At 44.2% G+C, this 72,089-nt stretch overlaps 2 protein-coding genes across 2 annotated transcripts; both read right to left on the reverse strand.

Moving 5' to 3' along the window:
• Positions 1 to 27,006: 27,006 nt before the first annotated feature.
• LOC120511605 (homeobox protein HMX1-like) lies at positions 27,007 to 28,377 on the reverse strand. The gene is made up of 2 exons (XM_039728904.1): positions 28,167 to 28,377; positions 27,007 to 27,584 (listed from the first exon to the last, which is right to left on the reverse strand). The coding sequence occupies exons 1-2, from the start codon at positions 28,375 to 28,377 to the stop codon at positions 27,007 to 27,009; spliced, it is 789 nt and encodes a 262-aa protein (XP_039584838.1).
• Positions 28,378 to 36,504: 8,127 nt separating this feature from the next.
• LOC120511606 (homeobox protein HMX1-like) lies at positions 36,505 to 38,966 on the reverse strand. Its single transcript, XM_039728905.1, is given in 3 exon segments — positions 36,505 to 37,079; positions 38,727 to 38,864; positions 38,867 to 38,966. Coding segments are annotated over 3 exon segments (798 nt in total). The 5' UTR covers positions 38,952 to 38,966.
• Between the last annotated feature and the right edge of the window lie 33,123 nt (positions 38,967 to 72,089).

Raw genomic sequence — 72,089 nt, forward strand, 5'->3', positions numbered from 1 at the left:
AGACAGAAACTACCCTCCCTCATTGTTTTTTCTGTTCCAAGAGGTGATAAACTTCTAAAAGTTCTGGGTCTGGGCTGCATTGTCCCTCACACTGCTCACAAATGTTTTACACAAACATACAGGAACCCTGGGAAACAGAGACTCACTATTTTTATGGCACTTTTAACATCTGCTCACAGAAACCTCACACTGCAGAAAAATAGAAGTACCACATCTTACCATAACAATATAACTACCATGATAAATGAGACACTAGTGGCACAATTCTATCCCTGCTAAAACAAATATAAAATCCAGTGTAAACAGGGCCATGAGGTTTTGCTGCCAAGGGCCAGGAGACTTGGCCCTGACTCCAAGGACAAGACCCTGAGCTGGTAGTGTCAGAATTATGGAAATTATAGAATAGCTCTAGATTTTAACAGAGCTACATAATTTACAGCACTTTTTTTTTTTTCTTCTAATTCTAATTCTTTCAGGTACCATTTTTAGACTGCACTTATTACAGTCACAAAAGAGACAATACATCTACTTCAGCCATTATTTTTTTGACATTTTATTACACTGTCAAAAGCATTCCCAAGGCCAGTTCCCTGTGCTTGAAGTCTTGCAAACGCCAATCCCATGTCTGGAGATATATTGAACTTGGCTCCACATTTCAAACATCTCTTCTGGACATTTCACCTACTGTGACACCACTAGAAGGCCTCTGGAAAGTTTCTTGTTGGGAAATCCTTGATCTCAATCATCTCTTTTGATATGAGGTTTGAGGAATGCAAAAGTACTGAGCAAATCTGCTGCTTAAAGCTGTGGACCAAGGCATGCATTTGTCCTCCAATATTCCCTGGTCTGGTGCCAAATTTCATCACTCCTGACCCAAAACTGCACTTTGTTCTGTCACAGCAGTGCATACAAAACCATTCCACAGGAAGCTTTCCCATGTAATGCCTCTATGTTTAAAATTTTTCACGTTGTTCACAAGCTACTTCCTAATTTGCACCTAAATAGTTCCATCTTTAAAAAAGAAAAAATATTTGGTAATGTTATCTTTCATGTTTTCCAGCAGTCACAAAGTTCTTTAACAGAGTCTGGTGCTGTGAAGGTTGGCAGGTGAGCACAGACACTTTGTTTTCCTGTCTCACTTGCAGCACTGAGGTTCCATTTCTTTCTCTTACCACATGACAGCATGTAGATCTTGCTTCTCATGGATGAGTCAACCAGTGAACCCTTCTTAGGATAAAACTGAGCAATTCTGCTGCAATGTCACAGAATCATTAGTGGTTGGAAAGGACCTCCAAGACCATCAAGTCCATCCTTTCACTGATCACCCCCTTGTCAACTAGACCATAGCAGCAAGTGCCACGTCCAATCATTTCTGGAACACTTCCAGAGATGGCGATTCTAAGCCAAAGATGTTCAGCAAAGCTGCAATATTTGAGGCATGGTTTACAGCCTTTTTTCTTTAAGATAACTTTCTTAAGATGTTCAATGCCTATCTTTCACTGAAAGAACCTTCCCTAGAAGTGGGGCAGCCATTTGTTTTTAATGCTTTTCAGAGTAGTATATTGCTGGTGTTCAGCAGAGGGGAAGCGTGAGCCATCCAAGTGATGAGCAATCATATCACTATTTAAGTACTGCCCTACATATGGGAAATGTAGTTGTGAAGGATTTTATTGGGGAAATGTGGACTCGTTTATTCAGGAAGAGATGGGGGGAAAGGGAAGACACTTGTGTTTCTGCAATGATTTACATTTTACTGAAATCAATTATATCAAAATAGTTGCTTGATTTTCTTTAGACATTCCTTGATAAATTTTGTCTGTTTGCAGGGAATAGTCTCTTGCAAATCTTTCCTATGCATTTTTATTCTTTACAGAGTACACCTATGGAAATAATCAATCTTTTCATTGGCATTTGAAGATCTGTTTCCTGAGTTTGTCATTATTATATTAAAGATTATTAAAACACACACTAGTAGCAATGACTTATTGCTGCAAAGTTGCTCTTCTACCATCTAAAACCCTTTAAAGAACAGCAATGAAAACAGCTCTGCTGTTATCCAGATACAACTTTTACCCAAACAGCTCATCCAGCTGTGTGCTGCCTGCACTAAATTTCTTTTTACAGACCAGGTGTCTGATAATTAATAAATCAAATCTTCACTAAATCTTTCAGTTGATTTTTCATCTTTTTCTGAAAATTAAGCTGTTTAACTCTGAAACTCATTCAAGCCATTAAAAATAGAGATCTAGGCATTTCTGCTTCGTACTCCAGCAGGTTTTTAATCACCCATGCATGGCAGCGAGGAGCCAGGGATAGGAGAAGACTCTGCACAATATCCACGTTCATTTTTGGATGGGGTCTTCTACAGATGCTCCAGAAGAGACTCCCCAGATTCACATTAGAGGCAGCAGATTTACAGACATGGTTACCCTCTCACATCTGCCAAACACGTGGAGAGAAAAGGCACCTTCCATTTCTGCTCTCTCCCTGGGACAGAGCACTGCAGCTTGCAAGGTGCAAGCAGGCACTACAAGAGGATATGGTTTGAAATTAAAAGCAGGGGAGGGGGGATTAGATTAGATGTCAGAAAGAAATTCTTTATTCAGAGCTTGGTGTGGCACTCAAATATGTTGCCCAGAAAAGTTGTGGGTGCTCCATCCCTGAAAGTGTTCAAGGCCAGAATGGGACCTTGACCAAACTGCTCTAGAGGATGGCATCCTGTCCATGGCAGGAGGGTTGGGACTGGACAATCCTTAATGTCCCTTCTAACACAAGCCTTTCTATGGTTCTATGATATGATTCTATGAATAAAAAGCTACTACACCAAAGTGTATTCTTTTCACTGGCTTGGAAGGACAGGGCTGTTAACATTCTGAAGCATTTTGAGGACATCCACTTGTTCCTGTTCCTCTGGGGAATTGTTTCTGTTTTCCCTGTTCTGTTTCTGCTGGTTTTGTACGGCAGCTCTCACAGCAAAACCTTCCAAGTCTTTGCTGGCTCAGAAACTCACCCCCAGTGTCAGTGATAGAAATCCTGTCTATGATTACATGGATGCTGCCATTCCAAGCTTTCATGACAGATTTATCTAGATATTTTGTAACTTTAAACACATATTAATGGATCAAACATGTTTTTTTCTTGTTGTGGGTGATGGTCTGCTTTTCAGAAGATAAATGCATCTATCCGCAGGTCTTAACCTGATTTTGTGCTTAAATGCTTTGCTGAGCCACAACCTGATTAACCCTTGCAGAAGTTTCTGCTAAATGGTAGCAGGCAGAAACAATAATATTAATTAATAGCTTTTCAATTATATTACTTTTTTTTTCCCTTTTAAACTAATTCTAACAAAACCAGTTGGTTTCATCTTCTTAGGCTTAACCAGGAAAACACTTTACATTTTCACCTGGTAAATTGAAGTATATATGAAGTGCAAAATCCATGCTTGCTGAAAACACCCCATGCTTCAGTCATTTTTCCTTTACCACTGACATGTATTTCAATGGCCAGAACTCATCTAATTGCTTGTCAGTTAGGCTGGCTTTGAGCATCTATTCATACCAAGATGCAAGTAGACAGGTCTGTGACCGTGCTGCCAGCTCTGAAGCAGGAGCTAGAAAAATACAGAGCAAAACTAATAGGGATCTCCTCCATAACAACACTCTCCAGTGACACAAAATGTACAGTCAGTGCTAAAAATAGCAACCAAACACAAAGAGATATATCTGGAGACATGAATATAATCATAGATTTAAACACATTTATCCACAGCAGACATTGGGAACCTAACCAATACAACAACAGATGAAACCATGAAAAGATAACTGCAATGTATTCTATGCAACAGTATTTCAATCATTTAAAGGGAGATAGTTCAGAGTGTTTGAAAGCTTCTGTGTAAGGAGGAGGGTGGGAAAGAAAGCACCTGGAGATTGCAGCTGGGAAATCTGATGCTCAGCCTTAAAACTGAATAGTGCCTGTAAGAGCTACAAATGAAGGCAATCAATACTATGTACAAAATGCCACTGTAATGCTCTCTAGTCTTAGATATTGCTAAATGAATACAGATGGCATGAAGTACTTTGATCAGATGGAATAGAACATAGATTTTTGTCCCTAACAAAGCTCAGTTCAACATAAGACTCAAAATGGAATGGGCCAGAAGGTCATGTTAACCTTGTGGTTTTATAGCAAAGTGCAGTGGGAGACAAAAATGGCCCAATGTTTAGAAGTTTTGCACATGGGTAGAGCCAGAAAGTCTGGCTGCTATCTGTGATCCTCACATTAGCAGGCAAGGGAAGAAGCATTAATGGGGGTTCAAGGCAAAGATTGGTAACCTAATATTAGTGAACCAATATGTCTGTCACTTTTGTGTTCATTAGTTTGATCAAGCTGTCAAAACTTTAGGAGACTGAATGATGGAAATAGATCTAGCTATTCCCATTTAATAGCAAGCACTATTTCTATCTGTATACAGTGTGCTTCAGCATTCTCCACCAGTGTGGGACCACAGCAGTGTCAGATGCTGCAGCACTTCACATACAGGCCATGACAAGGTGTTGAATGCTTTGGAAACAGCAGAAAAAGACTGATCAGTAAGTTATATATCATGTAGAGAAAATACTGAGAACTCAGATTCATCTTCTGAAAATATCAGTAAGTTTCATAGAAGCACTTGTGTTCAATATAAACTGTAGCTGCTTCAATTCAGTAATATCATTTTACAAACACCACTGGATGCACTTTCCCAGCAGCTTTTGAGATAAATCAGAGACGTAATCTCTGCTCTTTGGCAAACAGAAGCAGAAGGATCTATTTATCCAAAAGACAGCAGCCTGCATTTCAGCTTATGGCACACCCCGTTTCTGTACAGTCAGAGAGTGAAGTGCCTGGCAAAACCATCTGTCAGATTGTAGGAACAAGGCTGAGGCTCTGGAGACTCCTCAGTTCCTAACATTCACTTCCAAATCAGGATAGCTACAAATGGAAATGGTTCTTCAAATGAGAGGCCAGCCTTCACCAGAGGATATCTGTACCACCACCTATGGCCTTGATGCTCAGGACTGCCATGTGTTTGAGACACTATTCCTACCCTTAAATGTCATAGAGTAAGGGATTTCTCTAGAAATACCATCATTACTCTCTTATAAAAATAAATCTCTTGCCCTTCATAATTTCATGACTTTTTAAAATATTTTTCCCTATTTTGTGTGGAAACTCATAGATGACAAAAAGCATTTCTGCTTCCACAGTGTCATTATTGTCACTATAACAGTCTTTATTGCCTCAAGCTAAATGTTATATTTGAGAGTTAAAGAGCCCAAATCAATATTTTCATTATCTGCACTATAAATTATCCATTAATGGAAGCTCATTAGGAAAGGCACCATCTTTGTCTCCCTTCACCTCCGAGCATTGCTCTGGGCTCACAGCTGGCATTACAGACTGTGCAGCTTTGTGGAGATTGTTTCCCCTGGAAATTAAGGGGAAGCCTGCTGGTTCAGGGCTTCAGAAAGCAAGAAGGTAAGAAAATAAGGCACAGCCAGAGCTCTTTTCCTCTTTCCTGTAGGCACAGCAGGAAGGTAAGAAATAGATCATGAATACTCACCTGCTTTGCAAGCTTTGAGCAGGAATGAAGATGATGGGAAGGATTCTCTTTGAAAGGTGAAAGAGCATCAGGAGCACATTCTCCACCCAGGTTCAGACAAGATGTATTTGAATCAGTTGCCTCCAAGAAACAGAATGTGGAGCTTGAAATCCACAGACTGGTCACCACAGCTAGATTAAAATACCAGAGGCTATTTAATTCTGCTGATTTCACTGAATCCCTTCTCAGATCTCTGAGGTGCCCACTAATTCTACCAGAAAAGTAAATAATAGCCAAAGTTGGCAGATTCGAGTATCAGATGACTTTTCAGGCACATTGAGCTAATTAAGGTAAAAGGGGAAGTAGATTGACTTAATCAGCTATTTTCCCAACATGAAGAACCCAAATATTTCGTCTATATGAAAAATGTACCTGAATTTTTAATTTTTAAAAGTTTAGGGATTTGAAGTCTTTATTTAGAAAAGAGAGACAAATCCACTATATAGGGATTTAAGTTCAAACCACAGTATTGAAGGGAGCCATTGATTCCTGAAACTCTCTCTTCTGGTACCCACTGGCAGGGTAGTTTAAAACTTCAAACCCCATAGCTCTGACACATTCAAGAAATCTGGAAACTGGTAATAACATGCAACCATATAAATGGATGTTTTGCATTGCCTTCTCCTGTGCTTGAACCCATCCATCCTGACCATATAGCAGCTAAACAGAAAAAACACGTGTAAAAGAAAAAAACAGCAGATAACACAGAGCTGGGGAAGTGACAGGAAACTTCATTTGAGCAAATTATGTTGCCTGGTTAAGGCACAGTAAGAAAACATGGGAGCAAGTCCACATTTTTTTCCATTCATGTGCTGACCAGACCACTTAAAAATGTGCAAGTTCATGTTCTGTAAAAATGTTCCTATCAGGCAGTTGTATTTCTTCTGGGGCTTTTCCCAAGTTGCTCTCCATGAATGCCTTTTAACATATTCCCGCTGAAGGAGAAACCAGACAAAGTAGCTGCAGTACAGTGAGAAAGTAGCTGCAATACACTATGAAAGACTTCTTTAATCCCAGAACATCCCAAAGGACAGGTTTCTTGGACAGCTGGAAGAAGCAGAGCAGCAATGGACGCTCCTCTGGAGCAGAGGTCCTGCCCTTCCAGTGCTGGTGCAAGCTCCAGGGACAGGGTGGTGTGAGCTTCCAGAAAGACATGAGATCCAAAGGACTCATAGAAGCACATCAAAGATATTTATAATTGTTCAACATTTGGGTGACATCCAGCAGACACCCAGCATGTTTGTTTCAGCTGCTCTTCCTGAAACAAAGGGTGTGAGACGTGTTCCCACCACCATATCCCATTGGAGAGCTGCCCCGAGGACAGGCGGAACTGCAGCTACACAAGTACTCGTATTCTTTTCTCCTTTATGCCAAAAATAATTGCTGAAGGATCAACTTCTTTATTGCTTTCTTATGATATTGACAAAAAGTCTTACTTTCTCAAACTGATGCATCATCCAAGGTGACTCAACCTTTTAAAGAGCCTCTTAATTCTCATCAAACCCCTCAGCTCAGACTTGATGCCAAATGACCCGTGTGTACCTATAAGTAGATTTCCTAACTATGACATGATAAATCCATAATTCATTTCATTTATACTGTCAAAGTGCTTACAGCTATGCCTTTTGTGCCAAGTAAAGGAAGAAACCCAGGTGCAACAGATTTTAATTTGGATGAGGGAAATACAGCTGAGTCACCTTCTGAGTTTCTAAGACAAACATTTCTTGGTTTATGTCAGTGATGCACCAAACTTTTGGTCTCAATTATTTTGATTGAAAAATTTCTCAGGGAAAAAAAAAAAGTGCTCTTTTATTTAAATTTTATTGCAGATGTCCAGACTGAATGGAAAAATACTTTTCTTGTTTTATTCAACCCAAACTTCCTCATTTTACTTGGATCAAAAATAAAAAGGAGTTACAGATCTCTTTCCTCATATTTATAGTGCATAAGATTCACTTTTTTTGAGAGGAAAATATGAGGAATAAGAGTTTCAAACTCTAATATTTTCATGTAGAAAGCACGTGTCATTGAAGAGAATCTATTTGTATCTTCTCCATTCAACACTGTGACCTCACTTTCTAACCTCCAGGTTGCCCATGTGCTCCTGCCTTTTCTTTCCCCCATGCAGCTCCATAACTTCACCCCATACCCTGAATCTGTTTGTGTGGAGACACACATCCATGGAGACACAGCTGAGCACTGGGGTTACCTCATCCTACATTCAGGAACAAACACTCTGCTGCTGGCTGCTGTTGCTACAAGCAACCAAAATATGTGACATTTCCTCTATCCTAGCTCTTCAGAGCTGGCTTTTTGGTTCCTCTCTCTAATCTGTTTGCCTTAATGGACCCCAGCTTAAATTTGGATTGAAGGCAATTTGAGCAAGCATATTTACTTTGTGATACATTTGTGCAATGGCAGTCCAGCCATAATGCATATGAGGCGTATTTCACACCCGGCATTCAAGCTGAAGTTAGGAGGGTAGGATGAGCAGAGGTCCAAGGTCTTTAGAAAGCTTCTGAGGATTGCTATGGGGAGCCTGCTCACCTGTGGACAGGTGAGGACCCAAGCAATTCATCCTCTTTCCCCACAGCAGGCAGGGAGTCATGAACAAAAACTGGTCTTGCCTCCAGCCTCCCATCTCCAGAGCTCTCTGACATCTGCCAAGTCATACCTTTCTCCCTAGAGGGACAGAAAATCTTCTGAATATTCAGTGTTTGTATTTATCATGGATTTTAAAAAAATCAGCTGGAAGGAAAATCCCTTACATCCAAACTTGCTCTTTGTTCTGCTGTCTGTACCTCTGCTACAGACCTGACAATGAGTTGAGTATGGACACTGTGGGAATCTGAGGCAGTGAATCTGTAAATACCCCTAAGACAGTTTGAGCAAGTCAAGTTAATAGCTAAGAGTGCTCAGCACCTTGGCAGGGTCTTAGCATGCTGCAAATTTGAATATTCTCATTTTTAATTTCCAGTTTCAGATATTTCAAATTATTCTTAGCAGCATCCATTCTTCACACCACAGCTTTACAGTTATTTTCAGAATTTTTCATATTCTGGGTAAGAGTGTGTTTATCTGTTAGCTTCCTCTCTAGTTAATTTTATATTTCCTTTCCTTGGTTGTGACAACTGAGCACTTTTTCTACTGTTGTTTCTTTGGATTCTAAGCAAGCCTTAAGTGCAGAGTATGATCACAAGTTTTCATCTAGTTATCATCTCTCCAGCAGCAATGTTTCCCTGCAGATGACCATCCAAGGCAAACCTCCATTGCTGTTCTGTGACTCCAGCCACTGCACTGATTCACTTGTAATGTAGGAAATTCATCCAGAATTTATATCCAGATATAAATATCCAGATATTTCAGAACTGATCTATGCCTTCAGGTTTCATAAGCACAGACACTGTGGAAAAAAACAAATACTGAGACTCACCACGAGTGCTGGCGGGAGCCACATTCCCTGTTTGCATTCATAAATCTTCACTGGCATACACAGCCATGGGCTCAATAATACATTATTTACCTGAGCAATTACCACTGATCAATAACTCCCATGGAGAATTCTTGAGTGGAGAATCCTTGTGTGTGTGGGATGAACACTATGCATGAACTGAAAACCTCCAAACGCTATTTAGATGGGAATAGCTGATTTCTCACAATGAATATTGGGGCAATCACAGTTCCTTTCTAGACATTCTTCTTATAGAAAGGATGGCAAACCCTCATGAGTCATTTGTGAGTTGCTCTCTGCTGCAACTGGAAGTACATAAAGAAGAAATTGTGGTAAATGCAGATTACAATTCCATCCCACAACTCAAACCTGCAGAAACAGTCAGATGAGAAAAAAATTTCAATCATCCTGTGCTAAATAATATAAACTCAGTAATAATCACAATAAAAGAGAATGTTCTAGAAGGAAAGGCAACAATGGCAGCTACAACTTGCATCAATTCACAAACCTTATCTACTTTATCACTTCCTTAAAATAACAGAATAACAAATATGTATTTCAATCACTGCTGCTATTGCCTTTACAGTCAGCATTTGGGAGGTCTGTCATCGAGAGAAGCTGAAGAAGGTTGTAAAACATCCATTTTAGCTGGCAAACATGAGAAAAAACAGCACTAGGAAAAGCTTCTAGGTGTGTAAGGAAACGGTAATATGAGACATAGACTGTAACTTTTGAGTAATGGATATATTTTTTTTGTGTGTTTCCTCATGCTCTTATCTACTCCCTCACATGAAGTGTGACATAGTGAGATGTCACAACAGCATCAGCTTGTCACGGGGTACATGGGCCCTCGCAGCCTCTCAGTTTTCTGGTGAATAATAAATCACAGAAAAAGGGGGGTAAGTCCAGATGGGAATCTAAATTAAGAGTCTCTTCCTGCAGTCATGAAACGCAAAAAGTTACCTACAAGTGACAATCACAAGGATGAGGGTGGGCTGGGGACTAAGACACAACTTGTTATTCACTGGGCTTGTTTCAGCTCTTAGTTTTGGTAGAAATTTGCTTTGTTTCCCATCCCTTTACAGATTAGGGAAAACACACTATTTTTCTCACTTATTTAAATCAACAGTGATGAACAGTAAAATCTGTTTTAGACTGCCACCAAGCTATCACTTCATTGATATCGTCACAGATGACAAATTAGCCAAACATAACACACTTGATTGTGGCAGGTTGAGTTTTGAATCAATTTTCCAGTTGAAACACTTGCATGGAAGGAGCTACTGGCCTGTCTCAGAGCTCACAGTCCAGTTCACACAGAGGGAGAGTGAGCTCAAGACAGGACTAACAGGGCTGCACTGAATAGCCTGAGAGCAAAATCAGGGAATCCTGCAAACTGCACTCTGCTCCCAGCATAGGAATACAACAGAACTGCTTCTAGAAAACTTGGTTGATTGAGATCATCCAGTGGCTTTAAGACTTAAGAACGAGTACAGCAACACAAAACCAAAGACTTAGTGGATAAATCTGTGAAGCAGATCAGATAGGAAGAAAAAGAAGGGGAAATAAACATTTCAGTCATAGAAAAATTTCTAAGGAGTCTACACAACCTCTGGAGCATCATGGGTTTTCCTGACTGCATACAAACTGAGAATTTCAGGATTTGTCTAATTAACTACCACCAAGTTATGACCATTAATATAAGGCCGGAAATGATTCCATGGCTGATTACAGAGGAATACAGCACAATGGCACAAAAGGGTCTCGACTCCAGGCAAAGATAAAAATTATCAGGATAGAAACTTTTTAGGATTTGATCCCAACCTTTATGGTTTCATATGGAAAGGAAATATTTTGCATTATATCTTTTATGAGGCAACAGGGCTTTAAGTCCTGAATGGACAACACTGATGTGGCATCACGTTTCTCATTCAGCTTTAACCTAAGACACATGGAAGTTATTTTTGTTTGTACTGGGCTGGCAGATACATCCTTTTGAAAAAAACGTGCAATGGGAAGCTTGCTAGACAGTGACGCAACACAATGTGCAGTGCCAAAGCAAACTTTGTGTCTGTTTCTTTTCACAATGACATTAAATGAATTGGAAATAAATCCACTGAAGTGACTGGAATTATGCTCATCTAGAAATCAAGCTTGGGTGAGGCTCCCACAATGCTTCTTTGCATAAGCCAGGGAGCCAAGAGGTCCTTGTTCTGCAGATCTCCTTTTCCTCTGCTCCATTAGGGTGTTTGGACAGTGCTGTGCCACTAAGAACAGTCAAAGCTTTACTTCAGATGAAATTTCATCCCCTCTCCTGCCTTTAAATACCCTGAATTTCATAGGAAGGAGATGATAGGATTCATTACTATCTTAGAATGATCTTACTCAAAGCCATGTACAATAAAACAATATAGAACACAGTCTGCAAATTTTCCAAGTTGTTTGCAAAACCCCAAAGAGATAAAGCACATTTAGACTCCTTGATTTCAAATGTTCTCTCACAAACTTTCTCTCTTTACCTATTTCCATGTAGCAACTACCAATATCAACCTCCAGCTGAAAGATGGGAAGACCTCATACTATAAGTCACCCTAAAAAAGTGTGACTTCCCAAAAAGCAGACTTCCCATCATCCAGAACTTGGTGTGCTTACCTTCAAAAACAAGGAGGCTGTGCAGTCCTGTGCTTCCAACCCAGGAAGTTTCCCTACAGAGGTCCCCTTGTTCTATGTTCTTAAACAGCACACAACATCCTTTTCCTCTCTCTAAATCTTGTAACAGGTGTTTTTATTCTGTGCCTGCTCAAAGGAAACTCAGTTCCTGGACAGGTACTTTATGTAGGTGTATAACCAAGCTGAGGAGCTTTGTCTTTTTATCTGGCATTTAGCCACTATGGTTGCTGCTCCTTTTGGGCAGCATGCTTACAGACCCATATGGATCTTTATCTTGGGCAGTTTGAGGTTTTTTTGCTGTTTCCAATCAGAACACTGATCCAGAGCTAAAGAAATATGGCCAGAGCTGAGCTTTTTCATAGTGCCATGCTTGCATCTATTCATTCACTCTGTGAATCTCTTGGATGAATTTCATTTATAAAATATGTAAAAATGTTCTTGTAGACTTTTCCAAGCCAATTTCAGGCTTTGAATCTAAACCCACTTATTCGTATATTTAACTTGTTACACATGACCAGTTCTATTGATTTCTCTTTATATTGAGTTCAGTGAAGCTACTCACATGTGTCAGGGTAAGCAAAAGCGTAAGTGTTTGTGGGACAGTGATTTAATTGCTCTGATCTCTTCTTTTTTTTTTAGCTATTCTTCATGGAGGATTGACTGTTAGAGGGAAACACGAAAGGGGACAGTAAAATTTCAGTCTCTGGTATTTTCAACTTAAGTTTGCAAACATCTCCTGGAAATATGCATCACCAGTCCAAAGCAACTTAAATGAGAGTTAACTGGGTGAAATTTAACAGCCTGAAACAGGCAGAAAACCAGAATAAAGTTTTGTTTTTAATCTTAAATGGTCCTCTGGAAAAAGTCTTCATCACTAAATATTTTACTCTAGCATCCTTTTTAATCTTTCTATTATTTACATGTTTTTATACTTATATGTGTACACATATGCAGTATATAGCAAAACATATTATGTGATCACACACATATTTCTATGTATTTGAATTCTATTCATGTATACAACATATTTCTCTGTTGCATACCTACTACATATATTTTCTTTGGACTCAAGGCAGGAGACAGACTATTATACATACCATAGAATAATCTGGCAAATAGTTATGCTTTTGATTTTATTTCCTGTTTCAAAGCAATCACATATTTGTTGTCCCAAAACACTGATAATCCTGCACAAAGTTGTACCTTGTTCTCATTCCTTTTCAAAATTTAAGACCACTGTTGGCTTTTGCTGCACAGTCAGTGGCTGGAACATTAAGAGAAAAGACTGAACACTGAACCTATTTCTCAGTGTACACCAGCCTACCCTCGTGCTGACCATGTTCAAGAAACTGCACTAGGAATTTTCTTTTTCCTGCTGAGGAGAGGATGAAGGACGAAAGAATGACCAATTATAAACTCTGTTGTCTTTAGATGAAAGAACCTTTTTGTGGTGTTCTTCAATCTCTTGTTTGGGCTGTCAACAGCAATTTGATAAAGAATGTTCCTATGTCTGACCTGTTTTTTCAAGATAGTAACCTATATTGTGTATCATCTAAAGCCAGGGGATAAGCATCCATTATACTCTGTACCACTGTTCCTGCAAGCTGAGCATAGCCTTTAAAACCCAGATAAGTTGATTGATAGTTGTGTTGAGAAAGCTGCTACTAACGATATTTTAGTTAAAGGGGGAAAAATTAAAGTTTCTTTAATCTGATTCTCCCCCACCCCCAACACCACACTTCAGAGGCCAAAGCTCATGATAACTGTTTTGTGGTGAATGGTCAATTGTTACAAAATTCTAATTGGTTCTGGGTCAGTCCCTTTGAAATGGCTGCTGTGCTCTAGTAATTTTTTCAATTAATTCTTAACAACTGACAAAACTTTGGATCTTGTCAAAAATCGTTCAGATTTTTATAGTAGGCAAGAACATGGAACAAGATTAGCCTGGATTAAGAAAGATTCCTACATACATTATCACCAAGGTTATAATTATAGTTTAGCTCCCCCTTTTTCTTTGCTCTCAAAGTAATGATTAACTAGCTCAGCAGGGTTTTCTTCCCTGCAAGTACTTACTGGATACTTTTATAAGGATAGATTGTAGAAACACGTATGTGGATTCCTTGGTTGACTTATGAATAAATTGGGCAGATGTTATGTTCAGCTAGAAATCTTAATAGATATATTTTCACAGAACTAGATTTTTGGACATGTCCAGTACAGAACAGAACATGTGTTAGTCAATCTTATGTCCTCACTAAGTCAAGATGTGACCAAGGACCAGTTATCCAGCACTGTTACTTAGAGAAACCTCGAGATTGTTTTTCTGTTGAGTTCAGACTTCAAAAAGGTAGAGCATGTTGAAGGGCAAAGTCAGACCACATCTTCTTTCACCAGAAACTCTTCAGACAGACCTTTATGGTCTCTCCTCCACAGGAAAAAAAATCTCAGTATAGTGGCTGATTATGTCAATTGTTTGTCTGTAAAACAAGCACAAAAGTATGAACAATGGTATGAATTTTTATTGGTCCCCCCTTCAGCAGAAATCTTAGAAATATTCAGCCAGGCGTGTCAGATAACAAGAGATGTTAAATCAAGAGTTCATTAGTAAATCAGATTAGATTATAGACACTAAATTATCTATAACTAATGTCACAAATGTTCTAATCACTTCAGCTTAATTATTTACATAGGATCTAGTTCATAGCTCTGCCATTCGTTCATGAAGCCTGGATAAATGAAGTTTGAATCCTCTGCAACTCCAGACTGTGGTGTGAATCCTCCTGTCATAACTCAGGAATAGACACATTGCTTAGCTAAAGTTACCACAGCTTTAAATCCTTGCACCTGATCAGAAGTAGCCATCCACTACACTGAGATCAGTTTTAACCCACATCACACTTTTTCAGCCAGTTTGACCTGCTCTACATTTTCTGTACAAACATCTGTTTTGATGGTGGTTTAATGAACTCGTTTTGATCACATTCATTTAAAAGCAGAATATCACCATTGCTAAGATCCAATACATAAGTTATAATGTAAATTAAACGCATTTTAATCTAACAGGAAAGAAATGTCACTGGTAGTTATACAGACTGGTAACTTTCACTGAATCTTTCTCCAAATATTGTAACAATGTGTAGTTCCCTTCCCCTCCTTTTGAGCTCTCCTTCCATTCAAACAAAGCCAATTAAAACTGTGAATTTCTGACTTCCTTTTCAGGACTCATTTATTTGGTTCCTGGCATAACAACTACTTTACTAATGGTAGTTATTTTTCATCCCATTGGTAGTTGTTTTGCTTTGCAGGCAAGTGGGGTCTCAATTCTGGAACATTTTTCTCAGAATTACTCCATAGGGAGTTTTTTCCATCTGGGGAGCTTGCAGAATTGAGCCCTTAACTATTAAAGAAACATGATTTCCAATGACAGCATGTTTTCCTCTCAGGATCTACAATTTGAATTTTGATGACACTAAATCTGATATTTATAGAATTTAAAATATTTTGAAACAGGTTTCAGTCTCCTCCCCAGGAATGTGAAAACTTCTGTTCTGTTCAGTTTCTGCATTCCAAGTTCCGTCGAGTTTACATTATTTCAACTGTTCATAAAAAATGTGAGTGTGTGCTATTTCTTCAGCAGGGTTGGTTAAGTCATGGAGAAGGAGCCTGATTTCTCACTCTCTTCCGGGAATGATAACCAAAGTATGATGAAACATGTGCACTCTTAACAGATTTGCAGTCACACTGAAGACCTTTATTTCATGCTCCAGAGTGGTCAAGAATCTCTTTCAAAGTGCACAGAGCTGGGCAAGCAGAGCCATTTCCTACTGCTTGTGCCAGACTCCATTTCTTACACTTGTACACATAATGTTGAACCCCTCCTCATTTTTTTTCTTGTGAGCTAATCCATGGAGTACTTCCAAAGCATAATTAAAATCAACATTGATTTCACCATACTGCCATTGGAAATACTGCTTGAACAGTTTTCATGCATTTGCCTGTGCAGTAAAATGTGCCAGTGGGGTCTGGATTTTGTGGAGATCCAGATAATTTGAGAGCCCAAAGCATGACTTTGGATTGGGTTGGCCCCTAACATGACAAGAAAACAACCTTAAATACAAGAACCAAACACAGTTTTGAATGGTGAAATTAGAGAGAAATGCTCAGAAGGATCTGAATGTTGTTGTTCTTTAATCTTTATTGATTTTTTTTAATCTGTTAATGAAATCATTTTACATGTCCATATTTTTTAAATATTTGTCTTCCAAGTAAATCTGTCAGAAATCGAAAAATACTCACAAATATTTGAAAATTAGTTTCTCTAATTGGTCAACATTTTGTTTCTACTTCAGACATTTGAAATTTCATTCAGTTGATCTGTAATTCTCTTTCCTCTTTCAGAAAAAAAGCATTGTTTCAAACCCCAAAATTAACACTTGTCATTTTGAAAACTTTGCATCTAAAAACTCTGATGATTTTGCCATGTTTTCAGAATGAAAAAGAGCGAATAATTTTATCCAAATACTTCCTTTCTTATGATGGATTACAGACAAATCAGCATTTACATCTGTTGAAATATTTTGGTGAAAGAATTCTCACCAGATCTATAGCCAGTATTCCTTGTCTGAGGAGAAATAATAAAAAGAAAACTTGAACTTTTATATTCTAGACATTAAGGTTGTGTTCCACCTGTCAATATATCAAATTTCTGTAAGCCTGGGGTCTCATCTTCACCCTGTAACAGATTTCCCACATAACCCTGAGCAGCTTGATAAATTATCGCTCTTAATTCTCCCCTCTTCACTTTTTTCATCCCTGGTTAACTATTGCCTACTAAATGCATGGCAAGGCAATACATTTTATATAAGGCCAAATTAACCCCTGAAGTGCCCTGGCATCCTCACAGAATGAGATCAGCTGGCCAGAAGCTGTGGGAGGGCACCAGCACCAGCCCTGAGTGGTGAACAGGTTATGCACTTCACATTTAACAGCCCTTCTCTCCCACAGCAGTTGTGCAGGGAAACTGGCCCAAATCTGAGCCCACAGTGCCCCTCTCCCAGAGATCAGCCAGCCCTACTGGTGTGTACCCTCCCTCACATCTCTCTTCCACCTTCTGCCCTAAGGAATGATGCTGCTCTTCCAGTCATTCCCATCTGTTCCCAGGTAAGCACAGCAAAATGCTCAGGAGTGAATTACATGGAGATGTAATGGAGACTATTGTATGGACATAACCATGGAAATCTTGGAAATCTTCAGGGATAGAAGAAGGTTTTGGTTTGCATATCTGTGTGTGGTGACATCCAGGACCTCTATGCAGATGTAATGGAGACTATTTTATGGATGTAACCATGGAAATCTTCAGGGATAAAAGAAGGTTCTGGTTTGCATATCTGTGTGTGGTGACATCCAGGACCTCCCTAACTGGGCTTTGCTCTCCAGCACACATCATGAGAAAACTGGAGTGGATTCCAAGTTACTTCTTGCTTTCTCAGAAGAGGATCCCTAACCACACCATCAGCATCCTCGCTGATGTGTGATACATTTGTGTTTGCCAGCATTAAGATCATAGCCAAGATGGGTCCCATTTTGCTATGCTAAACACATAATAAACCATATTTCTTCTTTAGCATTTTCTCTTGGACATAATATTTAGGGCAGTGGCGTCACTGTCAGATGCTCTTGAGAGACGTGCTGCTTACTTGAAATTAAGGGTAGGAGCCATAGATCTGCTTCTGTGAGCAAAATCTGTGGTGATGTCAATATACTGTGGAGAGATTGCACAGCAGGAGTGAGTGACATAGATATATTGACAGCTAGACAAGAGGTGCATAGGCATAGAGGTGGGTGAATAGGAGGCTTGATAAAAAGATTTACTCTACAAATAAATCTAACCAATATATTAAAACACAGACCTTGAACAAAAATAATGGAATTATCATCATGTTGCAGTGTATTGTGCCACTGAGATATGAAGAAAAGGGGATATAGGAAACTTCTTTAAACTTTGTACATCACCAGCTTAGGTACTACCTCCCTGCAGTAAAAGCATTTCTGTATGTGCATTTGGGAAGACAACAAGGCAGAACACATACAGTAAATACTGCAGGAAAGGGTAAAGAAAATCCACATCAGTGGTAGAAGAATTGGACAGAATCCCAGCTTATGCTTGAGCATGGAAGAAACTACACAAGTCCTGATGACACTGTAAACCATTTCAAAGTGGGGGATTCTAAGAATGTGAAAGCAATCAAAGCCAGAAATACAGCCTAAAACTGCACGTGACACAATGTGAGCTGTTCAGTGTGGGGCGGGAGGGAATCATGTCAGACAGAGCGTTAAGCGTTGGGAGAGAGGTAATGGAGGTAATTGAGGCACCAGCACCAGAACTATTCAATAATAGATTAGATAAGTAGTAGAAATAATGTAGGGGAATATCCTGCATGGCACAGGGAGTTCAACTAAATCACCCAGGAGGAGAATAATTGCAATTATAGATTTGTTCCACCGCTACTAGAAAAGAGTGGTATCAGGTGCAAGTACTAATTTTATTAAAAACTAAACTGGAATGTACACACTCTCAAACATAGACAAAAGCATGTATAATCTATTTAGGAATTAAACTCAACGCTGTTTCACAGATCTATATATTATTGTGTTAATTTTAATTTTTGCAAAGCTGATACTGTGTGACACTGGAAAAGGATTTCATCTGTAAAAGATAAGTCACTGCTCCTTCATTTCATTCATGTTGGAAGTGTGTTATATTTGATTTGTGAATCTGACGTTTCATTGTAGGTTTTTTATATTCATAAAAAATGGTTTGGAATAATCTGAATATATAAAACAGTCTGAAAATACAAACTGTATATTCTTCTGATCCTTGTAGTAGAAAGCAGAAACAGCACTGGAAAATTAGCACAGACAACCTTTCAAATGATGCAAGAGCTTCTCCTTTAACCATTTCTAAGAGCCTGGTGTACCACACATCTCAGGTGCTGAACCCAGCAAATTAAACCATGTGTTTCTTCAGGATTTTTACAGAGAGAAGGACTCATCTTATTTTCAGAAAAAAAAAAAAAAAAGAAGAAGAAGAAGAAGAAGAAGAAGATCAATAGAGACTCGTTCCAAGACACTTGACTTACTTTGGTATCAATACCCCAATGAGTTGCTAGATGTGTTACTCAGCCTCCAAGCAGATCTGTGAGGACCAGGATAATCTAGTCTAGCCTGACAATAGCACTTCTTCAAAATGCAGCTGCAGAGTGAAAAGCCACATGTTTACATATGCATTCCTTTCAGAAGCTGCCAGAGTCTCTCCCCAAATTGCTTTCACTTTCAAAGTTTCTGCGTTTGCTTACAGCAATCCCCAGCCAGATTTGCTGTGCAAGGTGCTTTCAGTTCAAGTGCTGTCCCCTGCCACTGCTGTCACCATCCCAAGTAACCCCTTCCACCCTGAACTCAGAGAATTCTACAGAAAACAGGAGGATTCATTGATCCTGGCGTCTGACCCAGGGCAAAAGATTTTTCAATAAAGGCACAAGCAGGCATATGAGAGGACATTTCCCCATTGATTTAGATCAGAGTCCAATGACAGGACAGAGGGGACTGATGTCTTAACTGTATCAGTCATCTGGCATTTCTGATAGCAATGCTTAGAGACCCTGTCTCCCTTGAGACATGCAAGTGACTGAGAGATTGAGTTTCATTAAAGGTGGCATTTGTCTTAATAAGTGAGTTGTTAGTTTTAATACTTATTTTCAAAATATTTTGCATTTCTAAATCAGATTTGAAAAAGAATCATTATTTTGTTATAATATTCTACTAACAAAATAACACAGTGGAGATGCTGAGAAACAGTCTGAAAACAACCTGTTGCTTGCCATGTTTTTAGTTCTGTGAGCTTCTTAATATGAAAATATAACTGAATTTTCCAAATTTTTTACAGGTTTTATGATGCAATCTGTGTGTTTACAATACTAACCATACTTCCTTTTTAATTTAGCTGTTATCTTTTCATCTATTTTGCCTCCATCCCAATTTTACAACTTTGCCACATGGTTATTAAAAGCTTGTTAACACAAGGATATATAAACTAGTGCCATTCTCCTTACCCACTTAAATGTCAGGTTTGGTAGTCTAGGGAAGCAAACACATATGTGAAGTAATTATTTAATAATGGAAATTGAATGCAGATATTTAGTTACAAATCCACAAATTGCAGCGTATTTTAAAAACACATGCACATCCTACCACATAACATTTCCTACAGAGTAATTAGGGCTCTTTGCATCTATAATTTCACATTGATGACTCTCTAAGCAAACACTAAAATTACACAGTAATATACCATAAGAGCTCCAGACTGCTTCCCTTGTGCTGCACAAAAAGGCAGAATTATGTCACTGTATGGGACACAGAAGTCATCAAACAATCCTACGTGTACAACACGTGGAAGACTGTTAAAACTTTTTCAAGCATGTAGAGTTGGTATGCTAAAGCACATACAAACATACCTGAAAATACAGGAGCACCAGGTATTTCCTCAGCTGATAATTGGGAATCAGTGTAAAGATATTATAAATCTGTTTGCATGAAAGAACATGGGGATGTTCAGATCTTTATCAGTGCACACAAAGGACTCACTAAAACTCAGTAAGACAGTGAAAGATTCTGTAGACATTGCTACAATTGCAAGAGTGACAGATATTTATCCATGGCTCTCAGCTATTTATTTCAAAATAGATCTAAGCTTGTCATTTATTTACAAAAAAATGAGAAAAATTGAATATTTATATTGTCAGGAGTAACTTAAGGAAGTGTACATTTCTCACAGTGAGTATAGTCTATACACATGCAGGCTGATCTACATCTCCCAGAGGACTGGTATGCAGACAACATTCTGATTAACTGGCAGACACATCTTTCTGATTTGAACATTGGTATCAATTTAGAAAGATATAATAACTGCATACAGGGATTATTTTTTAGTAAAATATTTTTGTTCATGGCGTTTAGAAAGAACTAAGAGCTCACACCAATCTCACAGTCATGTTGGCCCTGTGTGTAACTTTGCTTTTCTCATTAGTGGTCACAATTTAAACTTTGAGTGTTCCCAGATAAAATCTATAGGCAGAACTGAGGTTCCCATAGCTACCCTATAACTGGTTGTTAAAAGAAATGAGGAGCTGGACTGGCAGATTTGGGGAGAACAGCCAGGATGAAAACAAATTGAGATTCAATCAAATGTTGATCTTCATCAATTATTAAATTATGTCCCCACTTGATAAGAGCCATGCTGGCTCAATAGTTTAATTCAAAGTAGAAGGCAGCCATGAAAAATAACTTTCCTATATGATTTCTTATACGATGCATCCTCTATAAAGGTTATACTTCTGCTCTCTAGATCTAAGTGTGAAAGTAATGAAAAAATCAAAACTGTGGGAGAGGCTGTGTTGTTTGATAGTGTCACTTCTTTCTGTGTAACAATTCACAAACTGATGAAAAACCTTTGAGCAGGCTAGGGTGGCTTCTGCTCCAACCAGAACAGCTCAGAAATCGCTGTCCCAAAGGACACATGTGACTGCAGCAGACTGAGGAACCAAAATTCAAAGGTGGGTCTGTACAGTGAGGCTTCACACAGTGTTCACAATGAGGTTTTACACAGGCATCACTGCCACTACGTTTGTACTCAGAGTCCCCCATCATTTCTGGTCTGGCACAATACCCAATTGTCCTGGTAGACTCGTGGTTTGTAACTGCTTTATTGGGTTGCTGACTCCAGGTACACCTCTTGCTACTCTGACCACACAGCTGCTCATAAAAGCAGCTTCTGCTGCCCACCAGGGCCAAAAAGTCTCACAGCTGAGCACAACAAAATTTTGCTTGAAAGTCTCTTACCTGCTGCTGTGGTTCTGCCCTCCTTAGAGCCACTTTCAGGCATGTCCATGCCTTCCTCTCCTGCTTCTTCTAATTGCCTGCAGATTTTCTGATCTTGCAGAGTTTCTCTGCTTGTATATTCTCAACTGCTTATTGTGCTAAATAACTTGATTTTTATGATACAGCTGGGAATGCTGTGCTGTGTTCACAGGGGACATTCCTTTAAGGTTTTGTTGGTTTGGGTTTTTTTTTTTCCTAGAATGTCTGCTAATGTTTTCTGGTCTCCATTGGATTTTACATAAAGATCATCACCAATGTAACTGATGTGTGGAGAGCAGAGAAGAGGCAGATGTGATTGTTTCCTCTGTGCACTGATTACATTGCAATCACCATTTCCCATTCCAGAACTCACTGTTTTTCTCTAGAGTTAAATTATTCTCTGAAATAAAAGGCTTTCCCCTTTTAAGAACAAAGCACTTCCCAGGTACTGCAACGCAGAATAGGACAAAAGATAAATATTCCTGAATTTATGCTCTTTTGATGGATCCTATTTTTAGTAATAAACACTTCACAGGTTTTTATTTTAAGCTATTTATATGATCTCTAAAGTGACAGATGAACTGGATGACAACCACATCTCAGGATGCAAGAGCATGTTCAACATCAGTGTTGAGACAAATGCAAATGTACATTTAGGTTCAGGCATTTCCAAGCCTCTCCAGTAAATCCATAACTTATTTTTTCAATATGGTTACTAATTTACATTGCAGCTATGAGGATGTTATAACTTCAGATTCTTCAAAAAGGAAAAATCTTAAGGATGCAATCTGACAAATTCTGCTCTGAGTCAGACATATTCTACAGGTCTCATCCTTGCCTTCTCACCATGTGTTTGTAAGGGAAAGTAGAATCAGGCCAAGCCCAAGTTTAACCTGCAAAAGGAGCCCACTGCATATATTCACATGAATAGGAAAGGGAAATAAGCTATTGGCTTTCCAAAACACAGTGCAGTTAGACCTCCACTGCACAGAAGATGCAGAGAGATCATTTTTGCTGTGCGCCTCTCCAAAATGATTTATTCCTGTTCATAATGATTTTGGATCATCCATGTTGTTGTTTTTCTGGGATTCTGCAATGAATTTTTATTTTCCTTAAGTTTTATTAATCTTGCCTAGAGTCAAATTAATCTCTCCAGTGAGATAAAGCTATGAGTCCTGTTTCTTTGTCTAATTCCTCTATTGTCAGTCATTGGTGGCTTCCTTGCAGAACATGAAACATTACTACTTTTTGGGGTAACACTGCTAGCCTTCCTCTAGGCAGATGAAACCTTTCTTTAGCATACAAACACAGAAAATGTGTAGGAAGTTCAATCCTTTCCTTAAAAAATGGAAGAAAAGACAACTTATCATTTCAAGTTAGCAAAACAAAACAAAAACCCCACAAAAACCCCCAAACAAACAAAGAAAAAACCCCAAATCCATGAAAAGGGGAGAAGAAGAAGCAGGAAAGTTTTCATATTCTAGATCAACACCTAGTAAGGCCATAGAGGTGTGCTGAGTGACTCTTCTCTCTCTAGTCTGTAGCACACCTTCCCTCACCTCGTGCAGGTGAGTCCCAGCCTGGTCTGGAGCAGAAATCTCAACAGCACAGGGGTCCACAAGGCTGGCACAGCATCCTTGTGCTGGCCCACCAAGGTGTTTGTGTATGTGGTGATTAGAGAACAACAAAGAAAAACAAAACAAAATGATGACGAGTGTCTGGTCCAGCCTCCTGATCACCAGACGCCAGTGGGAAACCAGCCCTAGGGGAGTTTGCTAAACCTTCCAGCAGAGCAGATAAGTGAGAAGGCTTGATCTCCAGCAGGAAAAAAAAATTGAATTTTCTAATTCTCAGCACACTTTTATAAAAGAAAAGTAATGTAATGTGATTGATCCTCCTAAACTCTGGGAATTCTACAGCATAACAGGTGATATGAAAATCATGTTTTCTGGAGCTGCTGCACTTAGAATGAGCTTTGTGAGGCTTTTATGAATAGGTGAAGGAGAGAGAGATTAAGCAGATTTTTTAAGCCTTTTTAATGCACTCTTTCAATGAGTAATGCGTTTGTGTTTGCATCCAACTGATTTTTAAATATCTTTTCCTGTTGATAAATGTCATATTTAATTACCGTCTCTCTCTCTTTTTTTTTTTTTTTTTTTTTTTTTTTTTTTTTTTTTAAGATTCAGGCACCAGGTCTTAGTCTTATCTCTCTTTCCTATTCAGTTTATAGAGGATTCTGAAGGAGCCTGCTGGTACATATGTGCCATGCCTAACACAAGGGATCTCCCAACACAGGCAGGGCTTCTTGTTATTCTTATAATCTTAAAAGAAAATAAATTATATGAGCTTTTGATAGACGATGTGGAAAAACCCTTCTCAAGCAGTTGCACCACCTCTTTTTCATTGTGCCAAACCTTTACAGCATCTCAGTTCCAGCCACTGATCAGCTCTAGCACTGTTTGGAGTTGGGATTGGTTGTTTGGTTTGGTTTGCTTGTTGTTTGTTTTGGTTTTTTTCTTTTTTTTTTTTTTTCTCAAACTCCTTGCTAGCTCTGTTAGAGGTTTTTTGATATTTGGGGGTTTGGGGGTTTTATTTGGTTTGGTTTTTTGGTTTTGGTTGGTTTTTTTTTTATTGAAGTTTGGAGTTTTTTGGTTGAATGGATGGTTTGGGGGGTTGTTTGGGGTTTGTTTGCTTGTTTTCTTGTTTAGCTCTGCTGTGGTCTGTTTCATTCCTTGAAGTCTCTCATCAACAGGTTAGCCATACAGTGGCTTGTAGCAATCTCCTGTTGTAGTAAGGAGCAATTAACAATTGCAAACACAGTTGTTTCGAGCTGTAAAAGAAATGTCAGTAATGTTCAGTGTGATCAGCATTGACTGTTCGGCTGGGAATCCCGACGCATCCTGAATTTTGTTTTCTTCAGAGAAAACCCCCTTGCCCCTGTCCGTGTCACCCTGAGTAGCACCAGTTTGGATAATACTTCTGGCCGGTACTCTCAGAACCACTTCTACCTTGATGGAAAACGAATATTTTGGGGTAGTTATTTACTTCGCCTGGCTACGCGGCTGTTTCGGGAGCTCGTTGTTCATTAACTCCTAATGATCGGGTCCGTCAGCAACAAGTGAAACCTGACCGCGTGCTAACTCCTCTTGCCTGCAGAAGTACTTTTCCCGTTGTTTCTATTGAAAAAAAAAAAAAAAAAAAGCCTCCCCCGTTTCCGTGGGTTCGCATTTTCCTTCAGTTGCTTCTGTAACTCCAGCAACAATTTGAAAGGAAAAATGGTAAAGCAGGGAGAAGACTGAAAATGGTTCGATAAATGTAGTGAAAAGTAGATTAATTGCAGAATAACAATTTCTTATATGGTTGTTTTTCACCACGGAGATGTAGGAGGCTGCAGTCATTTGGAAGGACAGTCTTTAAATAAAGTTTAGTTCCATGTTAAAGAACTAAAGGAAGGGACTCTAGTGTATAGATTTTGCATCTGATTAAACTTCCATAGGTAGGGATTTAGAAAAAGGTGGATTTGCTTCTATTGGTATTAATTAATCTGGTAACAGTAGTCAAATAAGGGGATATGGACATGGAAAACATTAGAACAAACAACAAAACGAAGGTTCCGAAACAGATTATCCGTTATGAAATATAAGCAAACAGGAACCATGGGCCATCACTCTGGGAAATGTGTTTTTTAGCCACGGAGCAACTCGCAGACTCAGAGGATTTTAATTTCTTTAACTATCACTATAAATTCAGACAAGAAAAGAAGTTTGAGTCCTGCTGTCCAGACCTTCCGTTCGTCCCCTGCACCTTCTCGGGAGCGGCAGTTTGGGGAAACCTGAGCTATGAAGTGGCCCCGGCAGGTCCCCTTAAGCCTGTCCACTTGCTGACACCACCCTCACCACAGCCTCGACCTTTTTTTTTCCTTTTTTTTTTTTTTTCCAGAGCAAGGAGACCTGTGAAACACCTCTTGCTACTTGACACTGATTGAAAACGGATTAAAAAGCGAGAGGAGAGGTCAAACAACACTCCTAGATCACGGCAGCGGCCAGAAAACTTCAGACAGCCGAGACAAGCGTTTTCCCGAGTTCGGCTGGAGCCAGGCTCGGCTCCCGGCTGCGGCACCTCCCGGGCTGGGAGCGGAGCCCGGCAGCCGCCCCGAGCCGCGGGCATTCGGCTGTGCCGGGGTCCCCTCGCTGGGCTGGGGGATCCTTGGGCACCTGCATCAATTGCCCACGGAAAGACAAACGGAAGAGTGAGAAAAGGAAAGAAAACCCCTTCTTATCTAGCCGAAACAACTAGGGTTGTTTTTTCCCCACTGGGAAAATCGATGAGCTGCCGTTCGCGCATGCAAGGGTGAATTTCGTAATGCCACGCTTGTGTTTTTATTTTTAAATTGTGCTCTTTATTTGTAAAATAAAAACCATCGATGCACTCTAGGAAGTATCTTTCCTTTGATACTATGACTATTGAAAAGGCAGGAGTTTCAACTTTCTGAAAAGGTTTATTTCCAACCTTGGGATATAAAGCGTGTTAACTTAGAAACCAAAGGACGACAAAAGCGTTTGCAAATTTATATGTAGATAGATATAAAAAAAATTTAAAACCCCACTTCTTTACCCTAGGATAGCAGGTAAAACCGTCCCACGACATTTCGGGGGCGGGATTAGCACAAGAGACAGCTGGTCATGTTCTGTAAAAACATCACACGGCCCCCAGTCTGAGAACCAGTTAGCACAAAACGTGTAAGAGAGGTCTTGGGGTGTTTCTTCCGAAGGGGAAAAAAGCAGGAAAGTCACAGTTTAAGAACCAGATCTGAGGAAAGGAGTCTATATTTTCGTAATGTAAAAGATGGGGAGAAGCTACTCGGAGGGATGTTAGAGGAGGAGAGTTAGAGAAGCACAGAGCGGCCTTCGCCATTACCAATCTCTCTGAAACGTGACTCGGTTCACGGTAAAGCGACCGCCACGGTGCTTGGGACAGACACGGGGACACGGCCCCCACGGACTGAGGCAGAGCATCGGCCCTCCTGTAAAACCCCAATGGGATAATTTGGAAGGGCGGCAGGCAGAGCACGTCCCCGTTTCTTTGGTGGCTCCGTGTTATCTCCTCAGTCCCAACCACCGAAAAAGAGCTGCAAGAGGGAGAGCGGCTTGGCACCGCCCTTCCGAGCTTTAGCAACGTGTCGGCAGCCCACGGACACGCGTGGGGGGAGCCCGGGCGGCCCCTCCGGGCACCGGGTGGCGGCTGTGGCGAAGACGGACACTCCACCAGCACAGCGGGGTCATAAATAAAATCGGGGCGGCCCCCGGCAAGGCAAGGTCGGAGGCCAGGGCTATACGTCCCCGTCCACCAGGCTGAAGTGTTTGCCCGGCCCGGGGAGGCAGAGGTAGGGGATGGCGCTGCCCGGGCAGAGCAGGGGGAAAGGCAGCGGCAGCAAGCAGCGGCTGAGCAGGGGGCTGTCCTTGTAGAGGGACGGGAAGGAGAGAGCCGAGGCGGCAGCGGGGGGCTGCGGCTCCCCGGGGGGCTCGGCCGGCCCCGGGCCCTGGCCCTCGGGCTCGGATGACATTTGTCTCTTGAGCTTGTTGCGGCGGTTCTGGAACCAGATCTTCACCTGGGTCTCGGTGAGGTGCAGCGAGGCGGCCAGCCCGGCCCGCTCGGAGCTGCTCAGGTAGCGCTTCACGTCGAAGGTGGACTCCAGCTGGAACACCTGGCTCTTGGAGAAGATGGTCCGTGTCTTCTTCCTGCCGCCCGCCGCCGATGATCTGCCGTTCTCCGCGCCGGAGCCCCCGGGCTCTCGCGGCGGCGGCTGCCGGGGGAGCCCCTCCGTGGGGAGCGGGGACCCCGCATCGCCGCCCTCGGGGCGGAGGCCGCGGCTCGTCCCTTCTGCCCGGAGCCGGCGGGGCTCGCTGCCTGCAAGGGCAAAGCACAGCATCAGTCCCGGCCGCAGCCCGCGCCCCCGCCCCGCATGCACGCACGGCCCGGCGGAGCGCAGGGAGAGGGTGGGGGACAGGATGGGGAGGGGGCTGCCGAGGGCTGGCCGCGGTCCCACAGCCTCCAGAGGGGAGAAGAAGGGTGAGGCTCTTCCACAAGGATCCAAGGAAATCCCTCTGCCAGCTGTATGACAGGAAAGTGAGAGGCTCCTGCGCACGGGACAGAAAGCCACAGGAGGCCGGGAGCGGGGCACAGCACCCTGGAATCAGGTTGGTGCGTGTGCGGCATCTCCCGCGTCCGCCCGCGGAGCCTCCCCTCCTCCTGCGTGTGCGTGTGTGTCCGTGTGTGCGCGTGTGTCTCTGTGTGTGTCAGTGCCTGTGTCGGTGTTTATTTGTGTGTCTGTGTCTGTGTCTGTGTTCGCGTGTGTAAATTTGTGTGTGCGTGCCTGTGTCCGTGTGTGCGCTGGCCCGGCCCGGCCCGGCGGCACTGGGGGTGCCCAGGTACCGCCCGGGTGGGGGCCGGGCTGCGACCCGACGTGCGGGGCAGCCTGAGGCTCCGTACCCGAGTCGCTGGAGCCTTTACTGGGGTCTTGCTCCTCAGGCCCCTCTCCCTCCTCTTCCTCCTCGTCCTCGTCCTCCGGCAGCGCGCAGCGGGCTCTGCCCTGCTCCCCGGCCGGGCGGCGGGGCCCGGGCTGCAGGATGCTGTCGATGCTGAAGGCCGGCGGCGCGGCCGGGGCCGGAGGAGCTCGGCGGCCGCCCCCGAGCTGCACCATGGCGCGGCGAGCCGGGCGTGTCCGGGCCGGGCGTGTCCGGGCCGGGCGTGTCCGGGCCGGGAGTGTCCGGGCCGGGAGTGTCCGGGCCGAGCCGAGCCGAGCGGAGCCGAGCGGCGGGACTGGCGGCGGCGGGAGAGCGGCAGCCGGGGCGGAGGGAAGGATGGGTCCGCAGGAGGAGGGGTCGGGGTGACGGAGGGAGGGGATGGAGCTAGAGGGAGCCAAAGGACTGAGGACGGGGGGAGCGGTGCAGGGGAGGGAAGACTGCAGAGAGGAGAGGGAGAAGGAAAAGGAGCAGGGACGAGAGGGAAGAGGGGAGGAAGGGAGCAGGGGCGGGGAGCACGCCGAGGTGTCCCGAAAGGCTGCCCCGGGCAGGGAAGGGCAGGGCCGCCGGCCCTCCTGCCTCAAGCCTTCCCTGTGAATGGGCGGAGGGAAGGCAAAGAGGAGGTGGGATGGCAGAAGGGAGATCTCTGGATTGAAGGAGAAGAATGGAGGGAGAAGATAGGGAAGGAAATGCAAGGAAAAGCAGCCAAGACAATCAGGGAAGGAAGGAAGGAAGGAAGGAAGGAAGGAAGGAAGGAAGGAAGGAAGGAAGGAATATAGCCAGAGTCTCTTCCCTGCAGTCCTTTCACCTGCAGACTCTCAGACTGAATAACCATGGCTCCTCTGGGGAGAAAAGGACCCTTTTCCCCTCCCAAGGAGCCCCGTGGAGTCAGGCCACCCCAAAATCCACACATAACTTCCACACATTCCCCCCACAGCTCACCATCCCCTGCTCTCCCCGCGGGTCAGCAGAGCCCTTCTGTAGATCTCAAATGAGAGAGTGCCACCGGCTGCGTGGGGTGTGTGAGTTCTCCAAGGTGTGCCTTTGGGAGCTGGAGAGGCGTTCACCTGAGCTGTGCAACCTGGGGAAGGATCGATGTGTTTTTGTCCTATCTTGAGAACTTTTGCTTCCCACCCCTCCCAGCACTGCAGCGTTTAAAACCCGTTTGCACCACTCGAGGCAGGACCCCCAGCGATTTTAGAGCCGCCATCCGTTGTGTATCACAGGGAAACCTTTCCCTCTCTGCTTCCCCGTGTAAAGCCAGGAAAATGCTTCCAACGGCTTTTAGTGCGAGTCTCGAAGTTTCCACCACGAACACTGCTGAGGAAAGGCGAGAAGTCCTTGAAAAAGAGCTGAACAATAGAAGTGTTAACAGGCATTTAGAAATTGTGATGCTAGAGATTCCATGAGCTAAAATTAGGGGCATCTTAAGGTCTTGGACTGCGTTAATCTTTAACGCACTGGTACTTGAGAGAGCGGGTTTCAGCTCTTTTTCATGATTTTTTTTTTCACTTTATGAATGCACTAAAATTTTAATGCAGCCTTCTGCTGGAGACCTGCACATTTTCCACCAGCCGAAGAAGAGATGTGTCCATCTTCTATCAATGCGATTATTGGCCAAATACCCGAACTTGTTGCACTTGTCTTGCAGTCTCCTATATGAACTAGGCATTTTATCAGGGCAAAATATTCATTTGAGAGAGCGAGAGGGAAGGACCCAGGAAAGAGTTACAAAATGCGAACAAGCAGCTGAAAACATAATTTAAGAAATTTGGTCTCAGATGGTAAAACTAGGAGCATGGGAGCCTTGGACGCCAGGTCGGGTCGTTCTTTGCGCTCCTGTCTCGGCCTCCCTTCGCGCTGTCTGTGAGCGAGGCACATCCCAGGTGTTCACATCTGCTCTTGCTGCAAACCATTTCCCTTCTAGTTCCAAACAGAAAAAATAAATCCGTCCTAAAAAAGGCGAATGCCTTGATTCAGTGTATTTTCCTAGAGGATATTTTCTTGAAAAAAAAAAAAAAGTGAAAGTTGGAAAAGACAGAAATAAGAAGGAAAGTGATGAAGGAGACATAGCTTTTACTACCCCATCTTTTCTTCACCACAGCCCACTCCCCGAGCAGTCCAAGCCCAGCCCTGGGAGATGAGGTCCAATAACACCCTGCTGGGAAAGGTCTGTCATCCATTCCCAGCCCCATTTGGCCACTTTTCAAACCCGGGTTTATTTGGTTTTTATTCGTATTTTTGATTTGGTTTGGATTCTTTTCGTAATTTGTTTATTTTTCTTTTTGTTTCCTTGTTTATTGATTGGTTTCGTTTTTTGGTTTGGTTTGGTTTTGGATTTGGTTTTGGTTTTGTTTGTTTTTCCCTGACAAACTTTGTGCAGAGGGAGCACGCTACAGAGCTGGATCTCTTCAGAGATCCTGGGACAAGATGGAATCAATTCACTGGCCACAAGAAGATGCGGGGGGGGATCCGGGTTCTCCCTGCAACGAGTTCTACAAGCCAGATCCATATCGGCCTCCTCGTGTCCTCTGCTAGGTCCCTCTTACCTTCAGGGGAAGCTAAAGACCAACAGGTAGAGCACAGGTATCCTGCACAATCCAAACAACCACCTGCGAGAGTCCCGCTACGGAGGGAGCTGGGGTGGGCCGGGGAAGGCAGCAGAAACCCCCGGGCCCCCTGCACACCCCCAGCAGCACAGTCCGAGCCTCCGCCCCGCACTTGACCCAGAGTTTGTGTGGGAAACAGGGTCCGACCGGGCGGATGCGCGAGAGTCTTTCCCAAAATTCAGGAGCTTTTTCCAATGAATGGTTCCCGAGACGCCTGGAGCAACCCCGGGAAGAGATCCCTGTGGGCAGGAGCAACTTTGGCCGCAGCCTTCGCGTTCTGCGGGGATCAGAGCGAGCAAAGAGGGTCTGGGGTCAGAGAGGCCGGAGAGTGGAAATCCCACGGCCGCCCCCACCCAGCACCGCTCCCCACCACCGCGGCTCCCTCCCGGGCTCCAAGGGCTGTCTGTACAAGCGACAGCTTTTCCTGCAATGGGTGGAGGTTTTCCGACGCTGGTACTCTTTTAGCCCACGCTTCATTTGCATTTTATTTGTGAAGAACCTCGTTGCCTGGGACGCGTGAGGAAACGGAGGCCAGCACCGCACAGAGGCAGGGCAGGAAGAGCCAACCTTTTCCTTTCAGTAATGTAATCCTGTAGTAGAAGCTAACACCGTGCAGAGTGGAAACATTTCACCTGGGAAAGCTTTTTACCAGAAATCACTCGTCACACATATCTATATTTCCATTTTAGCTCAGAGCACAAAAAGTCTCTTACTCTGAACCTGATGGAAATGAAATCTGATTAGACGGCACAGAAACGCCAAAGAGTCTGGTTTTGCTTGGTTTACAGAATCGAGTTTGGTTTATCCCCCGAGGTACTCGAGGGTAAAAGTCCCTCCCTGGATTTCACATCCCCTTGCAAGTACGACCCTGGCGCCTGCGGGCACAGCGGCAGCTCGCCGCGCTCCTTGAACCATCTCGGTGCTCTCCCGGGACGCAGCCCTGGCGAGCGCGCCTTGAACAGAGGCGCTGTCCCAAAAGCTCATTCAAATCACCAGGCTGGGTCGGGCACTTTGGCGCTGCTGGTCGCTAAATAAAACTCTCTTTAGTGGCTCAGCAGTGCTGGACATGGATTGCGGGTTGCTGTTGTGGGCCCCGCTGCTCCCCCCTGGAGCAGGCAGAGGTTCGGGGCAGCGGGGACATCCCTTGTCTGCGCCGGGCATCCCGGGGAGGAAGCGGGGGAGAGAGGGCAGAGAAAACGGCATCACCGGAGGGAAAGCAGCTCTCCCAGGAGTTCCTAGGAAGGCAGCTACAGGCGTCACTCAGCCACAGGGTTTTCTGCGGAGCTCGGCACCCTCAGAGGGTGCTCCGGCTCAGGAGGTGCAGTCGGGGCATGGGCAGATGGGGCCATGCTGTGCCCCGGGACAGAGCATCCCTTTTCGAAATTCTGTTTCCCTCTGAGGTCAATTCAGAGTCCTCTGCTAAATCGCCTTTCTCCAAACACCGTGCTTGATACCTGCAGAAAAATCTGGAGAGGGATGCTGAATAAAGTTAGAAATATCCAGCTGTTTAGGAGGCTGGAATTGCTAAGAGGAAAGGGAAAGGGAAAGGGAAAGGGAAAAAAAAGACGGAAAAGAAAAGAAAAGAAAAGAAAAGAAAAGAAAAGAAAAGAAAAGAAAAGAAAAGAAAAGAAAAGAAAAGAAGTTTAAATTTTAGGTGGACATCTAAGTTTTTATTTATATCTGTTTGAATATGCCTTCATGTATCTCACTACATAGAAATTAAATCGTAAGCAGAGTTGAGAAACTCAGGACAGTTAAAGGAAGCATTAAGACATCCACCATAAAGTTACATTTATCTGGAATGGGAAGGGAAATGTAGGAATATTGCCTGGATCTAATTTGAGGCTGACAGCACTGCACACTGCGGGTCCGCTGGAGTCTGGAGCGTCTCTCTCCGATCGATGGTGAGCGCGGGGCACATTGGCAGGGGGCACAGACAGACTATTCCAAGATAATGCAGTGGAAAAGGAAAAAAAAAATCGATCCAAATATATTGTTGAACAGTGGAGCCAGCACGCACCTATGAGATTTATCAAGTATTGATTTGCATGAATATTTTACACTCGCGCCTACGAGAAAAGTTATGGGCCATCTTAAACCGGTGAGCAATGTACCATTTGCAAAGTAGCCATTTAACAAGGTGCTTTCCAGCGTATCGATCATCTTCATTTAAAGTGTAATTAATAATAACGTCTTACTGCAGCTACACTAGGAATTTATTTCAAAAGGGCAGTTCAGACTCTATTTTGATTGTCGTTTGCTTCGCTTAAAAGAAAAAAAAAATCTTTTCACTGATTATTTTTATTAGCGTCCAATAAACACAAGTTGTCTTTGTGAGTAATCTGGCAAGGTTCTCCTTTGCCTCGCCTCTGGAGTGCCATCTAGCTAAGCTGTTGTAGCAACATTCATTAAATAAATGTCAACAGACAAGGATTTATGCTGCATAATAATATTACAGCTGTAGTATAACTGGATTTATTTTAAAGCTATTCTGAGGTTGCTTTGATCTATAAAGCAGCAACGTATGTCTCTATATGTCATAAACAGCCTTTGCAAAAGTACTGTGAGTTTTACAGTCCATCAACATTTTTCTTAGAGCTTTCTGTTTGCAGGAACAGCAAAAAGCGTGTGACTCTTACCCTTTTTATTTGTTTAATAAAAAAATACACACAAGGAAGAAAACTGTGAGGAATTTGCTGTCCTGATTTGAGGGATGGGCTTGGGTGTTCGGGTGTGGGGTTTTTACCTATTTTGAAATAGTCAATGCACATACCTCAGGGACTGCATCTGGTGGGAGGTGTTTCTCTGCATCCAGCAGAAATTTCTTGCCATCAGATACAGGGTATAATTACAAAGTATAATTACAAAAGCTACGAGGTAAAGAAACCTGAGGTGTGTATGTTCCTACTTTCAGCACATACTTTTAATAAGCCACTATAAATCGGTTTCTGCATGTACAGAATAAGGCATAAGTAAGCACTTTTTCTTAGATGACTTCACGTCTTGCACCTTTTAATATTTTACCATGATCATAAGTTACAAATACAGTGTATGAAAAAAATCTGTTTATTGATATAATCAGCACATCTTTAAAAAACAAACATACTAATGTCAAAACACATTTTAAAAATCCGATTGATCATTTAGCCCTGCCAGTTCCTTAACTTCAAGGAAAGAATATTTAGTAAAATCAGAAGCATAATAATCTCATATGTTACTCCAAAGAAAAGGCATGTGGAGAGTGGCAGGCATGTTAAATTTCTCGTTGGATTACAATCTACTCTGATATGACTGTAGTGAGTCAGGATTTTACTCCAGTAGGTAACACTGGGAGATCTGGGGAGCTGGATATGACGGGAAAAACGGGTTAGCCGCTCTCTTCCAGGGGCAGCCAGGCTTTGAACGGCATCAAAATCAAGTGCTTGCGCCCTGAGGAAGAAACATCGCCCCAAGTCACCTCCTCTGGCACGAAAGGCTGAAGTCCAGCCCAGCCGCTTTCCCCGCGGCCGGGCACCGACGTCCCCAACTTCGCCCCTTCCCCGTCCTTCCTACACAGCTCGGGGACCAGGCTTTAGAAGTTTTCATCTCAAAACCGGGTGTTTGACGGATATGCCAAGAAAACGGCCGGCGAATATGTCCGAAGATTTCAGGGTGAGATCAGCATCCGTTTAAAAAAAGAAAAAAAAAAATTAAAAGAAAAAAAAAAAGAGAAGAGAACTAAAAAAAAAAAAAAAAAAAAAGGGAAAAAAAAAAAGAAAAAAAAAAAAAAAAAAAAAAAAGAAAATAAAAAAAAAAAAAAAAAGGAAAAAAAAAAAAGGAAAAAAAAAAAAAAAGGAAAAAACCATCGATTAACCAAACAGCTTCCATAAACGGGGCTTACGTTGAAGCCAGTATCCCAGAAATTTAGTACTTATATATATATATGGATACATATATATGCAATTCTCAAGTGGTTTTGAGGCTTGCAACATCCTGACTTCAACGGTGCAGGCTGGTGCTCAGAGCCATATTTCAGGCCAAAGCAGAGGAAAGGGGGAAAAAAATAAAAAAATTTTAAAAAAAAGAAAAGAATAAACAATAAAGAAAAAAAAAAGGAAAAGAAAAAAAAAGGGGAAGAAAGTCCAAAATTGTTTCGAGGTTATAATCCACCCCTGACCCTTCTTCTAGGGTTTTATATCAAAGCTGAAGCTCCACCACATCTTGTTGATCGATTTCATAACCAGAAAAAGATTGCTTCAGTTATAATGAAAAGCGTAGGAAAGAGTAAGAATGAAATCGCCCTTCCTCCACAGGAGACAGGTCCGCATGCACATTCCCCAGCAGATCCAGGACCTGGCCTTGCCTGCAGGGACACCGAGTGCTCCGAGCTGGTTGGTTCGATTGCAGCTGATTATGCCCTAGAACGTACGATCAAAGCTTGACTTTCCACCAAGGCCGAGTTTTATAAGGTCATTTCCCCCTCAAGATTTGAAAAAAAGAAATTTAAACTTTTAGAAATAATGACAGTCCAGAAATTCATTTTAGGAGTGGGGGAAACAAAACAGTTATTAAAGAAAAACAATAACTTGGCATGCATAATACTTCATATAATATCATGTTACAGGTTCGCTTGCATAATCAGACATACAGCTCCCCAGTCTGTTCCCATCTGATTATTTTTCTTTCCTTCCTTTTTAATTGCCAGTGAATTATTAATCGATTACACAAACCGATCCCGTAAGAGATGGACAAGTGAGGTGCGCTTTCCCCAACCTCTTCAGGAGACTAAAAAAAGTGGCAAATCCACTTGTAAACTACAGTATGTAGAATTACATATATATGTGTACATATAAAACCGTGTATTTTAGCCGATAATTTGCCAGGGACATAAAACGAAAACAAAGAAACCAAATCCTCACAGCTCGGATTTCAGCAGGGCGAATTCTTTCCAACACTTTGCCTTCAAGTTGTTTCAAATCAAAACTTCTGCACCGAGAAGGACCGGGGGCACCAGCACATGCTTGGGTGTCGGTAGTGTGGAAATGAGAGTACGGTGGGAGCGGGATATGTACGGGTTAAGTGGCTAAAACAAAGGGCCCTGGAGAAGCTGCTGGAGGCCGGGATCAGCAGGGTCCCCCGCTCTGCGCGGAAAGCTGCTGGGGCAGCGGGGAGGCTGAAAGGTTTCCCCGGCAGGAGCGCTGCCCGGAGGTCCCGGGGAAGGTCCCTTGGCCGCGGCGGGGCCCCGGGGCTCGGCCGCCCGTGGGGCGGGGGCGGCGCGGCCGGGAAGCGCCGGCTGCTCCGTACATTCGTGTCACGCTCGGCAGCTCCGCGGGTTGCAGGAGGAAGGGTCGGGGGAGTCTGTTCCCCCCCGGAAAACGCCGGTCTGCCTCAGCCCGGGGCCGGGGCGGCGGTGAGGGTTTTGCCGCTGCCACGGGGCTGGATTTTCTTTGGATGCGCGGCGGTGGGAGCCCCGCCGACCTGATCCCTGTGCATGGCTGGGGTCTTTCAAGTCCTTTCGGCTCCCTCCGGGCTGCAGCACGACGCTCCGAGTTTACCCCAAGAGTAAGTTTATTGCACGTTAAAAAAAAAAAAAAAAGTCAAAAAGCAGAAAATCAAGAAACGTGTAAGTTGAAAATAAAAAGTCCGTGTAGGAAGGGGGGTGGAGCTGGAAGCCGAGGGAGGGGGCGAGGGGGCCGCTGTCCCGGCAGAGGTGGGCGCTCAGACGAGTCCTGTCATCTGCGACCGTAGGAAAGGGAGGGAGGCGGCGGGGAAGGTGCCCAGGGGGTAGCTGACGCCGCTGGAGAAGCCCACCAAGGGGGGCGACATGTGCGGCAGGGTGAAGCCCAAGGCGCTCGCCGGCGAGTTCTCGTGGTACAAAATGGGGACCCGCACTATCCTTTGGGCGGCGTGGGAGAGGTTGGCCGCTTCCAGGTCTGCGGCCAGCTGCCGCTTCCACTTGTTGCGGCGGTTCTGGAACCAGATCTTCACCTGGGTCTCGGTGAGGTGCAGCGAGGCGGCCAGCCCGGCCCGCTCGGAGCTGCTCAGGTAGCGCTTCACGTCGAAGGTGGACTCCAGCTGGAACACCTGGCTGCGGCTGAACACCGTGCGCGTCTTCTTCTTGCGGCCGGCGGCGCGTTGCTCCGGCTCTCCCGGCTCCTCGCCGCGCTCCTCCTCCTCCTCGCGGCCGCCCGGCCCCGGCCGCCCGCCCGCCGGGGCTCTCGCCGCCGCCCGCCCGCCGCCGCCCGCCCGCTCCGCCGGCTCCTCGGGCAGCTCCGGAGAGTCCCGGTCGCTGGCTGCAAAGAGAGGCAGAGGGCTGCTGCAGGCGTGGAGGGAGCAGGGGCATCGCGATCCCGCGCCCCGCTCAGCGGGAGGGGAAACCAGCGAGGATGGGGGGAGAGAAAGGCCGGGCAGAGAGGGGCCCGGGGAAAGGCTCCTGCCGCTTCTCTTCTCTGCCCAAATATTTCTGAGTGCATACGCACACGTGCAGGCTTGCTTATATGGAAATACAAGCCCTGTATTTTATATATATAAATATACTGATCTGTGGACATGCTCGTGGGTCTGCGTATGCGTGCACACACATAAACACACTCCTGTGCATGCACGAGCACACACATGGGCTGTTTTCAAATCATAAAACGCACCCGTGTGTGTAAACACACACATGGATATGCACAGAAGTACGTATGTAATTTTTAAATATGTATGTACACACAGGAATACGCGTGACCTCTTTTTTATATACACATGTCTCTATTTACACACGCATGCACATGTACATACTTAAAAGTACATTTGTGAGTAAGTATATTGTGTCAGAAGGGTAAGCATAATAGTGCGTCCGTGTGTATATAGAGAGGGGAAAAAAAGGAATAATTCACAATATTCTGAGCTTCAAAAAGCTGATGGATTGGGACAACTATTCCACTATTCCATGGGGGACATACCTCCATGGAGTCTCCAACACTGTGCATTACAATTACAATTTTAAAGGGGAAAAAAATATTTCCTACTCTTTATAAAATAAAAAAAAAGAAAGAAAAAAAAAAAGAAAAAAGCGCAGTTGCTTCTGGAGTACTTTGCTGTCTCTATATGTACTTCTGAGAGGAATGAAAAATATTAATAAGTCAATTAATGTAAAAAGAAACTATTTGGATTACAAATCACGCTTATTGAGCAATCATGAGATTTCTGCAGGCTCGTATACGGTCACAGAGATGCGCCGAGGCACAATGTTTTTTCTATCAGGAGATAGAAAATAACCACTAATGGCAGCCCATTCACTCTGTCATATGTTAATTCCTGCCCCAAACCCCGGCTTCTGCTCCAACACCCTCTCCACTGGGATCCCTGCAGCGAGAGGCCGCGCTGCGGGCGGAGGGCAGCGGGGCTGGCTCTGCGGGAAGGGGCGGCCGGGACCGAGCCCAGCTGCTTCCCCGGCTTCCCAAAGTCTCCACTGCGCTGCTGGGGGACGGTGCTCCCAGCTTTCCGGCTTGATGGCGAGTAAAAAAAAAAAAAAAAAAAAAAAAAAAAAAAAAAAAAAAAAAAAACAAACTAGCCAGACCTGCCTCTTAAAAAAAATTAAAAATTTTTTAGAGAAAAGCTAGAAAGAAAAAAAGATGGGGGAGGGAAAGAGAAAGGAAAAAAAAAATCCCCAAGCAAGCCAAGAATCCCTGTTTACACTTTGGGCGGCGGGGCGGAGGCTCCAGGTGCCTGACACATAGGGAGCATTTCCGGAGATTTGCCCCGAGCGGCCGAAAACGGGGAGGCAGGGCGGGGGCTGCGGGGGCACTCGGTGCATCCCCCTGTCCCTCTCCGGCCTGCTCCGGGGGGCCGCGGCGGGACCCGGACCCCCCACCCCGGGGGGAGCAGGAACACCCCCAGCCCCAGCCCCGGCCCCGGCCGGGCCCGGCGGTGAAGGGTGGGGAAAGGCGACTTACTGTCGGGGCTGGCGCAGCCCAGGAAGGCGGCGTGTGCCCGGCGGTACCAGCCGACGGCGGCGTCGCGGAGGGGGCAGCCCGGGGCGCCGATGCGCAGCGGGGAGTGCGGCCCGCAGCGCGGACCCCCGCGCCCGCCGTGCCCTCGCTGCCCAGCAGGTCCTCGATGAAGAAGGACGAGACGCGGGCGGAGGTGGAGCCGGCGTTTTCCGTGGCTTCGTCCGGCATCGTCGGAGAGGAGTGCGGGAGGGGGTCCCGGCTCCGCGGGCGGCTGGCTCCTCGGCTCCCCGCTGCCCCGCGGCCGCCTCTCGCCTCTGCCTAGCCCCGTGGATGCTCTCCTGGTATAAAAGCGTTTTTTTCCGGAGTAATCATTTCAGATCGCGGTTTGCCATCATTTCCTGCAAGCTAGGAGGGGAGGGGGGAGGGGGAGGAGGGGAAGGGAACGGGGAAGGAAAAAAAAAAAAAGGCAGCCCGACAACCCATCGGAGGCGCCAGATTCTGCGCGAAAACGCTAATAACGAAATAAAAATGTCATGCGAGTTAAACGGCGGGCAGGAGCGGGGGATCCTGCGGTGGGCGGAGCGCCGCGCCGATTGGGATCTGCGCGGGGAAAGCGGCGGGCGCCGGGCGCTGCCGGGGTGTGCGTGTGTCCGTGTGTGTGTGTGTCTGTGTGTCCGTGTGTCCGCGTGTGTGTCTGTGTGTCCCTGTGCGTGCGCGCCGCCCCGGGGCCGCCGTTCACGAGCTCCTTATTTAGGTCAATTAGGGAGCAAATCCCGGTGCGGGGGGGCGGCGGCGGCGGCTCCGGCACACGGGCCGCAGCCGGGGGGGCTTGGCCGCTCCGCATCCCCAGCCTTCCATTGGCTGCAGCGGGCTCAGCGGGCAGCCCCGGCAGCCAATCGGCTCCGCGGACATCGCGCTTATATTAATATCATTAATATCATTAATAATAATAACCCCCGCCCACCCCCCGCCGAGCGCTTTCATGTGGCGGCGGCGGCGGTGCACGGAGGAGATGCGCCCTCCGCCGCCCGGAGAGCCGGCTCCGGCCCCGCGGGCCCTGCCGCCGCCGCCGCGGCTGTCGGCGGAGCGGTGAGGCTGTCCTCAGCCCGGAGCCCCCTGGCTGAGGCGTTTGAGTCGGTTTTGGGAGAGTGGCGGAGGGGTGACTGCTCCCGTGAGCAGGCAGTGGTGGGGACACGGTGCCTGCTAGGAAAGGGGAGAGGACTCTCCCCTAAGGGGTCTCCCGAGGTCCGTTCTGCTTACCTCATATATGTATATATACTTATACAGATATATTTTATTGATGTCCATACGGTGTCTGTGTAGTTTATTTAGAGAGGCACCCAGCCCGGCTCATCCGAGGCCGCCCGGGACTCCCTGTTCCCCGCGCCCCAGGCCGGGAGGCAGAGGCGATGCGCTGCCCCCTCCAGGAGCCGGCCCGTGTTTCCTGGCGTTACTTCTCTTCAGTCCGACTTTTTAATCATTATCTTACTGTAATACCATTTCCTGGGAGCTCTAAAGTCGTGTCCCCCCCGCCCCCTTTTTGCCAGCTTCTGGAGACAGCCTTGGGACATGGACCCCGGCAAACCCACCAAAGTGCCCCTGGCTGCGGGGCGCCGAAACAGGAGGGTCACCCTCTGCCTTTTCCCTTGGGACCAGGCGAGCCAGATTAGTAGAGGGGCAACTCGGTCCAGAGCGCACGTCGGAGACCCGCGGAGGTTTGGGTGAGTACAGAGACACCCCTGCGATGCGCATCTGCTGGCCAAGCCTCTCCTGCCCTGCTCTTCTCTGCCGGAGGATCCCTCCTTGTTCCCCTTTGCGGTATTCCTGGACGAGTACCCTTTTCCCAGGCCCCGCCTCCCCCTCCCGCCGTGGAACGGGGGCACCGCTTGCTGCCCAGCGGGAGTGTCCGGCGGGCCAGGGGCGCAGCCGGGAACCGAGCCGGCCTCCCCGCCACGGAGCGCTCTCGCTCCTTTCCCGGAGTGACAGTGGGGACCTTTGCGGTCAGGGCCTATTTTTGAAAGAATACTTAAAAAAAAAATGAAGATAAGGGAATAATTCCCCTTTCAATGTCTCCAGAAAAACGCAAACAGTCCGAGCTCTGAAATGGACTCTGGAAAAATGGGAATTCTCTCTTACTTGGGCAGATACCGAGGACAGTCTAGTGAACTGTAAGCCGGGAGATAGAGCATTTGTCACTTGTTGCACAGAAGTGAAGTTAATAAAGATTACTTTTATGCTTGTTTTGCTTGTTCCTGCATAGGAAACACGGCCGATAGTTCTTATGCATCCATAAACCGTCAGCTCTATTTGGCTGCCGGACTCAGAAAATGTGTGCTTTCCGGAATAAAGAAAAAAATGTGGCCCGTGATTGCTTCTGTACATAACACATGCAATCTGCATATCTATAAAAGATATGCTTGTGTCCCATACCCATATTTTATAAAGCGTTTATGCAGTGTGACCATGCAACCTATGTAATATTTTTCTGCTTTCCACTTATAAAGACTTTAACAAAATCACCACGATTAAATTGGCTCTTGCTCCACCCTCCCCAATATTTCTTTAGTATAACGTATAGCTGGTGTGCAATAATCCTGAACTGTGCTTGTGAGACTCGTGTATACTCAGATGTATGCCTGAAATACAAAATCAGGATGAGTACAATTCTATACCTGCAAATGCAACACTTGTACATGCATGTCCGTGCTTATTGGGGTTTTTTTAAAGCTCGTAGCTATGTTCTCACACTTTTTGCATTGCTGTAGTGACATTACTAACATTTCAGGCTTCATATCCTTACTGCTTATTATGATGATGAGAATAAAAAGGGTGTGTGTCTCCTGCAGACATCCTTCAGGGTAGGAAGCAGAAAAAGCACTCAGTGATGGTATTTTCTTAATTTAACTTTAGAAAGGCATCCTTGGCCGCTGTCCTTACACCTTTCGGAGTCCCCTACCCGGAGGTAGCGGGGGCGCAGGGGTCCCCTTGTGCCCAGGGCTTTGCCATCACCCCGCGCCGGGCAGGGGCCGTGCCGCTGCTCCCGGGCCGTCTCCGCCGGGACTCAGCGTGGCCACGGCGAAGTGAAACCTCTCCTTCCCCATCGCCTTCTCTTCCACGGCCATCTCTTTGCGGCACAGTAAATCTTTATTTTTTGCAGGCGGGAGAATGGAGGGACTTTCCCCGGGCAGGTCCTGATGCCTCCGGTTGGTCAGGAGGGAGAAAGAACCACGTGTTTTCTACAGAGCTGGCTTTGAGACCGGGTTTAGACTAGAGGTGTTGGGGTCTCTTATTTTCTCCCATCCTTGGCTCACTTTCTTTCCCAGGTACGTGCTTTTCTCCGAGACATCGGAGACTTCCAGGTCCAGTGCAGGTCCGCGAGGTGCGGGGTGGCCGCAGGCTGTGGCCCCGACTCCAGTGGGGAGAACAGTTCGGCTGAACAGTCCTGGCTTCCAGTTCGTGCCCACCACTGGCCTGGGATGGCCGCATGGCGTGGGGTGTCCGTGGGGCATCCCCCCGTCAGCATCTCCGACGGCTCCTGAGCTCGACAGCGGCGGCCACGCAGAGGGCAGAGAGCAGCGGGGATTTGGGGCCGGGCTCCGTGGGGAATTAGCAGACGGAGGGCTATATTTGGGGCTGCAAACGCGTGTGTGAGTGTGACAAGAGCCTCCAGGGGGTCACGGTGCTGGCGGGCCGGCCGCTGCCGCCTCCCGCACGGAGCGGAGCGGCTCGCTGCAATGTGAATGCAATTACCCTGCTGGGGCTTGATGCCTCCCCTCGCTCTCCCTTCGCTGCCTCGATGTGTCGTAAAATAGAAGCGAAATGAAAGGCAGGCTTTATCGCTCGCACCCCTAACCTCTGCTCCTCTTTGCTTTTAAGGGCAGCGGTTTTTGGAGCCCGGATCTTTGCGGGGCACCGTTGGCCCCCAGTGCAGTGGACAGAGGTGGCTTTGGGCAGGGGCATCATGCTCCCTTCTCCGCACCAAAAAAAGCCGCGCTGAACAGATCGCTCAGTTCTTGACACCTTCCTGAGAGATCAGACGGCATCGCTGGGGGTAAGGGAATTCTTGGCCAATATCTGACTCTGGTTGATGTGTACACATATATAATATATGATACATATTTATGAGTCATAACTATACACTTAAACCCACGTATATATATACATACATATATATGTGTGTGTGTACTTAAAAATAATGCTTCAGCCATGTTCTGTTCAGATATTTACGTATAAAAATAAAACAAATAAAGGCTGTATTAGCATCTTCAGTAACTAGTCGTGAGCCACCAAAACGCAAAACCAGTTCCTAGAAAGCAGTGTTGCTTTTTTGTGTCCAAAACTCCTTCAGAGGAGCAGAAGGGGTGGGATGGTTGGGATAGCTACTTTGAAGCAATAATAAAACAAGAAAAGAACAAAATAACAAACGAACAAACAACCCCCATAAAATAAAGATAAACCAGAAGGAGATTGCACCCCCCGTCCTAGACCTCTGTGTAACACCTTCCTCTCCTGATCCTTTTTAGGAGAGGTGGGGGCCCGCTCACCTTCCTGGGAGCCACCCAAATTCTCCCTCTCGGATATCTTTCGTCCCTCTAGAGTTTGCCAGGTCTCTGCACAGGCTCTGCCACCCTCAAAAAGTGGCGGGTGGGGAGCAGGAGCCAGCGGTGGGTTATGTCCCGCTGAGGCTCACAGGGACAAGTAGAGGGGACTTTTCAGAGGGGTGTCCCTGCCAGCCCCGGTGCCTGGATGGAGGTCCCATGCACATCTCATGGGAATAACCTTTTTTTGGGTGGCCTCTGTGGCGGGGAACATGAAAAGGACAAGGACATGGCAGTGAGAAACTTTTTCTTGCAGGTAGAAAACCCTAAAGCCCCTCAAATGTGAGTTAAATAGCACTTGAGTGCAGCAACACTTCGTGGATTCCTTCCTGAACCTGCAGTAAATTTTAACGGGTCCCTGAAGATGGGGAGAACAGAGGAAATTATTTTTCTTTCCAGTGTATTATCTTTATAAACCCAGTCCAGCTGAATTCTTCACCACCAGTGAGACTGGAAGAGAACTTTTCCCCTCTCAAGGGCGCTGCACAACCCAGGCTGCATCCCATGAATATGTTCATTATTCACAGACAGTCACTAAGTGCTTTGGATGGAAACTTCCAGCCTGTGGCATGTCCTGACTGCCCGTGATGTCTGTTTATTGCTCGTTAGAGATGCCATACAACTCGCAGCATGAATAGCATCGCTTAAGAGCTGGCTTCTTGCTAAGTGAGGGCTATTTTAACCCATGATAAATTATCGAACCGGAGAATGTCCTTAGGTACCTAAATATATTAACTAAGAAAACAGTTCGAGAATCATTTCGGGGAATATCTATTCCCTTGTGTTAAAATCCCAGGACCCTTTCAGAAATATTTAATTGTTTGACTGGAGATGGGGAGAGAGGGAGAAAATAAATCATCATCAAATTATATGAGATCTTAAAATAAAAAAAAAAATTAGTCCCCGCAGAAAATGAGATAACAATTATAATACAATGCTGTTTTAAAGTGACTTTTCCAGAAATGTCTTTGGCATTGATTTCCCTATACAATTTTAACTTTTTTTTTCTTCTTTCTTTTTTAAATGTACAGTGAGAGAATGCATGGTTTTATTGGTACTGGTTAGGGTCAGCCACAGGAGAATTATGGAGGTCATGTGAAATAGGTGCCAATAAAGCTTTTATTATTGTTATACAGACAAAAGAGCATTATGGAAAGAGATCCTTACCAGACCTAACCATGGATATTTTGTTCTGTTAACAATCACGCTGAAAATACAGAGACACTGTAAAAAAGAAAAAGCCCTGACTTTTCAAAGCTTTTCAGAACATTAACCTATTATCAAGTAAGATTGTTGGAGCTATTTCACCCCAGAAAATTAAGGTGTCCTGAAATGAAGCACTGAACATAACTCATTATTTTATATAAATCAAAATAGCTAAGGAGCTAAAACAAAAAAAATTTGCACTGTCACAAGAGAATATGACTCTCTATTTTGAAATAAATTTAACACTTGACTTTTGTGTAATGCAACATAAAAAAAAAATTAATAACAAGGTACTCTTTAGTTTGTTTGTATGTATCCACTGTTTGAATCTGAAGATTTTCTGCCAAAACTTGAAGTTGAGGATTCTGAAGTAAAAATTAAAATGCTGTTCCCCTTCCTTTATCCAGTCTTGAATTATTTTAGCAGAGCACTAAACTTTGTCAAGGACTGTAGTGAACGTCCACATGTGTTGATAGATTGGATTCTCAGATCAAACTTCAAAAACTGTTGGAGCTTAGTGAATTTCGTAAAAACTCATACCTTCTTAAATCTGATTGACTCAGGAGTTTTAGATTAATTCCAGGACAGAGCCAATTTCAATCAAAGAAAGTATTAAGAACTTACAGTACAAAACATCCTTTGTACTTTTACAGTTGTGCAAAAGGAAAATGGATTCACGGATCAAAGTTAGCCCCCAAATATTATTAACACTGGAGTAAAAATCATACAAACTTTTACTTTGATAGTAAAATATTTCAAACAATGTATATACTATGGGGATAGTCTAATGTTCAAGAAAACTTGTGAAAATTACATTAAACTATATGATATTAAAAAAATCACATATAGTAATGATTTATATTAATAAGAAGCAAGTGTGCTCTGTATAGATAGAAAACAGAAAGCATCTCCTTCCCACTGACTTTTGAGTCGTTCATCATAAAGGAGGACAACTATTCAACCTTTAAAACTCTCATTAGATGAAGGGAAGTGTTTTCCCTTGTCATGTGAAAATTATGCTTCTCTAAATCATACTTGAGTAAAGCATACATATTCTGCCTCCAAACAAAAACTCTTCCACCAGTGATACATATGCAAATGTGAAGCCATAAGTTTTTGAGTAAGTCCAGAAATAATCTTTATAGAAATCCATGAATAGTTAGAGTTTGTGTGAGTCATTAAAATCTGGGGATGAATGTAGTTTTCAAATGGTTCTGCAATAGATTATAAATGGTTTTGCAATGCTCCAGCATGTGTGGAGATACATATCTGGAGATATATACAGTTACATACATATGAATATGTTTATTATAGTATACAAAATTACATTTTCATACAGCATGAAAATAGTGTTGAAGTGCTCTTAGAAAGGCTTGAACCCAGTCAAAAATAATATTGTAATGAACTCAAATCCTAATGTAAAACCACGGAAACCCCAAATGCATTCACTTTCTTGTTCTGAATTATTTTGTTATCAATTCTGATTAGTCCTAGAAAACCCTGAAGCAGTAGGAAGGCTGGGTCAAGCACTGAGTGAACTCGGTGGTAAAGCTCTGTTTGCTTTCTCTCCTGGAGCAGCACTGGGAAGTGCTATCTTCCCCAGGATCTCAGTGGGGCTCGGCAGGAAACTCAACCATATCTGCTCCTTCTCATAAGATTCCCCTTTGACTTCCCAAGCTCCTTCAGTTGTGGTAGGATGGCCGAGCCAGTTCCCACAGTAATTCATTATGAAACCTGAGCACCTCAGCTCACATTCTGCCCTTGCCAGGACATGAGAAGTCAACCCAGAAATTTGCACAAGCCTCTGGCTATGAATAATAAAATCTACACTGCAGTTAACTGAAATTGGAGCAATAAGTGGCCTTGCTGCAGGAAAATTTCCATATTAGGCTTTGTAAATGCATGTCTTGCCCAGAGGAAGCTGAAGTTCTATTTAAATGAAGACAGTACTGGAGAAGTGAGTGAGGAGAGCTGAAGGTGCAGCTCAGCTGTCTGCCATACTAAGTGGGAAGAGGTGCCAATGCTCCTTTTATGTCCTTCTCTCATGCAAAACTCTCCCCCCACATCTGCTGGAGGGGACTAATCAAACTAAGTGGAGACTTCTATGTTTGACCTTTCCATCCTGTGCTCCTCTTAAATATAGAGCATATCTAGCCAACATTTTCCACATGTTTAGGGGGCAAACATCATACAGGAAAAGTCAGGTGAGTTACTTTGTGGCCCCTTCCAGCTGTCTGTCTTGGGGAAGATTTCTTGGTGCTCCATGACAACACATACCACGGTGCAGAGGCGTGAAGGGCAGCTCTGCAGAGAAGATGCAGTCAGCTGAATTTTGTGAGGGGAAGAGCTCAGCTGGAGGTGGGACTGCTCTCTTTAGCCAGCACTCTGTGATGGTGTGGTCTCTCCAGCTCACAGATGACTTGGTCTTGCCCTGCTCAAATGCTCCATATGACTTGGCTTTCTTGTCTGAGTGTGCATAGGCAAGTTATAAAGGATCACGGCACAAGTTTGGGCATATGTTTGTTCACAGTCTTTGCTGTGAACTCACTCCCTGGAGGTTTTTGGCCTATTAGTCCCCTGTGTCAGGGCATTTAGAAGAGGAAAAAGTCCATAGACTGCTCCTGGTGGATATCACACCCTCCTGTTTTGGCAGGGAAGAGCCAAGCCATGTCACACCACTTGCATTTAGGACTAAGGATGGAGCCAGCAGGGTCCAGCCTGAAGCCCCCAAACCCCTGTGGTGCATCTGGCAAGGGACCCCAGTGTCCTTAGTGGGAAGAAGAGGTGCCCTTCCATCATGGTGTGCAGTTGTGGCAGTTTGTGTGGGTGATAAGTGCTTTGCAAAGGAGAGTACTCCTTGCCTGGAGTACTCCTTGCCTCCTGACAGCATCCTCGCAAAAGTCTGGCAAACCCCAGCCCTTTAGCAGTATTTATAGCTATATCTCTATCTGATGAGCCACTCTAAAGTAGGTTAACTCAAAACATACCACTTTGCTGCTTGGAAATACAGATGTGAAGGGATATCTGGTTCTAATATACAGATCACCTTATGGTGTGGCAGGTTTCAGTTTCCACAATAGAGAGTGCATTTGTGCTAGGAGTGATTTAAGCCATTTGGGACCTTCAAAAGCAGAAACCCTTCATGAACCTTATTGGAAATGACTACACTTGGTGAAAAAAAAAGGAAGAGAAGCTAGAGGGGTGATCCAAGATCACACACATCTAAAGAGTGGAAAGGAAACCTTTTCAAATGTTGCTTTCTTGCAGAAAATGCCTAAGATAAGTGTTTGAGGGGTATCTCCATTCCTCTGTTGAGCTGCGAATTCCTGTTAATGCTAATGGAACTATAATTTCATTGCACAAAACCACCAGATTTAATAAAGAATAGTCAGTTTATTAAGTATTAGCACTATCAATCATTATACTTTCTACTGCCTTTTCCATTTTGCATTTCCCCTTTTGCTGAGGGAAGCAATGAGGAGGACAACAGAGCAGCTTTTTCCTTCCAGATACACCTGGTGGATTTGAGCTCTGATATTTCTCTTTCCCTTAATACATGGAAATCCCCTAGGAAGAGCAAAATATCAGCTTAAAGATCATCTGTACAGATTGGAAAGAAGGATTTTGCCCTTGGGTCCAAAAGCTGGAATGTTTTTTGCAGATCACAGACTCCATAAAACATATGTACTTAATAAATAAGCAAACAAGCTTATGCTTAAGTGGGGCTTCCATGCAGTAAAGGAGAACAACATTTGACAAGTTGGGGTTGAAGGGTTGACATTTACACCCCTTGTATCCCAGAGCCACTTTTTTCAAATATCCACTTTTCAGGTTCACAGTGATTGTGCTTTGGAGGTGCACAAGAGGAACTTTTCAGAAGCTTATACCAGGTGATCTGAAATGCTGCTTCTTCACAGGTCTGAGTGACCCCATGCAGAAAGTGCATGGAATAAGTCTGCTTTGCCAAAGGGGGAACCAAATGAGCTGAGAAGCCTTTCCCTCATCCCCATCTACCTCCTCACTCCCTGCACAGGTCAGCAGGGAAAAGAGCAGAGGGGAAGCAGCTGGAACAACGCCAGCACTTGGGGCTTTTGGCAGCCCTCTGCAGCAGGAGCTTGGGGTCTTTTTGCATTTGTCTTCTGCGGAGCTGTCAGCAGGTAAAGCACTCTGCTGTGTTTCTCAGAGCTGCTGAAACATGATGTGCTCTGTCTCCACCTTTGGCAGAGCTTGCCTGACCCTGCCTTGCTCCTTGCAAGGGTGAGGCAGATTCAATCCCCTCGGCAGCCCTGACGGGTCACCCAGGCTTGGTCAGGCCCGAGGAGCTGTCCTCTTACATTTAGCAAGAGGGAAAAAAGCCACCAGCTGCTTGCAATTGCTAAGACACTAAGCACGGATTTTGCTTTCACAACTGAATGTTTGACAGTCACGATAGCCAGACTTAGCAAGATCTTATCAGTACCTTTGGCTGCCAGGCCAAAGGCCTGAGCACCTCCAGGGCTCCACAGGGTTGGCTGGGATGGAGGATGCCTGTGTTAAACGAGGTGGCTCTCCACAGCAGCAAGGATATCATTCCAGTGTCTTGTGGTCCCCACTCGGGGCAGGAGCCAGACAGAAGTCAGGTGTCAAGCCTGATAGATTATCTTGACTTTTACTGTGCAGAGAGGCAAGAGGGACTGTAGAGGGTCTGTAGAGGGTCATCTGTTTCCCCTCTCTTTGCATTCCTACTTGGCAGAGATGATGGCTCCTGCAAGTGCTGCCAAAATCACTGTATAAGGCATTGACATTGAACCAAACACCTAACTTCTAGCTTTCCTCTTCCTTCACTTGTGCCTCTCGGTGTGAAGAACAGTAGAAGTAGACCAAGGACCTCACTCATCACTCCATCCTTAGCTTATCCTTAAAAATGTATGCACATAGCCTCAAAAATATGTCAGCCCAAAGATGCATAGCAGCCACTCCCTTTCATAAAAGGCAAGTTCTGTGTAATTTGGACCAAATTACTACATGGTAGGTACAGTGAAGTCAAAGTAAGGTTCAGTTGAGGATAAGAAACACAGTAGATTATATTTGCTTAGATTTGTTGTTCTTTTAGTCCATGGAGATAGAAAAACAGTGATTAATTTCCACCATCATTTGTTTTATTTAGTGCAATATCTATACTATTCCAAGTTACCTACATTTAGTTATGGGTTCAATTCAGAAAAAAAAATGGTATGACAGTAAAATATTTCCTTGGACTTTGTTTTATATTAATCCAGGAAGTCTTGTGGGCACCCATGTCTGAGATCAACAGAGAATTAAAGAGACAATGACTCAGAGTCAAAAAGAGCAAGCATCTTTTTGCCTGATTGCTGGGTTGTTCCCCTCTATTTTGCGCTGAAATTTCAAGTGTTTCTACACACAGACTTTCCCTTTTCATATACATACAAATTCCAGTTTAAAAACAAAACAAAATAAAACAAAAACCACAAATCCACTGAGATCTGACTCAAAGAGATCTTTTAGCCTTATGAGGTATAAATTAAAATGTAGGTTGTCCTTGAGAAATATGAATCTGAAGAATCTGAACTACTTTTTCCCATAAGGACCAAATCTAATGATGGATGGGAAGGATTAATGAGGATTTTAGCAGCACTTGCATCTTGCTGATTCTAAGTAACACAGTATTTAGAGAGCTTTGGGAACCTTTCTGGCACCTAACAAGTACTTCTAGATCCTTCAGTTTAAATTTAAATTCAGATTAATGTTTCAGATTAGTTTGCTACTAGCAATTTTGCAAACACTAACAAATTCCAATTATTGTATCTGTACCTAATCAGATATTAACCAGGATATGTAGATGCAGATTATTTAAAATTATATCACAATCAGCATGATTAGGAAAAGAGTCATAAAAATCTTAAGGTTGCTTTTCACAGAGTCTGAATCTGGGGAAATGTTTGACTGATATGTAAGTTTATATGGCTTGCATTTAGCAAGAATAGTTTGTATCTGAATTAAATCTGAGGAAATAAATTATAAAATTATGCCTTTCCTTGAGCTGAAATCGTCTGCATCTGACCTATATCAAGGTAGTGATTTTAACCATAGGCCACATGTTCTTTGTTTTGGACTTGTTTCTATTCTGCAGTCTTATCTGATGTTTCTGCCATGTGCACATTTAGCCAGCCTTCCTTGGTATGAAACACTACACTTGCCAGGCAATGCATGGGAAAGAATTTTTGCTAGTGGGAATCAGCATTTTTCACTTTTTCCTTGTGTAAATTAAGTCAATAAGAAAAGTGTCTGGTCATTCTGCACTAATTTTAAAAGCATATAAAATACTTCCCACTACTTTAGTTTCCTATTCTAATCTTTCAAAATGTGTGCCTGTATTTACTTGGAGCTGCAATTAATGTAAACATAGGTGAAAATAAGATGATGCAGAGGAACATCTTTGCTAATCCTTGACTGGACACATGATGTGTAGATACCTTTTAATTGCTTAAACACCAGGGCAGGGTTTGGTGTAACTGAGGACCAAATGGACCTTTTCACAGTGGACCTCGAGGCTACATCCCTCCCCTGACCAAGCACAGAACTTTGCAAAGTGCTCCCTACACAGCCTGACAGGTGTGTTTTCCTCATTTCTCACTAAAAGTTTATTCAAAGTGAAGCACAGGTGAGATCTGTGGTGTAAAACAGCTCCAAAAGGGTTCTGGTGCTGCAGAACCCCTTGGGATGCTCCAGGTGTTGTGAGAGCACAGTGCAGGTAACCCATCTCAGACAAAAGGCACTGCTGAGGTCCAGGTGGATTAAGATTTCCTTCTACAGTTCTGTATTGCACAATCCAAATGTACACTAAAGTTAGATCTGTACTTCTGCCAAGTTGCAATTTATAAATAAAAGGCTTCAGAGCAAGCCAATTTTCCTACTTAGTTTTAATAGCTAATACTCTGAAAACCTCAAGGCTAATTAAACTGTTCATTGTCCTGCTGCATTTAATTATTCAGATATTGATCTAACATCTTAATGCACAAGACAAAATAGTGACACATTTTATATTTGGAAATGGAAAAAATAGGAAGCAGACCTGCTTTGAAAATCATTTACCAGTTAAAAACAGCTCAAAGATTATTTCCAAGTGTTTATTTTTCTTCATGAACCACATAGATTTTTTTTGTCTACATTTAAAAAAAAACGAAGGAAGAAGAAAAAGAAGTTACAAAAGGTAGAAAAAACCCTAACAACAAGAATCCCAAATAAACAAGCAAAACCCTACAGAATTGCCCATAAAGTCTGCCTCAAATTTCACATCTAGCTGAAAAAATACCCTGCACAGTAAATTACCAAATCCACGTAACTCTATAAAGATGGAGACAAGTCATTTGTAAAATCAGAACAGCACAGGGCAATCCTCTGTTCAATTCTGACCCTACCTAAGACAGCCTCTGACCTTGGACTAATAAATATTTAGCTTGCCTTGCTCCTCCACTGCCTGAAAACTGAGCCTCATACATTTTCCTCTTTTGCTGTTGTCTTAATTTAGGTCCCCATCTTTCTGATATGAGACTTGCTCTTGCTGGGTACTTAGCCTTGGGACTGAAATAGAACCCCACACAATACAGAAATAGCTGTTCTATAAAGACAACCTTTTCAAGGTTCTTTTTTTAGAAAGAATGAGTTTGTGCTCCTCCTTAGTTTTTGTTTGTTTATTTGTTTTGGTTTGGGTTTGGTTTTTTTTTTTGGTCCCCCATTTTAATGTCTTGGAAATATCATCTCATTCCTAGGAAGCTTTCTCATGACTTTTTTGGAAAAGCTATTTTCTCCTTCCCAACCACAATATGTGAAGCTTTTCGAGAATGAGAAACACAGATGTTCTGGGTCCACCAATGTCACTTCCACTTTTATTGTAACATAAAACAGAAAAAGAGAACCTGGGTTATTTATACTGGAAATAATCTATAATTTAGCCATTTACAGGTGACCTAGACACCCTCATGCACAGAAACTTATAAATGTAGCACACAGTCTGTTTCATCCACAGGACATTCTTAGCAGAGGCACTGTGCCCTGATAGAGCCTAATAACCTCCACTGACTGTGGGGACAGCTCATGCTGACATGTCCAGAACATCCTTAGGTTCTTTAAAGGCAGTTTCTTAGTGTGTTTTGATATGCCCAAAGTCATCCAAGATATTTACATAGGACTTCAATTATGACCCAGGACTTTTGGGAGACTCTCATGGTGCTGGAGCAGGACCATTTAATGCTACATGGCTTGAATGATACCAAACACATCACTCTGATTCCCACCTGCAAAGACCGTGAGACAAATGGCATTATTAACGTCAAGATTTGTGGTTTTCTTGTGTTGTATTTTTTTTTCCCCGCAGAGGACACACTGAAAAAGCAAAGTGATTTGCCAAACCATAGGTAATAATTCCCACTGGATTTGATTTGGCCTGCGGGATCTAAGCTCTGTGGTCAGAAGATCCCTTGGAGGAGAGCTAAGAAAAAGACAAGAGCTAACAAAAAGAGCAATTCAGTTGCATTAGCTGTCCCTCCAGTGACACTTAAGCTGCCTTCAACTTGCTTCTGGAGCACAAGTAAAAAAGATAATGAAATTAGTAGAAGAAAATGGGGTGCTCTTGACACCTCTGAAACGGAGATTTCACTGCAAGAGTAATGCAGGTTCTGACCCAGGTCTGGGGACCTCTTCATGAGAGGCAGCACAGACCAGAAGCTTTGATGGGAAGGGCAGAGCCGAAGGGCTACAGTGAGGGAGCACAGGAGAGAGCAACAGGCTGCAGGAAAGGCTTCCTGTGCCTTCATCCATGCCAAGGCTGTGCTTCCACTCAAGACTTTGAACTTACAAGCTGTTAAGGTCCCATGGCTGGTCATTAGGTAGTTCTGGAATCATATTTTTGTTGGATAGAAGTAAATACAAATTTTTTTAAAGCACAGTATTTCAGTACAATGGCTCAGCAGGGGATTGACTTAAAGCTTGACAAATGGGAGACATTGTTTTATGCAGAAATGCAGCGTGCTCTGCCTTGCACCAGCAGGAAATATGGATTTTCCCTTTATTTGATCTCACATCAGGTAAAATATCCATCCAGGAATAGCATATGGCATCTGGTCATTATTGCACAATTCACTGGCTGGTAACTCCCATGCTGCATCTCCAACTCAGAGTAACTGACATCAGATAATACAGTTGGGATTAATCCAGGCTTTATAAAGTGTTCCAAAAACTCAGAGCTAATTACTAGGCTTGAGATTCCCAGATTGGCATATGGTGTTTAAAAATGTTGTGCAATTGAAGGGAAAGCATAAATTTTGCAAGAGCTGTATTTCGCCAGAAAACTTGCTTTCCCCTCTGATTATTTATTGCTAATTGCAGGGAAGTGTCTTACATGTGTCAGTGAATTTCTTTTTGAATCTGCTAGTCCAGATCCTGATGCCCTTTAAAAAATTACCTTTAAAAACCTTCAGAAAAAAAGTCTGGTTTCCAGTCTGGCAAAGGCAGTAGAATTGACTGTAATAAACTATAGCAGATCACTTTGCAGTCACATTAAAATCAAGTTTAATAACATTAAAGTTTGTACGTGATGGGAAATTCTCCTTTAAATTCCTTCACCATCTGTTGCTTAGAAGTCAGCCATGAGTATTTCCCTTCCATTTCTCCTTTCCTCAGAATGGTTAATGCACAGACACAAGTTTTTAAAGGCTGTACTCAGGGTGGCTGCTGGAAGGGGAGCAGAAGGACCTTGGCTGTGCTGGAGTGAGAGAGTGGCATCTGCTGATAGATATCAGGGACTGAAATTTCACTCACCAGAAACTGTTTCATCACAGAGAAATTATTCAAGACCTAAGTTGGTTGTTAAGCCTTTTTTCAATGAATCTCCCCTGCTCCGATTTTGGAATTATTGCTGGAATAACCTGCTGGAGAGTTAAAGAAATTTAGGTGAACCATTTATTGTTTATTTTTTTGTTTTACGGTATATCTCTTTACTGCAGCTGTCCGAGCTTTTCCTTCTGCCATCTAAACAGCACCATCTTCAGGCACATTTATAACCTATCCATTACCCAGCGGTGATCTACATGTTCCTGTACTGGGAATGCTCTTTTCCTGGTGCTGAAATTGCACATCTCCTCCTCCTGGCTTTTCCTTGGGCATTGTCTTTAAATCTTGACACTTGTCAAAATTACTCTATCACCCCGAGATGCGACTTCCAAACCCCTTCCAGGTGCACCCATTTTGTCTTGTATGATTGAACCTTTTCTCAGCTGGACACTTAAATTTTCTTTAAAGAGTTTCACCATTATATCCGTTTCATACTGATTATTTCTATCATTCACTGTGATTTTTTTTTCCTGACCTCCCCCGTGGAAAAAACAAATATATTTTTATTGGTTTTGTTCCAATGATGCATTTCCACTTTCTGTTTTCACCCTTGAAAGAAACAAAGTGATTCTTAGATCAACTGTATTTTGTTATGTCCTTGTCTTGAACATATTTTTAACACAAATAAAATCCAGTTAAGTCAAAAGAAATACATAAGTTATTAGGCTGTAGCAATTATGTTTGTTTAATATATAAACAAAACAAGTTTCAGCTTGGTGAGTATTAAAACCACAGGAGCATGCAACAAGAGATACGCAGTACACTTATAATGCCATCATAACCACCTACTGTTATTTACCCCAACAAAATGTCACTTGCATGGTTTGTTTATTCTTCGATTTTTTTTTATAGTCCAAAGGTAAACAAACAGAAAAAAATTGACACAGCAGGTCTATGTTCAGTCACTGCTGTTGGAAGAGGAAGCAGAGACTCGTCCCCTTCATCCCACCAGCCACCCATGGTCTCTGCGCAAGGGGGAGTGCAAAGTGACTTAATGTAGTTCTTTATGGCCAGGTTTGGCCTCTAAGAAACACAGTAAATGCTTCTGCCCTTCGCTTGACAGCTAGTAAATGACGGGGAGATGCAGTCCCTCCTTCCTGCCCTCTCCTTGCAAAGAGAAGGACAGTGCTTAACTTCAAGGAGGGTGTTCACATCCAGCATTGCCTCCAGCGATTTTCCCCCGAATCCGTGGGATCTCTCCAACTGCAGCTGATAGAGAAAGCACGACTTCTCCTGCCTTTGCTTTATTAGATAGACCAACAACGTGGTGACACTTGAGGTTTTCGTTAGTCATTATTTGGGAAAGAAAAATTCCTCAGTACTAAACCCGCTGGATTTGCCAATTTTCAGTTTTACCGCGAGAGATGATTTTGTCAATGTTTCACGAGGTTATTACGGCTGGCGTCTGCAGGAAATGCTGCAGCAGGCAGCGCTCGCCGCGTTCCAGCCGTTCCCAAAGGAAAGGAGAGCGCAGATGCGCCGGGGCCTGTCCCGGTGTCCCCGTGTCCCGGTGTCTCCGTGTCCCGGTGTTCCGGACGGGGCCCCGGGTGGGTGGGTGGTGTGGGATCCGGATCTCTTCAGACCCTGTATTTGTATCGGGAAGCAGCGGTTATCCGGACGGGGTCCCGGGTGGGTGGGTGGTGTGTGATCCGGACGTGCAGCTCTTCAGACCCTGTATTTGTATCGGGAAGCAGCGGTTATTGCTCGGCCCTGCTCGGCCTCCTCCTGCCCGGCCGACAGCGGGCCGGGGCACACGGGGCTCGGGCACCGCCTTTCCCCGGGGAAGCGGAGAGAGATGGGGCCCTCAGGAGCCCCACGCCGTGCGGAGGTCCGAGACTGGCTAAACCATCCCCTGAAGGCAGGGTTCCGCCGTGTCTCACCGCCTCGGCCCCGCGGGCGAGGCTGAGGGGAAAGGCCTGTGCGGAGGGGTGGAACTCGGCCGCCGCTGAAGAGGGGCGGCAAGGTTGCCCCTCACCCTGGATAGGAGCTAGGCTGCTCGTAATAAAGAGGCTTTACAGCCAATGATAAAATTCTTGTGTCCTACTTTTGGGCGAGAGATCTCCTTTGGGGGTTAATTTAAGGAGACGGAAGAGTACCGGGAGGGGAAGGGTGGGACAGTACCCAGGCCACGCTGGAGGAGCCGGCCGAGGGCAGGGGGACAAGGCAGAGCCCCCCTCGGGCCCGGGCTATGCTCAGCCCCTCTGCAGTGCCACCCGGGTCTGTCTCCGTCCCGCGGGTCCGGCCCGGTTCGGCAGCCGCAGGGCCCGCTGCTCCTGCAGCCCCGGCCCCAGCCCCGGGCTCAGCTCTGAGGGGACAGCAGGGATCCCCACGGCTGCGGCCCGACCTGGCGTGTCCTTCCCCACGAGGGCAGCTACCGGCCCCAGGGAGGGCAGGGCACATCCCCAGTGTCCCCCTGACAGTGCGATCCCCTGGCAGGCCCGGAGCGCCCGCGGCTGCCCCTCACTCCTCCAATGGCTCCGGGGGCTCGGGAGCTGCGCCCGGCGCCCCTTCCGCTCCTGAGAACAGGCACAGATTGAGGAAACGATTTTCTTTTCTTTTCTTTTCTTTTCTTTTCTTTTCTTTTCTTTTCTTTTCTTTTCTTTTCTTTTCTTTTCTTTTCTTTTCTTTTCTTTTCTTTTCTTTTCTTTTCTTTTCTTTTCTCTATTCTCTTCTTTTTCTTTTTCCTCATTTTATTTCTTTTCCTTTTTTTTCCCCCTTTATTTTAGCCCCTTTTTTGTCTGCTTTTGTCTCTCTTTTATTCTGATTATTTGACTTTTTGAGATAACCCGTTTTTCAAGTTCATTTCGTTTTGCCCGGGTTCACGGCCTCCCTTAGGAAGGAGCCCTGAGGGGCTCGCTCGTCTCCCTTCGCCTCTGCGGAGCCGGGCAACACGGGCCACACGGGACCAGCGCAGCCGGGTCCTCAGCGGAGAGGCGAGGAGGGATGGAAGACAGGGGACTAAATTCCTGTCCACACAAAACAGCTCCTCTTCACGGCTGGGAGGTGAATTCGATCCGTCCCCAGCGCCCCCGCCCCAGGGAGCCCCGAGCCCCGCGGGGCCGAGTCCCGGCCCGCCGGGGGCTCTTCGTTCGACGGCTTTCCTCGCCCCTCAATAGAATGATGACCGTCTTTACAGGAGAACACAGATGGGGATGAGGATACCCTCATAGGGCCCTCCTGAAGGAAGGAATAATTTTTCTTCAGGCGTCTTTCTCTTTCCTCTGTTAGCTTTATCCCAAAACACAGGGGTATGTTTTGCTTTGTTTTAGTTTTGTTTTTTGTTTTTGTTTGTTTGTTTTCTCTCCTATTTTTTCTTTAAAGTTATTTTTAGAGATATCTCTGTCTTTATTCGTTGTTCAAAAAATTTTCACAGTATTTGGTTTTGTTCAAATAAAAATCCTACAATTTATTTTTTTTTCCTTACACTCCCAGGGATAGAACCAAATGCAGATTAGTCTTAAATTAAGTTACAAAAAATAGGTGGCCATCCAAGACAAATTCCCAGCTACACAGGTGTCATGTAAGAAGGCCTTGCACCCAGGTGTTCCCTACTCTTTTCCAGGTTTGACTTTACAAAGGTGAAGATATTTTAAAGTAAGTTTTGATCCTTCTCTAGTATGCACATCCTCTGTCATTTCTCTGTTCTAGAGCCTTACTCACATCCAAGAAACTTCTACCTCCCTTTGCTGTTGTTGTTGTTGCTGTGTCAAAAATCAATAGCAGAACAAGTATATTTCTCTGAGAAAAGCTCCACAGAGGAGTGCCCTGCCCACTGTGAGCCATGGCACAGCATCTGAGCCTGGGCACTGCACTCTCCATGAAGTGCCAATCACAGCTGAAGTGCTGCACACAGTTTGCAGCAGCTTTTCTCCTCTCACTTCTACACTTACACCTTCTTTCTCTTTTCCTCATCAACAGGGTTCTGCAGAGCCCTTCTTCAGTTAAGCATGTTTGTTACTACCCCACATTTTGGGTTTACCTGATTTACTCGGCTATCAGGTCTCTTCATATCATTCCTCTGATTTTTTTGTTTTCTTCATACCCAGAAGTGATGGTATCTGTGTCTGAACTCTGCTCTTTCACATAATATTGTCAACAGAAACAATATTTTTAAAAAGACATAGGTTTAAATAAAATGTATAAAGGATAACCAGAACAAAACATACACCAGATCCTTCCCTTTTTGAATGTAGGGTGTCTTTTGCCCCTTTTTGGAGTCTTCTGAAGTCATTAAGATGTTATTCTGAGTTGGCTTTTATCAGGAATCTCAGATATTGTATCAGTATATTGCTGACAGAATTTTCCCCTTCATAGCAAACAAGCACCTAACTATAATCTCTGCAGCAGCAAAGATGCTGACTCTTCTGTGCCAAATCTAGAATATCATTATTACCAAAGATTAACATTGTTTGTGCTTGTGCAGCTTTGTGAGATACATACCGAAGGTCACTCTTCAGGTAGCCTGTAACCTCTGGTTGTTTCCTGATAATGTGATAGGTTGTTAATGGACCTTAATATTGGGGAGATGCAAATCTTGGAGGTTTTGCCTTTCAGAGCTTTTCCAGTTCTGTGAGATATTTAAGCCTCTGAAATCAATTTTGGTCGCTTGGAAACTCATTCATATCACTGTGAAATCTTACCTACAAAGTTCTTCAGCATGAGGAAATGCTGGAAGTAACTTTGCAATTTGTTCTCTATCATCATGTTTTGGGAAAGTCAGACCTACAAGCAATTACTATTAAGAACACATGAAAAAATTAGAGAATATTGAAAGCCATTGCCCACACTTTGGTTCTCCAAAACACAAACCACATGTCTTCAGGGTCTAGGTTTGAACATCAAGCTGAGTTAATTCAGATCTGATCCTACATGCAATTATGGATAATTTACAGGACCAGTTCCATGCCCCATTAGTAGAACTGTATGTTTGTGGTGCCTGCATGTTTTGGTGAGGAAAAGAAAATTAAGTGTAATGCAAAAACATTTGTATCTCTCATCTGAATGAAAGTGTCTGTGTGATGTGTGTGGCAACATTATTTCTGGTCATGAAATAATTTCTCTGTCTTTTAAGAGACTTTCTCACTCTTTTAAGAGATTTCGTATGCAGATGCTAAGCAGGGTTGGTCACACACTTGCTCTTGAACAGTCCAAGTGCCTCCCTCCTATGTTGGCCATATCACATCAGCCTTTGCTTGCCCGGGGGCTGCTGAATAATCCAAATTCCCAATATAGAGAAAACAAGGTGTCTTGAGCTGTGGTGTGATCACACTCACTGAGTCACTCTGGGGAATTGCTGCCCCAGATTTTCAGATTTTTTTAGGGATTCAATTTTTTTCTTCATAACCATTGTTCACAGGAGCCACATCCTTTAGTGCTGCAATTCATTTCCAGAGCACTGGTTCCCTCCCTGCTCATCTTTCCAAGGTACGTGCCTCACAGCTCCCAGCCTAATGGCATTTTGACATGCTGCTTGCAGAGTTGGGAAGCTTGGCTGCCCTCATAATGATCAACAGGAAGGAGTCTACAGGATAGCGGAAATCTGGAAAACATGAGGGGTGAAAGATGTGCCTTTGTTTAAACTGGAAAAAGAAAAGAGGAAAAAAAGAGTAGAAAGACAGGGGACAAGAGTGTTCTGTATGTAAAATGTGGCTACAAAGTTGCTAGTAACTTATGAGCAACTGAAGAAGAATGAGTGAGAAATCAAATTTGCAGCAAAGAAAACTAGGATAAATACTAGAAATGGAGTCTCTTTCTTAAAAGGGTATCCAAGAAAAGAGTTTGATAGACATCCAGGACTTATGCTACAGAAATGCAGATCAGAAGAAATATCTTTCAGAGATTATCTAAAGGGATTTAACTTTGATGCAGGAGGTGGATGGTGGGAGAGTGGCCTGGATGACTGGATGACTTTTCTTTCAGTGCTTCACTGCTGCAAAGCTATCTCACCCCCGGAGGCAAGGCAACTCTTCAGCTGGCTGACAGCTGATGCAGGATGGAGATTAAACTCAGCTGAAGATTGACTGTGGTGGTAGAAATATGTTGATTCATGTGGAATTCAGGCTCTTAATTCACACCCAAATCACTGGCAGAGCCACTGCTGGCTTCAGTAGCTCAGCACCAAGTTCTTATCTGGCAGACACCATGATGTCCATTTTGCTACATTTTGAAGAAGTATCACAAGATTTGTCTCTTACCAAATCCATTCCATCTTTGTGAAATATTATGGCTCTTTCAGTAAGACCCGTATGGGAGTTAGAGATATGAGTGGCACAGAAGGTGATTAGGCTATTAAGTTCACTAGGTCATTAAATAAAACTATTAAGCTTTTCATTCTTCCCTTTGTGGTTTCATTTGAACAATTGTTACCCAGGTATTAGATATTGAAATTACTGCCTAAGAAATGGTCTCAGTGCAGCAGAAATGATGCAAAATTGACCAACTAATAGAAAGGAGACCTGCATTATTTTTTTCAATCAGCAGAATTACTGGGATAAGCATTCAAAGGAGAAAGCACAGTACTGTTTTTCTAAATTCTGGTCACAGAGGTCCTTTGCATGGAAGCAGAGAGGAGGGGATCAACTTAACTTTTTGACTGCACTTAGTTGTTTTATTAAGCTCTGGAACAGATTAGGAGTGCTCATACAGGCAATTATGGCACCTCTGGTGAGGCATGGCAATAAACAGGAGGGAGGTGGTAACTTTTTCTGTTTTCATATTTGTCTGCAGTGTAAGGGGGAGAATGAACACAAAGCAGAATGTGGTGGAATGGGCGGATGGTGAGGCAGAGAGAGGAAAAGAAAATAAAGACAGTGGATGCAATAAGGAGAGAAGGACAAAACAGTGGCAGGTTAAAGTGCAGGAATCAAATGGGCTTGGAGTCATTGTGGAAAATCACTGCTAAATTATCTTGTGGTGAGTAGAAAGTAGCTGAAGAAATGAGGGATGTAAGGATCCAAGTAAGAGAAGAAGCAGGCAGAGACATGGACCTGGCATGGGCATGGCTGGAATTGGCACAGGGAGGTGGCAGGGTTTGCTCATCACAACCCCTGGGCCTTCCTTCAAATGTTGCTCCAGGAGGCACAGCCCATGTCTGTGTGTGGATTTTGGGCACTTCACAGCTAAGCCTTGGGGATGGAGGGTGGGGAAGGAGGATATGTAATGGGGATAAGCAGGAAGGAGACAAGGGCCCAAGTTAACAAATGACTCAGCTGAGAAGGGCAGGGGAGCCCTGAGGACAGAGAGAGCAGTGTCACAGGACCCTTGCTGCCCCGCTCAGCTCTTGCCATGCATCTTCCACCCTTTCCCTGTAACACATCAGGCCAAAGAGCCTCAGTGCCATCTGCTCCTGCCTCCACCACTCACAGCAGCAGAAATGAAGCCACCCTTGGCTGCTGGCACTGTCTCTGGGAGGGTAGCAGAGCCAGTACTATTATTAATTTGCTCTATGAATAAAGCGTCAGGAGGAACCATCCCTGCCCTAGGGCATCTCCAAGAAGTTGCAGTTCAGATGTGTACTGCACTGGGTATCCACCTCAAAATAGCTGAGGTAAAACCTGCCTGTCTGCAGGGATTTACCCACCAGGGATCCTCTCCCAGCAGAGTGCCAGACCTGCAGCCACAGCAGAGGGAAGGTGTAGGCTGCTATTACAAGCCTCCTCTGAACACTGAGGTGCTTTTAATTTTAGTCTGGGAACTTCCCCTCATTACCCTTCTGACAGGATGGGTGCAGACAGCATTAGGGATGCTGGGCTAGACACTGGCCCCAGAGGAATGTCCTCCTCCTCCTCCTCCTTCTCCTCCTCCTCCTCTGCGGCAGCACCTCTGCACAGGGGGAGGCACAACAGCACTTCCAGTCAAACACCTTCCCTTGCAGGATTTCAGTTTCTCCAACCAGAGGCGGCTGCAGGAGGGTAGGAAGCCTCCACGCCATCCTCAGCCCGGCTCCCCACAGCCCTGTGAGTGAGTCTGGCTGGTGCCTTTTCCCAGGGCTAAAGGGGATCGCTGATTAAAGGGGCCTTCTGACCAGCTTTCCCCTAAAAGGAGCTTACAAAGCCCGTTTGTTTAACCTTTTCACAGCAGCTTGACCCTGTCATGAAGAACAAATCACTCCGAAACAATGTTGAAGTGTGGGACTGACGGAGTTGCTCCCAGCCTCTTCCTCCTGTGCCATTGCAGGCTGGGGATGAGTCCAGCCCTGCAGGAACAAGGACCCTTTTCTGCCTCCCCCCAGCCCCACAGCTTCGAGCAGCAGCTGGGAAATGAGGGCTGGGTGTGGGTGCCTGTGCTGAGGGCACAGGTGTGACACTGCCAGGCTTCTCACCTCCCTGATAACAGCACAGGTTCTTGCCTCCAGGTTTTCTTTTTCCTGAATATCAGATGAACTTACGAGAGTGTTAATTTTTTTCCCAATTTTAAATCCTTTGGCCAGCCTTTGGGTTTCTATTGCCTGTTTTATACATTTTGAGTATACCTTTTGTGTACTTCTCAGCAGTGAAACCAGAGGACAGATAGACACACTGGTTCAGTTTAGAAGAAAATATTTAAATTTTGTTACATTGCTTGTTTTATGGATAGGGAAGGAACTGTTCAGTTAGAAATAACAATTAAATGCTTATTGAGATTCTCAGATTTTAAACAATAGTTCTCTTTTCCCTTAAAACAAATTATCAAAGCAAGAATGCATAAATTGGACAAAAGTTATTATATTCCAGTGTTTTCATGAAGTGATTTTCTACATGAACAGGAAAATGAATCTTAATTGCTTACCACAAAAATATCCTCAGGCACTGGTAGTACAATTAAGAGTTTTTCTTTAAATAGCATGCAAGAAAATGCAGTACATATGGTGCCATTAGCAACTTCAAAACAGTATTTGGATATTCATTTAATTCAAAACAGCATGTGCTAACACAAAACTTAGCAGTAATAATAAATGTAAACTTGGGTAAGAAAGTAAACAATGCCATCTCTGTTGAGTGTGTAAGCCATTAGTCAAAACCAACAGAACCAGATTTTGATAGCAAGTATAAGCACAAAATATTTTATAATAGCTATTTTTAAAACCTTGTTTTGTTTGGCTTTGATTTAAAAAAATAATAATTGTACAGAATTGTGTTTTATTGTGCTCAGTAACTTTGCCTTTGTGAATACTGAAAAATGGACAGTAACTAAATGTGTGAAATGAGGAATTGGATAAAAGTTGGATAACTTTGCATTTCTGTTGCAACTATGTGTGTAAATTTAAACACCATGCTGGCATTTTGTGCTTTACCTAATGATGTTCAGTGCAGAACACAACAGATACAACCCAGGGTGCCGAGGGTGACATACTCAATTTAAAGGTCTCATGGAAATCTAGCTGTGCTAGTGGCCAGGTGCTTAAATAAGGATCCTTCCTGTAAAGCAGACTAAACTATTTAATCTCTGCCTTAATCCTGACACTTTTAAAGATTGAGATACTACTGAAAGTAAGACTGTTTGCTTGTTGAGGATAACACAACAGAGGCCATTCCCACTTGCCCTTGCAGGGGAAAACATTAGTTTTCCATCTCAGTGAATTTTATAGAACATTGCCAGCTGGGAGAAAAAATGACTGTAGTGGCGCTGACCTAGGAGGTGTAAAATATCCACATTGAAACACTTCAGGAGAAACAAACAAGAGTATTTTATAGGTTTCCTTCTTGAAGAAGAAGTTCCTTATTTTCTCTGTCCCCTCCTCACAGCAGCTCCTGTGAGCCCTGGAAAGCCCTGCAGAAATTCGTGTTCCCTGCTTGCTCTTGGAGCCTGGCCCTCACTGCAGCTGCTGGGCTTTCCCTCTCTGCACAGATGGGGAAGATAGCCCAGGTTCCAGGGAGTGAGGCACAGCAAAAGGCTAATTCTTGACCCTGATGACAAATGAGTTATGGTGGGCAGGGGGCTGTGCCTCCCTCAGCCAGGAGCCTCAGCTGTGAGTCCTGCCGTGGAGCACGGTGCCCAAGCCCAGCTTTGGGGAGCAGGGTCAATAAATTAGCAAATTACAGTGCAAACAGGAAACATTTTCTTGGCAAGGAGAAAACATGCATCAAGCCACCCCACAGTTAAAAGGGAAGAGGTTTTGTGCAGTGCAGGAGAGGGCCATCAGGCTTGCTGGCTTGTACGTCCTTCTTGCTGGAGCTGTTCCACTTTGAATGAATAATTAAATCATCTTTGGAGCAAGGACTTGACCCTGCATCTCTCACATCCCAGGTGAGCACCCGAACAACTGGGCAATAGACTCAATCTCTTGCTCTTCTCTCCCTGGCCCGATGAATATTTAATCACCTATACAAAGTGAAGCAGCTCCGGTGGGAGGGAGTGAAAGCCAGGCACCTCAGAAAAACTCTGTAGCTCTATGGCCCATCTTTTTTCCACCAAAGTTTGAGTCTCATGGACAAAAGCCCTCAGTACATTGGAGTGGGGGCAGTGTTGACTGGATGCCCCCCTCTAGCAGAGTCAGAGACGGTGGAAAGAAAATTCTGTCTTCTCACCTTTCCCATCTATGACACATACCCACCTACATAATTTATTTTACAGCTGATGGTATTGATGGCCACCTTTGATGCATTTGCCTAATGATTTAAAGTAGTCACCTAGGCAGGAGAGGACTCAGAACCTGCATGTCCCAGCAGATCTGCCAGGGCACGTGCTCCTGCTTCTGCTCAGGTTGGTGACAAAGTCAAACAGATGAATGTGATGGTGGTACAGACCATGTGCCCACTGGTGGGAGCTGAAGTCTTGGAAAGGTTTAGTGTCTCACGTGGCTGCTGCTTTCACACTCAGTGCCTTACTTTATGCACTGAGGGATGCAGAGCTCAATCCAACACATCCCAGCAGTAAAAAGCATAAGGAAGAGCTGCAGGGAATAAGAATGCAAAGAATGAGGTCATTCTGCCCAAGGCACAATTTTGGGTTTTTTTTATAATTCCACAGGAAACTAGGCCATCCAGTAAGGTTTTTAAAGCTAATGCAGATTTTTAAAAGAAAGCACAGCTGATGTTTTTTTAAAAAATGTGCTGAGCCAGAAAAGATGCTACTCAGGTATTTCTGTAGCCTATCAAGGTCAGAGTGGAATGAGAAGTGCCCTCTTATGAAGAATCACTCCTAGTCTCACATGGTCCTGAATTGTCTCAGCAAATATTTTGTTAGAATTTTTTTTTTGCTTTTAGCAGGAATAAGGATTTAGAGAAAAATTTATTTGCAACTGCACCAGAAATTCAACATTGGGATTATGTAGGGAAAAGTGAGGAACATATTTACCTATTTAAAAAAGATAATTGCTTATAACCCCCATTTTACCAGGATATTGCTGCATTTTTTCCAACACATGTTCTTTTGGGAAAAATTTGGTATCTATCATCACCTCAAAGCAATACAAATCAAAACATTGTGTATTTACGAAAATAAAAAATGAGGGTTTTTTGTTTTATTTTCCTATTAAAAATTATTAAAACCACTCAAATCTAAGGGTGATAAAGAGGGCTATTCATGCTATGTCTGGGCTTTATATTTAGGTCTTTGGGTTGGAAGTAAGTCTCCCCATGGGTAGACAACAAGATTTAAGACCCTCAAGGCAGTGGTACTCCAGTTATCCTCTGGAAATGCCTGATTCCACAGCCTGCAAGATGTATCCCCTTGACATCATGCCCCAGGTGAGCTGTGTACTTGAGTCCCAGTCCTGGTCATAGGCTGAAGACATGGAGCTGAGACACATCTGATTCCCCACTCCTCCCTTCCCAATCTGGGAATTAGAAATTCATCTTTGTTGTTTTAACTGTCTTGCCCAGTTGTAAAATTAGCTCCTACCTGCTGCAGAAGGCAGATTAAATCTGGGAAGTCATTAGAAAAGAACTATCACAACAAGGATATCACCTCTTTATTAGCAGAATTAGCAGGTGAAGGAGAAAGCACAGGCACAAGGAGGTTCCTGACTTCAGGAAGGGGCAGTTTTCTAAGCACAGACTTGCATGGCTTGCAATGAATTAAATTATCACTTGATTGTACCATTCTAGACCAAACTTGCTGAGCCATGTTTTTTTGCCTCTTTTTCTGCAGTGAGACTCAGTCCTGTCTCCCAGAGCTTGTCGACAGAGACGATGGAAGGAAAGCGATGAGTCAAGAGCAATCAGATCAAGAGGGTCATTTCACGGACACACCAGAATGGCTGGGAGCATTTTCTGATCCTTTCCCTCTTCTAACTGCAGGATGAGTTATCTTTGCTGAGTGTGTTTAAGCTAACCTTGGAGAAGGGCTGTGGAAGGGCCTGGAAACACAAATGGTGTTTCAGCTGCTGCTGGGGATGAGAGACATACAGGCAAAGTATTGCTGCAGCCACAACTTGTCACGGCCCCACAGCACCACACCATGCAAATACTCACCCTTGTGAGACCTACCTGGCTGACCAAGAACTCAGCTTTTCCCTCATCCCTGATTCCCACTGCACAGTATTCCTCAGCCGCATTCAGGGCATGGATCTGGCATGCTGTACATCTGAAGATTGTGTTTATTTTATGTATTTGCCTGTGTGTTGTTTGCCTACTCAATTAGGAAGAAGGCTTTTTGAAATTGCCAAGTTTCACTCTGTGATCACATCTTCTGCTTCTGCACTCGTGGCTGCTGTCTGCCAGCTAAGGACTCCCTGAAAATAATTCCTTATTCTCCTGTCTCACTGATCTCTTGCTTGTGAAGGAATCCCAGAGCAAACCTTCCTAATGCTGATGTTCAGCCAAGGACAAGGGCTAATTTTAACACTATGTAACTTAATTTAGAGTGTGTTGCTTTGCCTCCAAAAGGAGCTTTAAGCTGGTGCCAGTGGCATCATCTCAGTTTTGTCAGGTCTGTGGGCTATGCAATCTTATTCTTCCTGTGCTCCAAAGTACCCTTCAAAAGAAGTATTTATGATGAGTTATCACAGACAGCATTATTTCCAAAATGTTGTGTATTACAAGTAGAACAAAGAGAAGATGACTGCCTTGAAAAATCAACATTCAAACCATGCTTGTACCCAGAGAGAGCTGACCTTCACAGGTGAAGATGAAGGTGCACCCTGATGCTTGGAGGCAGAGGGTGGTAAGCAGAGCATGAAGGGTATGTTGCACTCATGTTTCCAGATCCTTTCCAAGGCAGTGGGACAGGGAACCTTAAGATCTACGAGGGTGTTGTGCACCGAGTAGCCTAGCAGAGCTGGACAGGAGACAGAGGCAGACACAGCCAGGAAACAGTGATAAATTAAATTTTCTCCTTATTAGCTCATTAATATTTCTCTGTCCTCTAGGTCTGTGCCCTACCCTGCTTTGTCTTTTTTCTTCACTTTCTCCTTTTGTCCTCTATCCCTCTTTCCCTAGTAAGAGTCACAGCCTAAACCTCTCTCCTTACGCTTCCTCTTCTCAGGGATGGTACAAAACAACATCAACAGATGGTGGTTTGTGTGTTTTCATGTGTTTTTCATACATGCACAAATTGATTCAAAGAGATACATTGTGCACCCTTTGCTCTTCCCTCCTACCAGAGAAACACAGAATAAAAGCAAAGCTCCTGAGGAGTCCCTATTCCTGCTGTTCTCCATAAAATCACACATAGCAAAAGTTCTATAACTCACTGGATTGGGGCCATATGCCTGGTGTTATGAAATATATGGAGGAAATACGTGCTTCTCGGTAGTGTGAGGAAAAGCCACTCAGCAGTTCCCATATTTTATGTTTCTGTATATTACTTTGAGCAATGCAGATATAGGTCTGTGTTTAGAAAAAATAATCCTTATTTTAGCTGCCAGTGCCAGGAGAGTACAGAACTTGGGAAGGGCTGCCCATGTAAATATGACTGGAAAGAAATTTTAATTTGTGATGCTGCTCTGGCACATAGGAATGGGATCTTGGTGTGTAAATGGGTGGTATAATCTCTGGGTGGGGAGAATCACAGATAACACAGTTAGAGCTTGCCTTGTACCATGCTTCAGATGAAGAGAAGGAAAGAACTGACATTCTCTTTGGCTGAGATGTCAATACATCACATCTCTGCTAAGATAATTTGTACAATTTTGTTATCACACAGCTCTTTTGATCAGGGAAACCTAATGAAATTTGTGAAGCCTTTTTGTCTTGCCGTCAGGGACAAAAACCCAGCTGAGTCAGCACGGGGGGCGTCGGGAATCGAGGCTTTGCCTGAGAGACAATTCACACAACAGGCTGGTTAAGCCCCAGCTCCAACACGCCCTCTGCATGCAAAAAATAACACTTCAAGTGAGCTGAGTTCTAGAAAATGAAAACTAATTGCTGGGGTTAGAAGAATTCAGCCAGTCTCAAGCCATTAGGATCACGGCCGAGCAGGGAATGTCATGGAGCCAATTGGAGCAAAGCTGTCAGGGCTTTACCATGCTTAAGACCTAACCTTGGGTTGCTCTGCAATCACACGACCACAGCTCCAATATTTGCAGGAGAATATTCTCCCCATGCCCCAGCAGCACTTCCCTCCACAGATGCAGCAATGAGTGTGAGGAATGCCAATTCCACAATACTCCTCATCGCCAGCAGGACAGGGACAGACAGGCCTGGCGGTTTAATTTGCCTTTTTTTCTTTTTCTTTTTTTTTTCCTAGAGGAATAAAAACAACAAAAAGACAACCTAGTCTGTCGTGAGATTTCTGACTGATTGTGGAGTAATTCGGACAGAATGGAATAGAGCCTGCTCAGTGGTTCATGAACAGCACTTATCCGTACTCCATTATTTTCCCTTTAGTTTGCTTTACAAATTAGAAAAGGGCACCAGTGTCAAATTCTTGATGCAAGCCTCTGTGTGAAATGATAAGCTAAATCCTAAATTGAGGTCAAAGCTGTTCATGTGGTTCCTGCTGCTAATAAAAACGCTTTTCTTTGTTCCTGACTGCTAAGAATGCCTGCCCCATTTATAAACAAGATCTTATCCCAAAAGAGACACCTCTGTGCCGATATTAGGGAAAAGTACCTTGCTTAAACAATAATCTCTCCTTAAAAATACATTATGTTTTGTCAAGAAAAAAAGTAGCATGGTTTCATTGAGAGAAATTCATTTATTCTAGCTGAAATTCTGGTTTTGTCTGCATGCAGCATCTCAGTGTATTTTTCTGAGTGATTCACAATGTGAAAAAATAATCGGCAACATCATAGAATTATTGTATAATGATTTCATATAAACTTCAGTTTAATTTCCATTCAGACAGAGAGACTGAGTTTCCCCCCACAATTTCCTTTTTCGACACTTTTCTGAGTCCAAAATGAAACAAAAAAAAAACACAAAAAAAGGAAAAAGCAACCCTGTTATGGTTTTGAACCTTGCTACCCGGAGAGCTCTGGCTAACAGGTTATAAATCTGACATCATCACATCCTGCTGAGGGATGATGCAGCACCTGGGAGAGTGATGTCCTACTTAGACATGAGTTTTCATAGTTCCAAAGCTGGGTGGAAATGACTTGGGAGAGATTTGGTGTCCTTCTCTGAGAAAAAAGAGCACCCAAGAGAGGGACGGGGACGATTGTTACAATTACAATTTTATCCTTAAAATTACTGCTGTAAAGTCACTCAATTTTAACCTTTCCATGCATCTTTCAAAGCCTTAATGTCTGAACCTGTTTTTTTGAGTGAGTTACAAACTTTGTTCTGTGCAGCTGTGCACTACTCAGTGTCAGGAGACAGCTGATCCCACTATCATCAAACTTGGACACCACAAACCACTGTGCCTCTGCCTTCCTTGGTTCAGCTTCCTTTGCTGTCGCTGTAAATGGACTGCAGTTAGTTACTACAATCAAATAAATTCTCAAATACTGCAGAAAATTAATCTTCAGGCTTTTTTCCCCTTTCCTGTGAGAAAGGAAATCAATTTACCTAGAAACACAAGAAATGCCACAGTGGGGGTTACACAGCTCAAAGCAGTTACAGGAGACAGATAATTTGGAGACTGCAGTATCCATTCCTTTTCTTTCTTTTTTCTTTTTTCTTTTCTCTGTGCTGAGCCCTTGGTAACTGCAGTGAGATGAATTAAAAGTGTCAGTTTGAAATGGTTGGAAACGGGTATAAATTGGAACTGTCTTTGCTGAGAAGCAGAATGAGATGGGATCAGGGCTAGAGGCAAGGGAGGTTTTGGAAGGGCATTACAATGTGCATGCTTTACTACCAGGGAAGCAGAATCACAAGCAGAGATGTGAAATCAAAAGAGGGAAGACTGGTTCCTGCTGTTCTATTTCTATAAAATAATTTTCTAGTTAGATTTACAGGAATTCTAATCAAACAATGCAGATTTTATATGTAATTATAATGAATATGCAGATGTAATGATATGAAGCAGTGGTCTCCTGCACTGCTTAGAAAATATAATCCTTATTAGCTTTACTTTGAAAGAGCTTAAACACTTGTCCAAATATCCATACAAGGAGAGGCAGAGTAAGGATAAAGCAGAAAGATGTTTCTGTGTCTGCTCCAGGAGCAGCTGAAGGACTTGAAGGATGAGCAAAAGTGAAGTAAGGCCTACCTGAAGGGTTAAAATAAAAAAGAAAGGTAAAAAAAATGGGGGATGGATGACAACAGAAACAGTGTCTGGAATCCTTGGCACACATTGTGCTCTGAAGGCAATGGTACTCCAAAGAAAGTCACTGAATTTACCCAAATCAGGCTTGTGAAACATTTGCCTGGTAAAATAGTCTAGCAGCACAAACAGCTCAAAGTCTGGGCATTTGTGCCACAAAGACAGCTAACACTTGTCCCCAGCTTTGACATGTCAGGAGCTCACAGGGCTGGTCTGAAGGGTTAAAATAAACAAGAAAGGTAAAAAAATGGGGGATGGATGACAACAGTGACTGGAAACAGTGACTGGAATCCTTGGCACACATTGTGCTCTGAAGGCAATGGTACTCCAAAGAAAGTCACTGAATTTACCCAAATCAGGCTTGTGAAACATTTGCCTGGTAAAATAGTCTAGCAGCACAAACAGCTCAAAGTCTGGGCATTTGTGCCACAAAGACAGCTAACACTTGTCCCCAGCTTTGACATGTCAGGAGCTCACAGGGCTGGAGGTGACAGGCATCTCGGAAAGGTCTGTTTTACCCAACTTCTCTCCAAGGAAGTCCCAGATTGATTCCCCGAAGAGAATTTTTCACAGCATTTGCAAGTGCTGCTGTCAAAACCAGCCGTGAAGCGGTGTTGTTGGGTAAACAGCCCCTTTCCTCTGCTGCTGTGCTGTCCCTCCGCGGGGCTCCCGCCCGAGCGAGCGCGGGGAGCGCAGCGCTGCCAGGGAAGCTGGGCAGAGCCCACACACCGGCTCGCCCCCACCAGCTGGAGTTTCTTCACGAGTGGAGCTGCTCTCGCCCCCCGGGGCTGCGGATGCCCCGCGGCAGCGCTGCGGGCCCGCGGGGAGCGGAGCCAGCCGCGCTCTCCGCCGCCTCCCCGGGAGCATCCCTTCCGAGCGGCTGCATCCCCCAGAGCTCCTTCCAAACCATCCCACCGTCCTGCGGCGTCCTGCCCTCCCCTCGCCGCTGGGGCTTGGGCTGGATGGAATTGGTTTCAAAGACCGGGCTTAATGGTTTTTAATGCTAGCTAAGTGAGCGGGTTGAGATGCTAGTGTCGAAATGTTTTGAGGAGGGAGAGAATTCTGGGTTTCCTGTTATTTGTCTTGCTTCACAGAATCCCATTTTTTA

Source organism: Passer montanus, unplaced genomic scaffold (genome assembly GCF_014805655.1).
Source record: "Passer montanus isolate IOZ18808 unplaced genomic scaffold, ASM1480565v1 scaffold67, whole genome shotgun sequence".
NCBI lineage: Eukaryota > Metazoa > Chordata > Aves > Passeriformes > Passeridae > Passer > Passer montanus.

What these genes read in the sequence shown, in the direction of transcription:
- LOC120511605 (XM_039728904.1), bottom strand. Translation starts at nt 28,377, where the DNA reads ATGGTGCAGCTCGGGGGCGGCCGCCGAGCTCCTCCGGCCCCGGCCGCG. An exon ending in TAAAGGCTCCAGCGACTCGG is followed by an intron (nt 27,585 to 28,166) that starts GTACGGAGCCTC and finishes TTGCCCTTGCAG; the next exon opens with GCAGCGAGCCCCGCCGGCTC.